We start from the raw sequence: 72089 nt of genomic DNA on the forward strand, positions 1-72089 counted from the left end.
ATTACAGGCTGCCAATCAATTTGGAAAAACCTGGAGTGCGTGCCTGGACATTGTTTCCCTATTTTTATGTATGATATCAGAGGTTACAGCACCCAGTGTCAAGTCTAGTGAGGTGAGCGCGTTCTACTACTTTTTAAAAATGTTTAACCAATGTCAGCCGAAATGAAAGTTTCTACACTTGGCACCAATGTGCTTTCATGCGCTACACAGTGACGTGATTGATTGAAAACTTTATTAACAGATTGCAGAATGGGTTTTACGAGCCTAGCACGGTTATCGGGGCCGCGGCTACGAAGAGCCCCGGCCAAGCAGAGACCATTCTCTTTTTTCTTTTTCGAACCGGGACAGTTACAGCCCATTTAAATAGGCATAAATGTAAGGGTCTGTTCCCCATTTTTCGATATCAGTGCTTGGTCCTAAGGGACCGATGTCAGCGCCTGGTCCCGGGCATGTTTCAAATATTTATTTGAAATGGCCATCTTAGGGACCGGCGCGCCCTGGTCTGTCCGAATGGCATAGCGCGGTGCGGCAGCGTTGGGGACCCGGGACTCATCCTGGTCGCGCCGGACCGGATCAGTTCAACCCGGTGTCCGCCGGGTCACAGGCGAGCGCTGCTCGTACAATATATTCTGTTATCCCGAAGGGCCCTGTGCGTTTCCGTGGGGAAATGCCACGGCGGACCAGACGTCACGGGCCCCCCCCCCCCCCCCGTGGCGGACACCGGGTTGAACTGCGCATGGAGGTACTTTTTTTTAGCAGTCAGCCCCTCTAAGCACTCCTGTATAGTCCAGGCACAGGTCGAGCCTTGCTCTTGCTACCTGTCGGCCTGGATTAAGGGAGCAACCTTCTGTTTTGGGGGTGGTTGTCTCCCCGGTATGCCGGTGGCAGAGAGTCCGGGTTCGACACCCCGACCCCACGAGAGTATGCCCCCGCATGGTTATGACGTCTGCCAATTGTGTCAAACTCTTTCTCTGAACCCCGACCCCGCGAGATACTTGCTGGCAGTCAGGGTTCGTGGCAGAGTCAGTTCACTGGCGGAGTTGGGGTTCGGGACCCCGACCCACGAGATTATGACCCCACGAGATTATGACATTGTTTCGCTTGTAGCGAGCGGGATGCGGGCGGGGTAGATGCAGGCCCTTTTTCCCCACGGCCTACTCACCTTGTGCGTTTTTTGGGTGCTGTTACCCTTTTTCGCACAGTCTGTGTCCTGTCCCCCCCTCACTAGGTGTTCTGATGGTTGTAAAGGGGACCTCAGCGGCTACATTGTAACGAAGGTTATCCTATAACCCTAGTTACATGAGTTTTTGTGAGCGTTCTGCTCTCACTCACTGAGGACCCCTGACTGTCCTCCTGTTACGGACCCTGTCCTTATGTATGTATATAGAGGGGGTAATGTATAGTATCTGTTGTATATATTGTGGCAATTCCAGGTCTACACCTCTCCTCTCCTCCCTCCTCTCTACACCTCTCCTCTCCTCCTCTCCTCTCTACACCTCTCCTCTCCTCCTCTCTACACATCTCCTCTCCTCCTCTCTACACCTCTCCTCGACTTCTCCAATGCCTTCAACACCATCCAGACGTCACTGCTAGCGGAGAAGCTCTCCGTGATGCAGCTGGAGCACGGCTTGGTGGCCTGGATCAAGGACTACCTCACTGACAGACCGCAGTACGTCAGACTAAAGGACAGTCAGTCTGACGTACTCCCCCCAAGGAACTGTGCTGTCACCCTTCCTCTTCACCCTCTATACCTCAGACTTCTGCCATAACTCAAGCGGGTGCCACCTGCAGAAGTTCTCTGACGACTCCTACATTGTAAGCTACATCACCGACGACGATGAGGAGGAGTATAGAGCCCTGGTGGAGAGCTTCGTGGGGTGGAGCGACAGCAACCACCTCCAACTCAACACCAGTAAAACCAAGGAACTGGTGGTTGACTTCCGGAGGGGCAAGAAGAGCCCCCCCCCCCCCGATTCCCATCACCATCCGAGGGGATGAGGTGGAGGTGGTGGAGTCATATAAGTTCCTTGGGGTACACCTGAACAATAAACTGGACTGGTCGGACAACACAGAGGCCCTCTACAGGAAGGGACAGAGCAGGCTGTTCTTCCTGAGGAGACTCAGGTCCTTCAACGTTTGCAATAGACTGCTGCAGTCATTCTACCAGTCTGTAGTGGCCAGCGTCCTCTTCTATGCTGTGGCATGCTACATCAACTCGAGGGACACCAACAAACTGAACAAGCTGGTGAGGAAGGCTAGCTCCATGGTGGGAGTTGAGCTGGTCAGACTAGAGGTGGTGGCAGAGAGGGGGATGAGAAGGAAGCTGGCTGCTATCCTGGCGAATCCCTCCCACCCTCTCTATGACAAGCTAGTCAAGATGAAGAGCACGTTCAGTCACAGACTCATACCCCCTCTACAATACAAAGAAACCCCATGATTATATGACCCTGGTATCTACAATACAAAGGGAACACCATGATTATATAACCCTGGTATCTACAATACAAAGAAACCCCATGATTATATGACCCTGGTATCTACAATACAAAGAAACCCCATGATTATATGACCCTGGTATCTACAATACAAAGATAACACCATGATTATATAACCCTGGTATCTACAATACAAAGAAACCCCATGATTATATGACCCTGGTATCTACAATACAAAGAAACCCCATGATTATATGACCCTGGTATCTACAATACAAAGAAACACCATGATTATATGACCCTGGTATCTACAATACAAAGAAACCCCATGATTATATGACCCTGGTATCTACAATACAAAGAAACACCATGATTATATGACCCTGGTATCTACAATACAAAGGGAACACCATGCAAAGAAAAATCATAATTCATATTCTCCTTTGTTTCATCACAATTTAAGCAAGCCTAGTAATAGACACAATATTTCTGACACTGTGAATACATTCCCTGAGGTCCATAGATGTACCTAGATACCAAGAATATGCAAATAGCAATATTCCATTTACCTAGGTATACATTTTATGCGGATTTTCACATCGGGTGGAACAGGTTAAGTAACATACAGTAACATTGCATGTGTGGCAGCACTTACCCTTCATGCTTCATGCAAGCCATTCTGAAGAAGGTGTGTTCACACCGAAACGTCATGATTACAGGCTGCCAATCAATTTGGAAAAACCTGGAGTGCGTGCCTGGACATTGTTTCCCTATTTTTATGTATGATATCAGAGGTTACAGCACCCAGTGTCAAGTCTAGTGAGGTGAGCGCGTTCTACTACTTTTTAAAAATGTTTAACCAATGTCAGCCGAAATGAAAGTTTCTACACTTGGCACCAATGTGCTTTCATGCGCTACACAGTGACGTGATTGATTGAAAACTTTATTAACAGATTGCAGAATGGGTTTTACGAGCCTAGCACGGTTATCGGGGCCGCGGCTACGAAGAGCCCCGGCCAAGCAGAGACCATTCTCTTTTTTCTTTTTCGAACCGGGACAGTTACAGCCCATTTAAATAGGCATAAATGTAAGGGTCTGTTCCCCATTTTTCGATATCAGTGCTTGGTCCTAAGGGACCGATGTCAGCGCCTGGTCCCGGGCATGTTTCAAATATTTATTTGAAATGGCCATCTTAGGGACCGGCGCGCCCTGGTCTGTCCGAATGGCATAGCGCGGTGCGGCAGCGTTGGGGACCCGGGACTCATCCTGGTCGCGCCGGACCGGATCAGTTCAACCCGGTGTCCGCCGGGTCACAGGCGAGCGCTGCTCGTACAATATATTCTGTTATCCCGAAGGGCCCTGTGCGTTTCCGTGGGGAAATGCCACGGCGGACCAGACGTCACGGGCCCCCCCCCCCCCCCCCGTGGCGGACACCGGGTTGAACTGCGCATGGAGGTACTTTTTTTTAGCAGTCAGCCCCTCTAAGCACTCCTGTATAGTCCAGGCACAGGTCGAGCCTTGCTCTTGCTACCTGTCGGCCTGGATTAAGGGAGCAACCTTCTGTTTTGGGGGTGGTTGTCTCCCCGGTATGCCGGTGGCAGAGAGTCCGGGTTCGACACCCCGACCCCACGAGAGTATGCCCCCGCATGGTTATGACGTCTGCCAATTGTGTCAAACTCTTTCTCTGAACCCCGACCCCGCGAGATACTTGCTGGCAGTCAGGGTTCGTGGCAGAGTCAGTTCACTGGCGGAGTTGGGGTTCGGGACCCCGACCCACGAGATTATGACCCCACGAGATTATGACATTGTTTCGCTTGTAGCGAGCGGGATGCGGGCGGGGTAGATGCAGGCCCTTTTTCCCCACGGCCTACTCACCTTGTGCGTTTTTTGGGTGCTGTTACCCTTTTTCGCACAGTCTGTGTCCTGTCCCCCCCTCACTAGGTGTTCTGATGGTTGTAAAGGGGACCTCAGCGGCTACATTGTAACGAAGGTTATCCTATAACCCTAGTTACATGAGTTTTTGTGAGCGTTCTGCTCTCACTCACTGAGGACCCCTGACTGTCCTCCTGTTACGGACCCTGTCCTTATGTATGTATATAGAGGGGGTAATGTATAGTATCTGTTGTATATATTGTGGCAATTCCAGGTGTAGGGGTGGCAGAATTAACAACACACAGACAGGTTGCAGTTCCCAAAATCATACTCTTTATTTTCTTAGTCAAATAATAACGGTTTGCTGTCGGCCGGGCGGCGTCTCCGCTCTGTGGCCTTTTGCCTTGCGCTGCTACGGGGGACTGAGAGGAGGCTCCTCGGCTCCATTAAGTCCCCCCTCTCCAACAGGCGCACCGCGCCGTGATTCGCTAATCAGGTAATCACTCTGATGGGTATTTAGTGACAGGTGCGTCCGGAAGCGGACGCCCAAACATGGGCAGCGCCCAGCCATTGGGTCGCCACATAGCGCCCATCAATCACCAAGCCCAGGGGTGGCTTGGGGTTGCCACAGTACCCCCCCTCCAGCTCCGACCGTCGGGGAAGAGCGTCCGACGCCCAACAGGCATCCTTCCTGGAGAGGGCGTCTGCGTTGCCATGCGCCACCCCTGACCTGTGAATGACAGAAAAGTTAAATGACTGTAACTCCAGAAACCATCGAGTCACCCTGGCATTGGTCCCCTTTGTCTTGGCCATCCAGACTAGGGGGGCGTGATCCGTCACCAGCGTGAAACGCCTCCCCAGCAGATAATAGCGGAGCGTCTCCAGTGCCCACTTAATTGCCAGACCTTCGCGCTCCACCGCAGAATAGTTGCGCTCGTGTGGCAGCAGCTTCCTGATCACATATAAAATCGGATGTTCCTCACCCTCCAGTTGCTGGGAGAGGACCGCTCCCAGTCCCACCTCTGATGCGTCTGTTTGTACCGTCATCTCCTTGTCGAAGTTCGGGGAGATCAGCACCGGTCCCGAACAGAGGGCAGTCTTGAGGTCCTCGAACGCCGCCTCCGCCTCCGGTGTCCACTTCACCGTGAACGGCCGCCGCGCCTGGGTCAGATCTGTGAGGGGAGCAGCGCGAGCAGCAAAGTTAGGGATAAACCTCCTATAATAGCTCGCTAGCCCATTAAATGTCCTGACCTGCTTCTTGGTTAAAGGGCGAGGCCACTCCCTTATTGCATCAATCTTCCTCTTCTGCGGTTTCACATTGCCCCGGCCTATTGTGAACCCCAGGTACTCTGCCTCTTCTAATCCCAGCCTGCATTTCTTTGGGTTGGCGGTGAGACCCGCCTCCCGGAGGGCCCCCAACACCGCTCTCACCTTTTGGAGGTGGGTGTCCCAATCTGACGAGTGGATGATAATGTCATCGAGATATGCGGCTGCATACTCCCGATGGGGCCGTAGTACTCTGTCCATCAGCCTCTGAAAGGTAGATGGCGCCCCATGCAGGCCAAACGGGAGAACTTTATAATGGAACAGCCCATCTGGGGTGGAGAAAGCCGTCTTCTCCCTTGAGGCGGGGGCCAGAGGGACTTGCCAATAACCCTTCGTTAGGTCTAGTGTCGTGATAAATCTGGCCAGGCCCAGTCTGTCAATGAGCTCATCCACTCTAGGCATGGTATAGGCGTCAAACTTTGAAATTTCATTAAGCTTCCTGAAATCATTACAGAACCTGGTTGTTGAGTCGGGTTTTGGCACTAAAACAATAGGACTGGACCACCCGCTATGAGACTCCTCAATTACTCCCATCTCCAGCATGACCCGCACTTCTCTTCTGACTGCCTCTCTTTTTGCCTCTGGGATACGATAGGGCTTCAGCTTTACCTTGTCTCCCGGGCTGGTAATGATGTGGTGCTGGGCCAATGTGGTGCGGCCCGGCGTGGCCGAGAACACGTCCCGGTTCTGTTGGACCAGCTCCCGAAGCTCCTGCCGTTGGGTCGGGGACAACTGTTCCCCGATGGGAACATCGGCCGCCTCTGCCACCTGCTGCGCAAAAGGGGGAAGAGGGGGGGGCGAGAGCAACACATCCCGGGCATGCCATTTCTTCAACAGGTTAACATGGTATAACTGTCGATGCTTCCTACGGTCGGGCTGGTGGACCTTGTAGTTGACGGGACCCACTTTCTCGATTATGTCGTAGGGTCCCTGCCATTTGGCTAGGAATTTGCACTCTGCTGTCGGTACCAGTACTAGGACTCGGTCCCCCACATTAAACTCCCGTGGCTGTGCGCCCCGGTCATAAATGCACTTCTGTGCGTCTTGGGCCTGTTGCATGTGTTCTCTCACCACTGGCCAGAGCGCCTTCATCCTGTCTCTCATTACCTGCACATGCTCTATGAGAGACCGGTGGGGCGACGGCTGTTCCTCCCAAATCTCCTTTGCGATGTCCAGGAGACCCCGCGGCTTGCGGGCGTAGAGCAGCTCAAATGGCGAGAAGCCAGTGGAGGCCTGTGGGACCTCACGCACAGAGAACATCAGAAAGGGCAACAACTGATCCCAATTCTTCCCATCCTTCTCCATCACCTTCCTTAGCATGCTTTTCAGGGTCTTGTTAAAGCGCTCGCACAGTCCATCCGTCTGTGGATGGTATATGGAGGTTCGTAGCTGTTCCACTTTCATTAGTTTGCACATTTCTTTCATGACCCGCGACATAAAGCACGAGCCCTGATCCGTGAGAATAGAGTCGGCAATTCCCACCCGACTAAACAAATGAAAGAGCTCCCGTGCCACAATTTTGGCCGTCACCGTGCGTAACGGGATGGCTTCGGGGTAACGGGTAGCATAATCTATGATTACCAGTATATACTGGTGGCCTCGGGACGATTTAACTAGAGGGCCCACTACGTCGAGGGCAATTCTTGAGAATGGGGTCTCAATGATGGGCAGCGGGATCAGAGGACTTTTATATTGTACCTTTGGTGCTGCGCGTTGACACTCTGGGCAGCTCCGGCAATAGTCCTCTACCGCTCTCTTCATGCCCGGCCAATGGAAACGCGCCCTTATGCGCTCCATGGTTTTGTCCACGCCCAGGTGCGCTCCGAGGATATGTGAATGCGCCAGCTGGAGTACAGTGGGAATAAAGAACTTCGGTACCAGCAATAGATCCCTAACCTCATCATTCTTTTTTACAACTTGGTACAGCAATTGTCTTTTTATTGCAAAGTGAGGATATGGCAGGTTACTCACCCCCTCCACGGGATTTCCATCTATGGTCTTGATATTCGCCCGGGCCTGCGTTAGGTTTGGTTCTTCCAGCTGGGCCGTTCCGAACTGACCCGCCAGGTCCCTCCCCACCTCGTCCGCCTGGGGGAACTCCGCAAAGGGGTCCTCGTCACTGTTATCCGTCTCGGGGCCCGCTTGGGGCGCTGGCGCGTCGTCACCCACACCTGATGCCGTCTCTGTCTCACTCCCCGGTATATCCAGGGGTTCCGGCGCGTCGTCACCTACATCTGAGGCCGTCTCAGTCTCACTCCCCGTTACGTTCAGAGCACACACCTTCGGCTGACGTAACCCTTTCTTCTTCCTCGGTTTACCCGTAGAGGGTGGGGTGCGCGGGGAGATGACGGCTGAGCACAGCTGGCGATACAGGGGGCAGTCTCGACCAATCAGCAGCGCTACCGGCAGGTTAGGTATGACGCCGGCTGTCATCGAGCAGACCCCCTTGGTGGTTGTCAGGGTGATCGGCGCTGTAGGATACAACTTTGTGTCCCCGTGCACACAGGACACTGACACTTGCGGAGCCTCTGCGTCGCAGTGTGCCAAATGGGGCTGAACCAGCGTTATGGCACTACCCGAGTCCAGGAGCGCTACGGCATCTTTGTCGTTGACGCGCACGGGTAAAAGTGTCGCCGATGTTTCCTTATGGGCCCAACAGGCTGCGCCATAGTTGCACGTCTTTCCGCGGGGGTCTGAAGCTGCCGCCGATGGCATGGACACATCCCGGCCTGGGCAGTTCCACGAGAGATGCCCGGGCTCGCCGCAGTCGTAGCAGCGTCTTTGGTCCTGGTCGAACAGCGGTCTTCTTCGGGGTAGTTCGGGCTCACCTGCGTTCCCTACCCGGCCCCTTGGGCTGGGCTCGTCGGGACCCCTCCTTGTTCTCGGCCGCTCTGGCTTTTCCCCTCGCCCCCCTTTGAGTAACTCCCGCGTTACCTGGTGGGCCTCCACAATATTCACCAGCTGCTCCATGGAGCGGGGGTCCGCTTGACTCGCCTGCTTCTTCGAGTCATAGGGGAGGGCTGACAAAGCGGTCCATAACAATCCGTTCCAAAACCGTGGGCCCTCCGGGGTCAGTCATTAGCCAGGCTCGGCTTGTGCGGACCAGGTCGTGCATCTGGGAGCGCGGGGAGGCCTGTGCGTCATACCCCCAGTCATGGAACCGCTGCGCGCGGGACTGCAGACTATGGCCGTACCGGGACAGAATTTCCTGCTTTAGCCGAGTGTAGTTCCCGGCTTGCTCCGGTGGCAGGTCCTGGTAGGCCTTTTGTGCATTACCCGACAGGAAGGGGGCCAGCAGTCCCCCCCAGTCGTCTTCGGGCCAGCCCTCCCGGCCGGCGGTGCGCTCAAACGCCAGGAGATAGGCTTCTATATCCTCCTGCTCCGTCAGCTTGGGGATGAAGCGCCCGGGGTTAGGCCGCGTCCCGGCGGCCCCTTCCTCCTGCCGGTGAGCGGCCATCCGCTGGAGCTCCGCGTGGATCATCCCTGTCTGTTTCCTCTGTTCGTGCAGGGCCTCTTCGTGCCGGGTCTGTTGTTCCATGCTCGCCTGTACAAGCTGCTGCACCAGCGCGTCCATGCTTTTTCCGTTATTAAATTTATATATATATATATATATATATATTTTTTAATTTCTTTTATCCTATTCTGATAAAGTCTATTGTTGTTTATTCTGCACCCCTGATTGCCAGTAGACTATGCCCGCATTCTCCACCACTGTGGCAATTCCAGGTGTAGGGGTGGCAGAATAAACAACACACAGACAGGTTGCAGTTCCCAAAATCATACTCTTTATTTTCTTAGTCAAATAATAATGGTTTGCTGTCGGCCGGGCGGCGTCTCCGCTCTGTGGCCTTTTGCCTTGCGCTGCTACGGGGGACTGAGAGGAGGCTCCTCGGCTCCATTAAGTCCCCCCTCTCCAACAGGCGCACCGCGCCGTGATTCGCTAATCAGGTAATCACTCTGATGGGTATTTAGTGACAGGTGCGTCCGGAAGCGGACGCCCAAACATGGGCAGCGCCCAGCCATTGGGTCGCCACATAGCGCCCATCAATCACCAAGCCCAGGGGTGGCTTGGGGTTGCCACAATATATAGGCATGTTTTGTTTGTTGTTGTCTTGTCTCTCTCTTGTGTCTACATATCCCCATCCTCAGGTGTCTCAGTTCCAGCAGCAGCTGGTCAATCAGCAACTCACCCCAGTGCAGCAGCAGCTGAGGCTCGTCAAGCAATCAAGCTCCACACCCCTTCATATACCCCATTGTGTGCAGTGTTAGCTCCCTGGTTCATTGGTTGTGGTAACTATTCTCTGTGTCTTTGTGGGAGAGCTCTTTGTATCTGTTTGTAAATACAGCGGCACTGTGGTGTAGTGGTTAACACTGTTGCCTCACAGCAAGAAGGTCCAGGGTTTGATTCCCGCTTGGGGACCAGGTTTCCATGATGCCAGGTACTCAGGTGGGGGATCTCCCAGGCCTTTCTGTGTTGAGTTTGCATGTTCTCCCCGTGCTCGCAAGGGTTTCCCCCCCGATAAGATAAACCCAATGGAAAAACATGCACAACAGATCACTAACTCTGTGGCGTCCTTGACGAAGACGGACAGGAGCACTTTGATTGGTCCCCGGGGCGCGGCTCACGTTGACGCCCTATCTGCTCCCGGCTGCCCATGGGGGGAAGGACAACGGGATGGGAAAAGTGCAGAGAGACATTTCATCTGCGACTCAGTGCATGTGTGTGTGTGTGTTCCTGTGGGTCGCCCATCTCGCGTGTGTGTGTTAAAACTGCATGACAAATAAAGAATTCTAGTCTAACAATTATTATTAATTATTATAATTAGAGCGGTGGCTCTTTAGGGTGCTTTTTGTACCAGAGCTGGTTAAAGCTCTGTTTGAGTTCTTATCTTTTTGGTACCAGAGCTGGTGAAAGCTCTTGTTCATTATTGTTAGCATAAGAAATATTGTTGTGTATTTGGTGTAGAGCTGGTACCTGAAGCTCTGGTTCATTGCATTGTGTTTAGGAGTCTTTACAGTTTGTGTACATTTCTGTTAACCCTAACCTGTGTATACTTGTTTCTCTTTTTTGTGTCACCCAGCCTATGGTGATTGTCTTTCCTTTGTATTAATCTTTTGTTTCGCACACAGGGACAATTGAGGACAGGAAGATACCCTGGGGTCTACATTTTGCATCACGTAGGTGACCTGATGTTAAAGACACCAGCCTTAGAGTGAGCACCGCCACCTGTACTTTTGGGCCTCAGCGCCTGTAAGGGGGGGGGGGGGGGGGGGGGATTTAATTTCCTTTTATATTTCATTTGGTGCCACTGGTAGTCCTCCTTGATCTCGGTGTTGCTGTGTTTATAAAAATAAATACTATTATTTTGCTAATTGTTTCCCTGGTTTTGTGTCACTGCACCCTCACCTACCCTGTCTGTGGCCTTGTGTTGCGTCTCCTTACTGGGGTACGTAACACCTCCGAATGAAGGTCAAGACTCGGGAAGGAAGAGTACGGTCACGCTCCGCGCTTATGTACATAGCCGGAAATGGGCGTCGCCAGGCAAATGAAGGTGCATGTGGCAAACGCTTTCAGTGATACATACAATAAGTATCGATGAGTTAGTCCAGCAGAGCAGAACGCTCACAAAAACTCATGTAACTAGGGTTATAGGATAACCTTCGTTTTGTTTGTTCTGGGTTTGTTGTTTTCTCTTCTTTTGCCGGGTTGTACAGTAGGTGGCGGTATGCACCTTTCTGTGGTTGTGACCCGCCATTAACCCCATAGAAGAAGAAGAAGAAGAAGAAGAAGAAGAAGAAAACACGTCATGCGCGAAAGGGCTGTATACGGCTCTGCTGTAAACAAGTTGCAGTAACGTTGGGTTTGCACATGACATGATGCACAATGGTGTGCACACAAGGGGCAACGAGGAGAGCAGTGGACGGGCAGGCAGGCTGTGCAGAAACTAGCTGGCTGGCTAGCAGTAGCAGCTAGAAAGAAACAACAAGCCAGGCGACATTATTACTAGTGCTTTTAAAAACGGTAACGTTAGCACAGCCGACAACAACAACGACGTTGTTGGGCGAAACTTTGGAGCTATCGTTCGTGTCTCTCCCAACTGTTCTGTGTGTTGTTCCAGTGAATCTCGTCGAAATGTCAGCTTTCTCCGAGGCTGCTTTAGAGAAGAAACTATCCGAGCTGAGCAACTCACAGCAAAGTGTGCAGACCATGTCACTGTGGCTCATCCATCACAGGAAGCACTCGAAGGCCGTCGTCAACGTCTGGTTCATGGAGCTTAAAAAAGGTAACTTGAGAGACACAGCAGGGTAGTGTACGTTAATGTTACCGCTAGTTTGACTAATGTTGAATTGCTTTGGAAGCTCGCTAACTTATAGTTTAATGATGCTAGCATGCGTTAACATGTCTGGTTATATACACGTAGTTCAGCTAGCTAGTACCTGGGATAACGTTGTGGGAATGATATGTACTGGGAATTCAGAAAACGATGGCTAACGCTAGGCCATAGAATTGGCTCTACTAGCGTTAACGTTAGCTAGCATGACTTGATTGATTGATTGAAAACGTTATTAACAGATTGCAGAATGGGTACAGTACAGCTCAATACACACAATTGTTAAGGGGATGCAGACCTGAGAAAGACTTTCGTCTTGTTTACATAAGGGTCCCCCATTTTCAATTCATCATAACATATATGACATACAGATAGACAGTACTGCTACATCTAGACATTTATGACATACCAGATTTGCAAATGCAGTACTGTTTGTGATACAAAAAGAGTCCAGAAAAGAGAGTATACATTTGACTACACTGCACAACTTTCGAACATACGTGAACATACGTGCACAGTCACACACACACATTAAGCACCAAAGAGTGGCAACGCTGGTAAAGATTTGTGAATTTGGATAATGTGTATTTCGTGCACATTTAACATTGATTTGCTGTTAACATACATCATTGTTAAATATCAATATATAACAAATGGAAGTCACAAGTACAAAGATGCTGAGAACAAGATGTCAAACATATACTTGCCTGACTGCTGATTGGTAATCCACCGATCCTGGCATTGGATATTTAGCCGATACCAGGCTAATAATGGTGTCAAGACAGTATCAGATCATTTCCCTGATACTTATGTCCAACAACATCCAGAGAGCCATGTTTCACATGTCATCAATTAAAGCAAAACCTTTTTTCTGCATTTTTCCCATTCTGAAAGATGTTGAATCTCTGCAATACACAAATGTGCATTTATATGGCAACCGTATCCGTTCAATGACTGCAAACTTAATATTCTTTCTAATGTTCTGTAAACGTAATTGGTCAGTTGGTATTAGCTTATACTTAGGCCTAACTGTTGTATTCAAAATTAGTGTTGTAAAACCTCAGTCATCACTATATAATTTCCATTAGATAAATGTCTATGGCACAAAGGTTGCTATAGGATTTAAATTGGTATAGGGATACACTGATACTAAGTAACTAGTAGCTTTTGCCTGCCTAAGATAGGTTGTTGGAATAGGGAGAATTTCCCCAAGACTAAAGTCCAATAACTTGAGCCTGAGCCACGTGTAACTAAACTAAAGCTACTTGATTTTCTGTATTTTCTTTTTCTACCTATAGAAATGTGTTTGATGTAATACAATGGAATAGACTGTATCTCAGTATTTTTCTCAGATACACTGCACTTCATCATAGTCGGAATAGACTAGTGAAAAAGTGGCATCTGTGCGTTCCCTAATCCAAATAGATATTAGGCTAATTGTTAAACTCATTAACAAATTGTTTCACAATCCCTTGTGCTGATAAGTAGGCCACTTTGCAGATTGATCTATCTCGAGTTCCGCCCTCTTTTATTTATCCTCCAATCACAACTGTTGTAATTGGAGTGTCAAGAAAAGAGGGCTGGTTTGAGATGGGTCAATAGGGGCACAGTTCCCACAATGGATAACCTTGGATTGGCCTACTATTTGTAAAGAAATGTATAACGCAGTATCTTGTGTTTAAATAGGTAAATTGATAGGGGCGCTGTTTCCACAATGGATACTTTGAGGGATCATAGGGCCTCAACTTGAAACCTGGATATATATGCCCCTATTGTTTCCTGCTGTTGGACGTCACTGTACTGTGAGAGGACTGTGGAACACACTCCTTGTATTGCCTGCTCAGGGAACCTGCTGTTTAATCTGACTCTTGGCACTTTTCCCTTAGGGGGCAAGTCAACAGTCTAATGATTATTACCCAGTTGGTGGTTGTATTTTGGGAGTGTTTCTCTGTAGACAAAAAAAACACAAGGTGTTGGTGTTTATAGCAACACTCGAAAAGGGATTCCCCTGTGTGGATGGGTCATATTTCCCTGGAGCCTTTTATGCCTCCTGTCACATCAGTGTTGACTGTGTGTGGACTACTGTATGACACAGCAGAACTGTACTGAATCTGACTTTTATAATCGTCGAATTTGATGAGATTATTATTCATTAGCCTACACCTACAGTATATATGATGGGTTACAGGCCTTTTCCATGTGTGAAAATGTTATGTTGCTGTTAAAGGAACACGCCAACATTTTGGGAAATTAGCTTACCGTCTTCTCCAGAGAGAGACTAGAAGATCGAAACCAGTATCTGGCTGCATGTTAGCCTAGCTTAGCACAATGAATGGAAGCGGACATGGCCGGTTAGCCTAGGCATTGTCCTACTAACACCTCTCCCCAGAAGGCTAACTGGTCATGTCCGCTTTCATTCATTGTGCTAAGCTAGGCTAACATGCAGCCAGATAGCTTTCTACTGAACGCACAGAGAGGAAACTGGTTTCTATCTTCTGGTCTCTCTCTGGAGAAGACGGTAAGCTAATTTCCCAAAATGTTGGCGTGTTCCTTTTAGTGTGCTACTTTGAAGTTGAGTTGTTTCCATTATGACTTACTGTTGTGTATGTGTACAGCTCAGGTATCACGCAAGCTGACCTTCCTCTACTTGGCCAATGATGTCATTCAGAACAGCAAGAGGAAAGGACCAGAGTTCACCCAGGACTTTGCACCGGTCATCGTCGATGCCTTCAAACATGTGTCACGGTGGGCTGCGATATTGGAACAGTGGCTAATGGGAAATTAACATTCCAACTGCTTTGCATTGCTGGCTTTGACATTGGCACATATTAGCATGATTAGCCATTGCTGCAACATAAGGCAAGATATTCCTTTATTAATCCCCTTGGGGAAATGTGGGTGTCATAGCAGCATGGGGGAGGAGGGAGGGGAGGTACAGGTATGGGCAGGGTAATGGAAGAAAAACATATATAGGCAATAAAATGTAATCTGAAAATAAAAATAAAGTGTAAACAAAGGTGCAGATCAGGGTCTTTATGCCATATTGGTTATCATATATGATACAATAAATATAGGCAATAGATACAAAAAAAAAATATATATATATATGTAATCTGAATATATATATACTACGACTAAAAGTAAACAGTATACACAAGGTGCAGGTGAGGGTCTGGCATAATCATTTAAACATGAAAACGGGTTTTGATGTAATGATCAACTGACGTAACACTAAACATAAAGGGGACGTATTATGAATCTATTCTACAACTATTTTATGACTTTATTGAATCTGGAATGTGAGATTATTTTTTATTATTGCATAGAGTCTACTAGTCTAAATCATATTTTAATTACTTATTTTCCAACACCCCTTTCTTCCCTTGTAAACATGCTGTTTTTGGTGGATACAGCACACCAAATAAATTATTTTAATAAATGATTCCCTTCCCTGTCAAAATAAATTATATACTGAGCTGTACATTAGGCAGTCGCCTAGTCTGTGTTCCTGGCTCCAAAAAGCACAGCTAATTGATTAATGAAACCTCATTTTATAATGTATTTCCTTCTTGTGACATCACAGCGAGCAAGAATCCGGCACAGCTTGTTCAAACTGGCCAAAACTAGGGATGCTCGATATTGGCTTTTTTACCGATATACCGAAAATGTCCAACTCTTAATTTCCGATACCGATATCAACCGATATCAACCGATACCATATATGCAGGGTTTCCCCCCCCCCCAAAAAACAGAATAATTTCAGGTAATTAACATTACATGTCTCTTGTTGTGGAATTAACACAACATTATGCATACTTTTGACAATAAATAAAATCAGAATTTATTCTTACTTGCTTGCCTGGGTAAATATAGGTTATAGAAATGTAAAAAAAAAAAAAAAAAATTGAGAACCGATAATAATATCGGACATCCCTAGCCAAAACCATTTGAAATGGCAAGCACTACCTATGCAATTCTTTCCCTGAACACCTAAATAACATTTCAGACTGCCAAATCCATACAAAGATGAGGATAAAACCCATTTTCCATAATATGTCCCCTTTGTCTTGTCATTTGAATATATTGGCAACTGTTTAGATTTGTTTTAGGGTAGTACTGTGCAGGGGCAGATTGTTCTCTCCGTAACTGGTACGAACTTAGTCAACGTCTAACTGTTGTCCTCTGCCTAAAGGTGTGTGAATTGCTGCAGTTAAATGTGATTACTATACAATAGGGCTGTGGACATTTCTCGATTTTAAGATGCATCGTGACGTGGGCGATTCTCTATCGATGCAGTGACAGAACATAATCAATTATTATTAAAAACATATATATTTTTTTATAAACTCTTGCTAGCTTTTATATTATTTTACAATGTATTGCTTTGAGATTTGCTCCAACTATAAAGCGCCCTACAAATATATTATTATTATTAAAGCTAGTGCTCTGGTCATGCATCCACTCAACTAATAGAAAATACAGCATCAGGCGATTCTAAAAGTATTGATACTAATAAAATGGAGTATTGAACCGTTTTTAACAGCTGGGTATCGAGATAACTTTCTAGTATCATGCAACACTAGTAAAGACATTTTGACATTCTGATTTAAGAACTTTCTAAATAAAAGTAAATTTATCTGACTACTTGTATTAATTGATAAAGTAGCCATGTACAGTAATATAGATTATAAAATTAAGGATGTAATATATTATTGAGCTGCATCGTAGAATCAAATCGACTCGAATCGTGGACAACTGAATCGAATCGTGAGGCCAGTGAAGATTCACAGCTCTACTATATAACCAACGTGAGAGGAGCATGCATTTCCTCCATTCTCTCGCCTGTTGCGAATGACACCCTGGATGTTTCTAAGGCCTAAAAGAAAAAATGGTTTGGTTCCGGTTGCCGACCGACCCTGCCGATTTAGGTGCGACCCAATTTATTTTATGAGTTTAAAAAATATATTTTTTCTTTTCTTTTTTACAATAAAGTTTCATAAAAATCTTAGTCAAACCTTTAGTATTATAGATATTAAACATGCTGGCAGAGTACATGCATCCATGTTGTCGTGAACATTTTAATTAAATAAAGAAATTCCCTATCCATAGTCGCCGTGGGAAAAAATAAAATAAAATAAATTCCCTACCTACCCATGGCCTTAACTGACAACCAACAGGAACCAAACAATATTTACTTTTATGCCTAAGGACCACATGCATAGCAGTGCTTCCCCTAGAGATGTTCTAATGGTAAATGGTGCATTTTATATAGCGCTTATATCCAAATCGCTTTACAATTTTGTTCTTCACATTTTTACACATTCACACACCGACGGCAGGAGCCAACCTGCACATCGGGAGCAATTAGGGGTAAATTGTCTTGCTCAAGGACACTTCGACACGCTGCCTGGGAGGAGCGGGAATCGAACCGGGAACCTCCGGATTACCAGACAACTGCTCTACCTCCGAGCCACAGTCGCCCCTATAATGGTGGGGGTAAAGTTGTTGGTGGGAGTGTTTGGTGCCTGAATTAACTGGCCAGAGGTGGCGGTGGTGAGCGTAGACTTTATTGCCAATATTAACACTTTCAGCGCCAGGGGTCACTATGGGCGTTGGGCCGTTGTGTGCCAGCGCTCTGTTCAATGGGGATAAATTCCTGTGTTTGCAGTGCTAAACCTATATTAAATATTATAGCTATGGATCTAATAACAACGTCGATTGTCAGTGAGTTTCTTCCGGTCAACATGCAAAAAAACTGATTTTTTCATCCATACATTTCCGTTTTATACCGTGGTGAATATGAGTATAGTTTTAGTTCTGTGTAATCCCAGGAAACTCCGTCAAACAGCGCTTTACTGCATTTCATTATAGATCGTGCCATTTCTCGCCTGATTATTGAATCAATCTGAAATCAACGCTAGATCATCGGTATTATGTTTCGTCATGCATGCACGAAAGGGTGGCGGGGGGGGGGGGTGTCGTTTTTCTATGCTTCGAGCGCCACCAACGGCATACATTACAGACACATGCTGTGATCGTGGGGGGGAAATATCAGATCAACGAAAGATTGATAATGTATAGTCCAGCATTTCCGTTAGCCGGTAATTACCGGTATTTGACCGGCAAAATCTGTTGAAGTCCGACATATTTAATCTCTCCGGTCTTAATGTCCGGTGAAAATAATTCCCTGAGTCTAAGCATAATTTGATTATTTGAATTGTATTAAAATAGGCTAAAATTAAATAGCCTATGCGATGAACGAAACAATCATTACATTTGTTTCATCGTTGCTTCTAATAATGACAACGACGTTGTCAGCGAGAGCTTAGTGCTGGGTGTGCAAACTTTTGTGAAGCTGCAGAGCCGGAGCAGCAGCAGCACAGTGCAGTACTCCAGCAGTACTCCAATTCAGCCATTTTCAATTCAATGTTTGGTGGGGGGCGCTGCTGTGCGGTCCCCAGAAAAGAGCCAATAACAGCTGAATCTGCTGCTCTGCATCGACATACTCTCGCAAATAAGTCATTGGGAGGTGGAGAGAGAGAGTCGTCACGCAAACCCACGATAATGTTGCCGTCTCTCTCTGCCAAATTTCTCAGTTCTTCGCTTGATATAATTACCGTAATTCCTCTAATAGTAACCCCGGCTTGTATTTGTTTCAACTGTAGCGGGTACCAGGCTTGTATTAGGAGGAGGCCTGTATAAGAGGGAGGCCTATATTTCAAATTTTCAAACGGATCATAATGAATAAATCAACATTTTGTGTCAGTTTGAACCCAGTAAAATGTACTGGGTTCATTTATTGAAACCAAGTACTGTATGAAATAGTAAACAGTGCAATTACAGGTGGTCACTGGTCATTTCAACGTTTTCAAAGTGAAATCAAGTAACTAGCTCAGTATGCAGCTCAGTATATTAGTAACCCGGCTTGTATTAGGAGGCCGGCTTATAATTGCTTAGCTCAAGAGCGCACCCGGCCATTAATAGAGACCCGGCTTGTATTTGAGACCCGGTTACTATTAGAGGAATTACGGTAATACAAATGTCCAATATAACGGAATTCGTTAGCTCATAAAAATGTGATTATAACAGACTGTTGTTTATTAATGTCGGGCGACTGCCCACAGACACCCATTTGATTTAAAGTCGGCAGCAGCACGAGTCTCGGGACTTATTTTATTTGGAATATAATGACTTTATACGCAAAAGTAGCCTAGTTTTAAGTAAAAATATTATAAATCTACATGCCTTGATGATGTCATTCTTTTGTTTTGTTGTCATTCTTTTGCCTATCAATTGTTTTTAAGCTCAATAAACTCTGACCGGAATTTCTCTCATTTGACCGGTAGATTGAAATCTACCGGACACTGAGGCCGGCAACAATTTTTTCTAACGGAAACCCTGGTATAGTCCTACCTTGTCTATGATGTACTGCAAAAAGAATAATCCAATTATCTGATCACCATTCCAAATACTGGTCGCGGTCGTGTGTCCAACATTATCCACCAAAACACATGAATCGGCGGTGCTCGAGTGTCCCCAATCCATGTGTTATAAACGTTACTCATGCCCGAGAAAGAGAACCTGGACCGGACTTCTTAGATCGACGTACAGCCCAAGTCAGATGGTTTCCAATGATGTGCAATACTGGCCGCAAGGCGTTAGGCAGCGGTATTGGCCGTTTACAATCTCAGAGCCATTCCCAATGATAACATCAGGCTGGATGGATGAATTATGAATGGATATATGCTCCAACGGATCACCACCTTAACGCGGTGGGGCAGTTTGTGCGTCTCAATGACCCCTAGAGCTATGTCGGCAGGAGTCTTGTACTCCTAGCAGGGTCACCCAAGCCGAACAGGTCGAAGGAGAGAGACCAGACGAAGAGCGATCCAACTGGTCCTCCAGGTTCGGGGTTGGGCTGAGGGCCGGTAACCCGCTCCCGGAAAAACACTTTATTACAGAAACCAGAAACGGAGCTAATTCACACAATCTTCGAGACGCCATAGCCAGTCCTTCTTGCAACAGGAGAGACACCATGACACCCAAGGGCCAAAGCCGAGAGGACGCACAGTAGAGAAAGAAAGAAGAGGTAGGGTGGAGCTCATGGCCTGAAGCAAGAACAACGGCAGCTGACCGAGAGAAGTGGAAACGCTCTGTGAAGGCCTTATGTGCCACTACTAGGCACGAAGTGGATAGGTAACGGGTAACGTAGCGAATAAAATAAATAACGATTTAAAACCCGACTTTTCTCGGGTTTGGCGCTCAAGCGATGGCGAGTTAACCCGACTTATCTCGGGTCTGGCGTCCATTGTGTTAACAAAGAACTACTGTTTGAAATCTTCCCTTGTGTCTGTGTGGATGGGGTCATAATGCATTAATAAATCTAGGCCTATGCATAATGTTGGCATACCCCAGTCAAAGCAAATAAATAAATTGGCTAAAAAGGCAGGTCACAAGTGAATCTAGCTTTTGTTTGAGTCGCACTATACGTGAACGGGCTGCAAGCTGAATAAAAAAAAAAAAAACTGACCCCCGTGTCTTGTGGCGTGTGTGGTTAAGCGAGTGTGTTTATTTAGCAGAGGGGTCGGCACCTCCCATGGTTGCCGTCGGTGTGTGAATGTGCGAGTGAATGGGTAAAATGTGAGGAACAAATTGTAAAGCGCTTTGGATAAATGCGTTATATAAAATGCAGCCATTTACCATTTGATTACATTACATTTGATTCATTCTTTGTCGTCATTGTTTTCTACTTTCCGACAATTTCCCATCCACACGAGGGAAGACTTCAAATGGTGTTTCTTTGTCAATATCGGTAGTAAAGTCGCTAGAAATGTCACTTCCTTGTAGCGTGCACTGCATCTCTACAGTGCCCTCCACGCTCCTAGGGCTGGGCGATTAATCGATATTTCGATTAATTCGAATTAATGATTTAGGATGATTTTGAACAATTTAAATCGATTTTCAAAAAAAATAATTTTTTTTAAGTCACCTTTTATTTTACAAAAAGTGATGTTTGGTAAAAGTTAGATTTGCACTTTATTAATCCCAATAGGGAAATTCATTCTTGTTTGATGATCAAGAGGCACCTTTTATTTGTTTTAAGTGAAGTTTGGTGAAAAAGCAAGTTATTGCACTATTAATCCCAATAGGGACATTCATCTTTGTTTGATCAAGAGTAACCTTTTATATATTCTCTCTCTCTCTCTCTCTCTCTCTCTCTCTCTCTCTCTCTCTCTCTCTCTATATATATAATTATCATTTTCTTTTTTAAGTGAAGATTGGTGAAAGTTAGGTTTGCACTTCAATCCCAATAGGGACATTCATCTTGGTTTGATACTTTTTGTGTCAAAAAAATAAATAAAAAATTTGCTCTCGAGATATGTGCTTAACCCGTGCGTACGACCATTTCTAAGCAAAGTGTGGGATTTATCAATTTGAACTTGTGCTTGACTTGATTGATTGATTGAACTTTGTGCTTATGTCTACGCACAGCTCTGAGCATGCTTAGCTGACGCCCAGTGGTAGAATATCGTTACTACGGCATATGCGCTCCTCAGTTCATGCATTAGTTTCAACGCGGAAATAAGCTTCCGTGCATTACTTCCAACACTGGCGTGTTCAACTTCTGTATGACCCGTAATTCATTATAGTTCATTGTAAAATAGCGACAGTAGTGTAATTATAACAGGCTCATGCAGGAACAAGAGGTTGGCTTGCTTGTTTGGCATGGGGGGCAGAAGCAGAACACCCACCTCCAAACGCCATTAAATATTGTTTCAAATAAAAAGCGACATACTATTATTTTGTGTCATGTTTCCAAATAAGATTGGCCACAACGGAATGCTTTCTACTTCAATTTGTTTGTTAGAATAGATTACCTCACTCCGTTGAAACTTCACTGAGCTCAGCACACAGACAATACATGATAATAATAATAACAACAACAATAATAATAATAATAATAATAGCTTCATTTTACATAGCGCCTTTCAAGAGACCCATGCAAGGTCGCTTTACATAGATGGGGGGGGGGGGAATAACAAAGTAATACAAATAGTGGACAGACTATGTAAATATGATGATGGGATTCAAGTTCGCGTTTTTATTGATCATAGGCATGCTGTCAGAGTATGATGTCATAATCAAACATTCTAGAACCTTTGTCGTCACAGATCATGTCATAATAGAACATAGGCTACATGGCATGGTCCATCGTGATATTGTAGACTGTTATTACTGTACCACCCATTGTGACAACAGCCTTGTGAGCTCCCGCACACAAACATGATGGAATTCAAGTTCATGTTTGTATTGATCACATAGGCAGGCTACACATGGCGTATACTATAGGCTACATCATACATGGCAGTGAGATTCATTGTTCTTGTATATGCTCTCGTATTATTGTTTATATAGGCTACCCAATACTGACATCAAAATAGATTGTATGCCTCTAGAAATCATATGCAGCAGGTAGAAAATTGACGGAAAATCCGTCGCGATTTGGAATAAAATTGAGGAGAACTTTAATCCCTGGGTATTAATCAAACAAAACGGGAAAAGGCTGTCATATTCCAGCACGGTCTTTATTAGTGTTTGCGCTGCCCAGGCAGCAATGGTTAATAGATATCATATGCGACATCACCGTACGTGTACACGTCTGTCAGCCTGTCACATAACACGCTTCCCTCGGCTTAGTCCATTTTTCCACATTTCATGGGGGTGTTCCATTACCGTATATGGTTAATCGGGGCGGTTTTGGTATGCAAATACGTGAAAGTGTGCACGAGCCTCAGCGTAGGACCAAGGTGATATTTATCATGACAGGTGTGCGTAGGACCTGTGTACGCACGTGTTTTTTTTGTGCGTGCACACATTCTAAATTCTGTGCTTACGTGTGGAATTAGAAGGTTTTCTAAGAAAAATTTATAAATGAGGGCCCAGGACTCCTTGCCTCATTCAACGTTAAAGCAGAAGACGTACAACTACAATGTGCTACATCTTAACATAACAATCTATTTACATTTCCAAAAGGTGCAGTCCGTTAATAAGATAAATATGCTAGTAAAAATGATAATTAAACTTTTTTAACCTGTATTAAATTGGCCATGGCCTTATTTGGAGAGGTTATCTAGCAGCTTCTGTTTGACCTTTTTCTTAAAGACTTGTGGGTTCTTCACCTCCTTAATTGCAAGAGGCAGTTTGTTCAATTCTGTAGCACCAGCGCATATCCTCATGGTTTTGAAACGGGACAGGTTCAGGTTTGCTACCCTTAGCTCTGGGGTTGTGATTATGAACTTCTTCTACCTAAAGTGGTTGTCAAGGAGTATAAAAGAAAGTGTGATGTGTATCGAATGCAAGGTATCGGCATTGAACATTTTCAAATGAAAGCTAGGCCCTAATGGGAGTATTGAATTATAGAGTATGTTGTTAATTGCATATTGCTGTTATTGAATTTTTTTGTTGTTAACTGCACATGCCTGCTGCGTCCTGTGTTGTGTGCAGGGAAGGGGAGGAGGGTTGTAAGAGACAGCTGGGTCGGGTCCTGTCTATCTGGCAGGAGAGAGCCGTGTATGAGAACAACCTGCTGGACCAGCTCTCTCAAGTCCTACGTAAGTCCACCAACATGGGTTCCTCAGATCTAGCTGGATAACTTCAGAGAGAAGACATTTTAAATGCCAAAAATGTAATTGCGTTGAATGTAGGGTATTCCTCTGTCAATGTATTGCATCCTCTCATAAAACAAAACAAAATTAAATGTTTTATTTGGGTACAGTAAGAGTTAAAGGTGCTATAGATACAATTTTACATAGAGAAAGCCTTATGAAATATATACATACGTCATCCACAGAGCTTTTAGAAAGGTGTGTAATAAAACATATTGCCCCCAAAAAAGCAATACATTTTTCAATGAAAGAAAATGCTGGTCCAAAATAAATGTTGTTGTATGCATGTATTCCAGTGTTAATTTAGTCAAAGAAAATTATGACTAAAATATGGTCGTCAACAAAGCTTTTTCTCCTGACGACGAGACGAAACGTCACGTTAATGAAGATCATGTGACACTAACGTGACGAAATTATTCATGCAATGTCGTTGACTAATAACGACGACGCAACATGTAGTTTGCTAAATAAAATCTTGCTTTATTCAACTTCAACGTCAAGACTGTTTACTTGCTAGCTAACAGGAGCTTGTTTGCCGACAGGAAGGTAACAAACATAATTGTCCGTGCGGATCCCTTATCCCCTACACATCGTTCCATGGGTAGGGGGGCACCACTGTTATGCTGGGGGTGTTGTTTCTCCCCGGGAGATATGGGAGGATGGACCGCACTACAGTAGCGTATTAGCCGGTAGCTGTGTTGTGTATGAGAAGGGAATTATCAACCTGCAAAACCCCAGTTATTGACAGGGCTCGAAATAATTTTTTTTACTTGGTAGCACTGGTGCTCCCAACTTCAAAAAGTTGGGAGCACCAGCAAAAATGTAGGAGCACCCACCAAAATGTAAGGAGCACCAACAATATATGTAATATAAATTTTTTTATTGATAAAAAAAACGACAATATAACAGTACTGTAATTAGGCATGTGCCGGTATGACATTTTGAAGGTATGATAACCTTGGGCAAAAATACCCCGGTTCACGGTAGCCAGGCCTATATCACGGTATTCGGTAAAAAAATAAAAGATGTCCCATTGAACACAACTTCTTTTATTACAGTATTAAAGTGTTATTTATGAATGTGTGAAGACTGTCTGTATTACACACAGCGGGAACTGTCTGACCACTTTCAAACTAAGTACAGAATAAAAAATACTTCCAAATAAACTTTCATGATTATGAATAGGCTACATGTCAAAAGGGCAATACGTTTTGTTCATGTAATTAATCTACTTGCACAGATGTATGTTATATAGCCTATTCTTACTGGATTAAACATACATTTAAACAATTCATCTTTTGTGGAAGATCAACAACTCTTAACAACCACCCACGGAATTATGTGTTGGGGATAAGGGTTCCGCACGGACCATATTGTTTGTTACTTTCCTGTCGGGACACTAGATCAACGTCAACAAGAGTTTAACATAAATGTTTAGCGTCGTCTTTTGACATCCCCCCTCAGACTCTTATCCTTCTCATGATTATGAATATGTAACGGAACGTAGGCCAATCTCACTAACGTTAGTCGACCGAAATCAATTGGCAACATGATTCACCGGTACTACTAGCTAGCTGGCTAACTAGCTAACGTTAACTAGCTCCCGTCAAAACGAACGGGTTGGTATGGCCATTGCATTATTTATTAGGGCTGACCTTCACATTTTTTTTTGGAATTCGAAGCTTCGGGGCCGAGATTCGATTTTAATTCGAAGCTTCGAAATAAAATAAAAAATAATTTAAAAAAATTTAAAGATTTTATTTTTTTATGTTGTGGGACTTGTACAGCACTTTGTTCAACTTTGTCAGTGCTGTAAAGTTTAAACCTTTTTAAATCTTAGACAAACGAAACACTTTGCTTTCATGAAATATTGTAAGCCGTCATTTGAGGCTTTATAAAAGCAGCACAATGAACACAAATCTGTCAGTGCCGAGTCCGACCTCATCTTAAATAACAAACAGCATTGCTTGTTGTAATTAACAAAGAGTTTAATTTAGCACAAAAAAAATTATAATAATAATAATCAAATTTCTTTTTTTTTCTTTTTTTTTACTGGATTTTATTTTCATATTCGAATCCCATGCCCATCGAACGAAGCTTCGAAGTATTTAAGACGGCCCTATTATTTATATTTGACATTCGCTATTTATGGGTGGATCAGTCACATTAAACTTTCGTTGTCTATAGCTTGCTAGATATGTAGCTAACGTTAGCTAGGCTAATGAAGCTGTAACTAACGTTAGTCTATGCAAACCACTCGTCGAAGGGCTAACGTTAGCTCATGTTAATTACCCCCCATAAGTAACCTCAAGCTCACGTTTGATTGGTTAGAATGGTCACTGTCAACTCCACACAGTTCCCATCGTGGTTGGAGCCCAGGCTCAAAACGGCTTAAGATCTTGAAGTAGAAAAATGCTGTTTTTGAGGACTTGATTAGAAATACAAAACAATGAATTAAAAAAAATTAAAAATTACAGAGGTGTTCCATAAACTCACAGGAATTGTGTAAAAGTGCCCAAATAGTGAAAGAAATAGTAAAATAGTTCCCCTTTAATGTAAACCTTTTTTTATTTGTATGACAGCTCAGACTCGACCTTAATGACTTGGACTCTGACTCGGACTAGGGTAATGGGGACTCTACTCTGGCTATTCGTCACAAGTGACAAACTAGCGAATGTACAGATAAAGGGGGGGGGGGGGGGGGGAGGTTGCACCAGAACAATTATTTGCACTCGCACGAATACTCCCAATTATATTTTGAGGTTGCACAGATACAATTTCAGTCGCAATTTCGAGCCCTGATTGAGCTGGAAATAAAGCACCATACAGAAAAAGAAACACTCCTCTTTCTTCCCTACATTACTGCATGACTGATCGCTACATTATGTTGATCCACCACAATAGAACATATTAAATAGCTTACATAAGTCTAACCAGCTAGCACTAATGTTAGCTTTTTTTGTTTAGAAAAAGCTCATGCCAACTTATGAGGCTGTAACTGAGTGGCGAGTTGACTAAAACTGACTAAACGAAAAATAGACTAAGGTGACTAAATATGATAAAACAAAAAAGAGCATTTGACACATGACTAAGACTAAAACTAAAATCTTAAATAGCTGACGAAATTAACACTGATGTATCCCCTCCTTACTTTCCATTTCCCCACATGAACACACCTGATGGGATAAATGACATACTGATGCTCTAGTTGGACATCTACTGGCTGAATGTTATCTATAGTGCCTTTTAGGATCCCCTGTGCAATAGAGGCCCTGCACGGAATGTTTGTGTAGTTGTCCTTCTTCCAACATGGTTGCTTGTAACCATTGGTAACCACTTTTGAAAGATGATGCCTAATTTCTGTACAGTGGTGGGAGTGGGTAAAACATTAGAAAAGCATGATGTTACTGTTCCACTGCGACTTGTTTACAACATCCAGTAATAAGACACCAATTTATTATATTTCAGCTGGTATATTTCTCATATCAACACATTGCAACTGTTGTTTTGCGCATAGCAACCACTGTTTCTTTCAGCATGGAGGACAAATTGATATTCTAAACATTCCGTGAAAGGCCTCCTATTGAGGAAAAAATAAAGGTGTATACTATGTATACAGTACTAGTCAGAAGTTTCAACACATCTTCTCATTCAGTTCAATGAGAAAGTGTGTCCAAACTTTTGACTGGTACTATATATATATATATATATATATATATATATATATATATATATATATATTAGGGCTGTTAATTGATTTAAAATATTTAATCACATGATTTTCCATAGTTAAATGTGATTAATTGCATATTAATCGTAATTATTTTGTCTACCATTTCATATTTTTCAAGTGGTTAATACTCAACATGGGAGTGGACAGATATGCTTGTTTGTTAAATAAAATGAACCAGTGTTGTAGAGTATTGGAGTCAGGACTCGTGACGAGGGCGAGGACTCAGACTTGTTAATTGATAAATAATAATCAATTGATATATTGATACAGTAACAGTATAGAGTATATATATATATATATATATATATATAATATATATATATATATATATATATATTTCTTTTATATGCCCTAATCATTTGGCATACGATATTGATGGCTAGTGCATTTGTTTGGCTATTGTGTCACAAAGTAAATAAACTCTCTTTGAAATGGTGACCGCTGTGTCATTTATGTTTAATGTAAACCTTTTTTTATTTGTATGACAGCTCAGACTCAACCTTAATGACTTGGACTCTGACTCGGACTAGGGTAATGGGGACTCTACTCTGGCTATTCGTTGGCGACTCGGACTTGAACACTGGGGACTCTAGACTCGACTCAGACTCGAGATTTAGTGACTACAACACTGAAATGAACAACAAATATTAGCCATAAAAACAAAGGTACAGCATTTAGCATAAAATATATGCTGCAAATAATCATAACATGGCAAAGCCCAATGGAGAACAACAGATCGCCATATTGACCTGCTAAATGTAACATTACTCTGTAATGAGTACAGACACAATGTAGTGTCCAACGGGGCCGCTCCACTGTTCTCAATCCGTGCTTCTCTTCCTGTCTGATCCAGAGGGGGAAAAGAAGGCTAAGAAGAGGTCATACGAGGAGATACAACTGGCCGATGAGGACTTCGCCTCCCGCAGTTCCCCGCAAGAGCCCCCACAGGTGCTGGCCAAGGCAACCCGACGCCCCCTGGTGGTGCTACAGGCTAAATACGTACTTTAGTGTAGTATAGGGCTGGGAGATAACGGGGGAAAAAACAAGTATCACCATTTTTATGATTTCCTTGGAATCGATACCGGTCTAATACAGTAATCATTATTTGTATCTGCTTAACCCTTTCACTGCCACACTACAGAAGGTTAACCCTTTACTATCACACAGTGTGACACTGTGATAGTAAAGGGTTAACCTTCTGTAGTGTGGCAGTGAAAGGGTTAACCGGCTGTTGTGTGGCAGTGAAAGGGTTAACCGTTCGGCTGTGCAGCAGTGAAAGGGTTAAAGGGATAACTCTGTTTTGTTTTGGAATCTTATCCCTATTTCTTACTTACTGTTGGTGTCCATCTGTGGAATCTTTTTTTCGGCACGTTCCATCTACAGATCCATGCTGTTTTGTATAGAAACGGAACCAGTTTTCTTATGTTTAGCTGGGGTTGTTGAAGCTGTTTTTCGGTCCGTGTTTCTTTTTGGGATAATGGAGACGTGGTTTATAGTAGGGATGAGTTAGAAATATATTTTTTTTGATCCACTTTTTCTCATTATTTTCTATTTTTCTCCCATCCCAATTTCGCCTCGCCAATTCTCCCTTCAATTCTCCCCTCCCCTGTCTCGAACGTTGCTAGACTATGCCTCCCACTGGTCGGCTGCAGTGAGGACGAAGCCTTGCATCACGTGTCCCCTCCGGTACACGAGGCAGCCGTCGCATCTTTTCACCTGAACAGCGCGATCTCTCAGTGGCGAGGAGTAACGCGTGGGAGGCTCGTGCTGCCCCCGATACTTCCTGATTCTGCTGTACAGGCGCACCAACCGACATGTAGGAGTCGCTGTCCACAACGTCCAATCCCCACCCACCGGCTTTCGCACCCCTAACACTGCCAATTGTGTTAGTATGAACGACCAGCCAAGCTGGTAGCAACGGCGAGAGCTGGGCTTGATACCAGCATCGCCTGCGTTAGTGGCGAGCGCCTTGCCCACTGCGCCACTCAGCCGCCCCCTGTGTTTGACATTTTAAAGCGTAACTTCAGCGAGCTGACATACTCCAGTATGCCCATGGCTGACTTCTATGCCATGGTTCCCAGGCCTAGTGCCTTGCCCACTGTGCCACTCAGCCACCCGAGTTATAATTTTTCTAACATTCGATTTTCATGTCCGAGTCGATTATATATATTTTTTTTGTATATACTTTTATTTAGTTAAATAAATAAAATAAGAATGAACCATTCAGTACATTTATATCTGTGTTAATTTGTTACATTTAGTTTCACTAAGTTAGGAAAGTAACGTTTTAAGTCAAGCCTGAAAAGAATGATCCCACATTCTCTTCCACACAGTGACAGTGAGCCATACAGTTTATTAATTGAATGAATGAAGTTTATTTTCTGTCTTTGTTTACAATTACAACAAATCAAAAACACACTTGTGATCCTTTACAATTCTTAAAAACAAAATATATTTTAACACTTTAATCGCCGGAAACGCCGTAACTCGTCATTGATATCAATATTTCAAAAATCTGTGATCGAAATCATATTTCTCCTCCGGGGACCTGAGATATACTGCTGATCTCCACTCAACTCTAACGGTTCAAGAGCGCCATCTGGTGGCCGATCGGTAGATCGGCCAACAGGAAGTGACGCGCCAAACAGGAAGTGCTCATCCATATTTAGTCCGGGCACTCGCAATCGTTAGCCGGACTCCATCTCGACACACTGGATAATCAATCGCTCGCCCTAACTCAATAAACAATGTTATTTGGACGTATATAGTATTATACAACCTGGAAATGGTTCATCTAGATCAACATCCCATAATCGAAAACTGTCTACTCCAAGCTGATCGTCCAACGGCGCGAGGAAGTTACGGTAAGATCCAGCGTTATTTTCTAACGTGTTCCATATAAACTGCTCTGATGACCATATGACCCACACTAGATGAATGATATAACGTTGCCCACGGAATTATAAACGACCCCCCGCCCATCCGGTCAACATCAGATGATACGTAGTAACTTCTAGAAGTACCTCCAGTTGAAATTTTTTATCTGGCACCGATCGCTACCAAACTGTATTTGATCATCAATATAATGCATTTGGGGTTATAAATCAAGTTCTGGAGAAAGCTGCAGAAAACGATAAAAACATACTTATACTTTAGACCATATTTTAGTATGAATATGTTAATGAAAAAGTATAACGTTGCTACACCCTGAACAATAGATATAAGACATTGAATGGGCCATAATAATGTCAATTTAGCAATAGAATTTAAAAAGTTATAGCCCTGCAAAGAAGGGGAACTTCTCCATAGACAAATAGAGCTGGCTAGGGATGGTAAATTATGAATTTAACCATGGCGATCAAAGTGTTAAATATACAATTTTAAAAAAAAAACGATTAAATTTCTTTTTTAAACTTTTTTGGAAAAATTATTTGGACAATGGGTATCGGATCGGTATCGGTATTGGCCGATACCCAAACCCAGGTATCGGTATCTGGACTGAAAAAGTCGGATCGGTGCATCCCTAATTCTATCAACATGCTACTGTTTCTGTTTGTTTATTAAAACCGGTTGATGGCCAATGCAATGCTGTTATTATAAGCTACGATGGTGAATGGTGTCATTTGCTGAGCCGATCAACGTTATGAAGGATTATCTGAAGTTATGGTACCCATCATTGTATCCTGTATGATAGAGCTGGGTGCTCCCCTCGGGTAGAGAGATGTGGCGTCTGTTTCTGTGTGAAGCCATTATTGGTGATCTCCCACCCTACATCACTTCATTACTGGACTGGAACTCTGGACCTTATCACACTCGCTCTGGTGATTGGTTATACGTTTAACCCTTTCACTGCCAAACTACAGAAGGTTAACCCTCTACAGATGGTTAACCGTTTGTAGTGTGATAGTAAAGGGTTACCGGTAACCTTCTGTAGTGAAAGGGTTAACATGCTGTCATGTGGCAGTGAAAGGGTTAACCTTCTGTATTGTCTCAGTTAAAGGGTTAACCGTTTGGTAGTGTGGCAGTGAAAGGGTTAAGGTCCCCAGAGTTTCCACTGAATTAGCAAAATCAGCTTTTAGCTCCTGTGCCCCGACACGTGGAACGCGTTTACCGTAATTCCTCTAATAGTAACCGGGTCTCAAATACAAGCCGGGTCTCTATTAATGGCCGGGTGCGCTCTTGAGCTAAGCAATTATAAGCCGGCCTCCTAATACAAGCCGGGTTACTAATATACTGAGCTGCATACTGAGCTAGTTACTTGATTTCACTTTGAAAACGTTGAAATGACCAGTGACCACCTGTAATTGCACTGTTTACTATTTCATACAGTACTTGGTTTCAATAAATGAACCCAGTACATTTTACTGGGTTCAAACTGACACAAAATGTTGATTTATTCATTATGATCCGTTTGAAAATTTGAAATATAGGCCTCCCTCTTATACAGGCCTCCTCCTAATACAAGCCTGGTACCCGCTACAGTTGAAACAAATACAAGCCGGGGTTACTATTAGAGGAATTACGGTACTTCAGTTTAGTCACTTTAAGTCTGCAGTTATTTTGAATAAAAAAAGGTTTTGACCCACTTTTTTCTCCTCCTTTTTCTGTGATTTTTCTCCCATCCCAATTTTTCCTCTCGTGCCAATTCTCCCTCCCCTGTCCTGATCGTTGCTTGCATGTGCCCCCCACTGGCCGGTCGTAGGGAGGATAGAAGCCTTGCATCACATGTCTCCTCCGATACATGTGGAGGCAGCCAGTCACTTCTTTTCACCTGCCAGCGCGGACTCTCATTGGCGAGGTGTAACGTGTGGGAGGCTCACACTGCCCCCGCCATTTCCTGTCTTTGCTGTGCAGGCGTCCCCCAACCGACCTGTAGGAGTCGCTGTTTATAACGACCAGATTACCACCCATCGACTCTCCTCCCGCTGACGCTGCCAATTGAGTCAGTATGACGGCCGGCCCAAGCCGGAGGCAACGCTGACAGCCGGATTCGATACCGGTGTCTCTTGCGTTGGTGACGAGCACAATGTCCACTGTGCCACCCAGCCGCCCTTATTTTTAATAATTTTAAGTTGTTTAAATCAATTAACCTTTCTGTTTCCATATCGTCTTGGTCTTTATCACGCACTGTACTTCTCGACATTGTTGTGAATGAGAGTTTGCTCTCTCGACAATCTTTTGAGATTAAAGATCGAATGAATGAATGAACTCTGGCTTGTTGGCTACAAACTGATGCCAACTAAGTCGATGGGTTCAAGCTGCCGTTTATTGAAATGTACTTTGCACTGTGGAGTAAATCTCTGAGCTTCAGTCGGCTTGCACAGAAGCTAGGCCCAAAGGATGGAACATGTGCAAAATCTGACCTCCGTGTACAGCATCCCGATGATGGGGGTAACAGTGGCTCGGGAGGTAGAGCAGACGTCTGGTGTTCCGGAGGTTCCCGGTTAGATTCCCGGGCAGCATGTCGAAATGTCCTTGAGCAAGACACTTAACCCCTAATTGCTCCTGATGAGCAGGTTGGCACCTTGCATGGTTGCCTTCGGCGTCGGTGTGTGAATGTGAATTTTAAATCGCTTTGTTCCTCACACCTGCAAAAGCTCTCTGGTTGATATTAATAAATGAAACCATGTAACCTTCTGCCTCCGTTTTGTATACTCAACTTCTCTTGTTATTCTCTCTCTCCCTCCCTCCCTCCCTCCCTCCCTCCCTCCCTCCCAGACAGCGGAGTTGATCCGGGCCCTGCAGGATCTGGAGAACGCGGCCTCGAGCGACTCCGTGCTTCGTGAGCGCGTCTCCTCCCTGCCTGTCGAGGTGCAGGATGCCTCTCTCCTCCACCGGATCACTGGTAGGAGACGCTCTGCTCTCTCTCTCTGCTCTCCGCTCTCTCTCTTCCACCGGATCACTGGTAGGAGACTCTGCTCTCTCTCTGCTCTCTCTGCTCTCTCTCTCTGCTCTCCGCTCTCTCTCTCCTCCACCGGATCACTGGTAGGAGACGCTCTGCTCTCTCTGCTCTCTCTGCTCTCTGCTCTCCGCTCTCTCTCCTCCACCGGATCACTGGTAGGAGACGCTCTGCTCTCTCTCTGCTCTCTGCTCTCTCTCTCCTCCACCGGATCACTGGTAGGAGACTCGACTGCTCTCTCTCTCTGCTCTCTCTCTCTGCTCTCTGCTCTCTCTCTCCTCCACCGGATCACTGGTAGGAGACTCGACTGCTCTCTCTCTCTCTCGTGCTCTCTCTCTCGTGCACGCACGCGCTCTGCTTTTTTTCTTTACGCTCGTGCACACACACGCTCTCTTTCTTCTCGCTCTTTCCACCACGATATCACAGAAGCACAAATTCCATCACATGATTCCACAGAATAACGGAATAACTGGAACGAGCACAACACGCACACCTACATTTATTACACAATATGTCTGTGATTAAAGGAACACGGCAACATTTTGGGAAATTAGCTTACAGTCTTCTCCAGAGAGAGACAAGAAGATGGATGCCGGTTTCCCCTCAGGCACGTTAGCCTAGCTTAGCACAATGAATGGAAGTGGACATGGCCGGTTAGCCTTTGGTAGAGGTGTTAGTTGGACAATGCCTAGGCTAACCGGCCATGTTCGCTTCCATTTATTGTGCTAAGCTAGGCTAACGTGCAGCCAGATAACTAGGCACTGAGACGTCGTAGATGTGTTTGTGGTGGTCCTGTTTGATGTTGTGCGCTGCCACAAATAAACCTAATGTATGAAAAAAAAGGTTTATTTAAAGGGTAAATTACGAAATTTGAACTCCTAGTCCTGTTTCCTACTTACCAAGGATGTTGTCCATTTGGTGGAGTCCTTTCTCGGCGTCAATGGTACCTCGCTCCGGTCAGTACAAGCCCTGAAACAAACGCTGAAACCGACTCCACTGTGCACTCAAAGTAGGCTTCAGTGACTATTTCATTATTAATAGGGCTGTCAAATGAATATTCTATATTCCATAAATATTTAATTTATATACTTTTCTTTTTATTTTATTTTAATGACATTAGATTGTGAAAATCTATATTCAATAACACAGCATCTATCCGAGTGTGGAGAGAGTGATTTGCACTTCAAACATACTTATCACCACTAGCAACTTGAGGACACATCTTGAAAACATGCACCCAAATGAGTAGAATAATGAATAGATAGGAAATAGAATGCATTAGTGTGGCAGTTGTTTGAGAATAAACTTGCTTTTTTGGAAGTCGTCCTGTTTAAATGGTGCTATATATGGTGATGTTGTCATTATTCTTTATCTAACCTACTCCTTTACCTTTCTTCATGATTAGTTGATCAGCCGCTATTCTGCAACCGATCAGATGAAAAAGGTTTTCAGTGTGCAGGCTTTGATGTCGGCTGCCCACAGCTGTAAGCCACACTGAATCAGACTACCGCTGGTTTATTCAAAACATTAGGAGCAACAGAATGGTCTAATATTTACTAAGGTCAAGCTAACTGGATAAACTAGCATGCTAACGTTAGCGGAGACTTTACAACGGTGAAAAGAAGTATTGTCAGATCACATTTTTTTTTTTTTTTTTACATGCTTGCAGGAGGGATTAGGAGCTTAAATGTGTAACTGACAAGTATTTATTTCCCCTCCATCATGTTTATGAACGGATCATAAATCCCTCTGGTATCATCTGCTCTATATTGTGCTCCTAGCTCCTACTCACTAGGTCAAAAGAATCATGCCGCATCACCCCCATCCTTGCTTCCTTGCACTGGCTCCCGGTAAACTCCCGGCCTACAGAGCCCTCCATGAGCTCATCCATCCACTTTCCTCCAGCGGTCATCCCATCAGGAGCTCCTGGTGTGCCCAGGACCAGACTCCAAACAAAAGGGGACAGAGCTTTTGCAGTGACTGCCCCAAGGCTCTGGAACGTCCTCCCTTCTGAAAACCGCTCCCTCAGAGCTCATTTTTAAAAGGCAGCTAAAAGCCTACTTCTACAGGCAGGCTTTTAAAACGCCCATAGACATTTTATTTCTGTTTGTCTTTATTTATTTTTTGCCTTTTTTTATAATATTTTTCTATTCTGTTGTTTTAGCTCATTTTAATGTTTTTTTCGACATTGTAAAATGTTACACTTTTACTGTATATTCCTGTATATTTTGTATTATAAATGTATATACCGGACTGTATTTTATTTTATTCTTATCTTAGTCTTATTTTTATTCTTATTTGTGACTTTTGTTTTTGTCTACCTAAATGTTTACTGTGATTTTGTAGTGCCAAATTTCCCTCGGGATTGATTGATTAATAGTAGAAAGTATTTCTATTCTATCTATCCTCTCCTCTTCCTCGTGTCGCCCTGTTTGTTCCAGATAGGGAGTCGGGGGAGCGTCTCTCTCGGCTGGTGGAGGACGCCTGCATGTTGCTGGCAGACTACAGCGGCCGCTTGGCGGCGGAGATCGACGACCGCCGGCAGCTCACGCGCACGCTGACGCTCTTCCTCAACAGCCAGAGGGACGGCCTGGTGCAGAACGAGCAGAAACTAGAAGTGCGTAAATAATCACCTCACCTCACCCACCACCACCACTCCCAATTCTTAATTTTTGTATTCTTTAGATCAGGGATCACCAGCACGGTGCCTCCAGGCACCAGGTAGCCACCCAAGGACCACATGAGTCGCCCGTGGCAAGCCTGGGTGTATAAAGTGTTGAATATTGTTAATTATCTGTTTCCCACCTTGTTCAGTCATTGTTGATAATTATAGTGAGAAATCATTAACGTGATCAGTGTCTTCACAAAGATGAGTATTGTTTATCATTGATAATAATATATAACTAAAGTCAAACTGAGCAAATTTGTTATTTCAGAATAGTATCAAACTGGTAGCCCTTTGTATGACTCGGTACCCATGAAGTAGCTCTCGGGTTCAAAAAGGTTGGTGACCCCTGCTTTAGATCATATAGAATGGTTTGAACTAACCTATACTATGTGACTTTGAGGCCATGGTTACACTGGTGAATACAGCAACGTTTTTGTTGCTGAATGATTACGTTTGCTGTCAAAGTTAAAAAGAAACGCCGTTTTGGCAGGATAACGCGTTGTCCTACTGGCAACGCTGAAATTGTGTTTCCGTTTTGGATACTCGCCAAAACTCGCAGACAATGGTGCCATGTAATCTGTGCGATACGGAGCCGTTGTTGCTCAACGCCCATGCGCAGTAGAGACCTGCACGGTTATTTCCAGTGTTTACAGCAGAGCTATCCCAAGGAGCTACCATGTGTTGTCAAGTTATTGTTATAAGGAGCCCAGTCCAAGCTACAACAGTCTGCATTCCCTTAACAATTGTTTGTATTGAGCCGTATTGTATTGTACCCATTCTGCAATCTGTTAAATAAAGTTTACATCCATTCATTCTGCTAGGATCTGAGCATGTGAGCGGATCGGAGCGCGAGCGGCGCGAGGAGCGGAGCGGTGGATTTTGAAGTGAGCGTGGAGTGGGTTTTAAAATGGGTCAGAGCGACTCCGGAGCGAGAGCTCTCCTCCGCTCCCAGCCGCTCCCAGCCGCTCAGTGCACATGATCACACTGATGTAATATACATGTAATACAATGCCAAAGCAATAGGTGGCGATGTACAAACATGAAGGCCATTTTCAACCAATGAAGAGGGTGAACCGTCACTACACATCCTGCTATGTCAAAGCAGAATCCGCCATCTTTAAATCACCTCGGGACTCGGGTGAACTAGTATTTAGCAACATTTATTTTCAGTGAGAAACAAACAAAGTGCAATAAAAAAAAAAGGATACATTCACTGTGTTCTGCCTCATTTATTGATTAAACGAAATCAACATCAACACAATGTACCACCAAGAGCGGAGAGTTTAGTCTCTCAAAAAGCGCTGTTGTTGTTAGCTTACATGCTAACGTGAATGGGATCGGCCATAGCATTGCGGCTAGGCTAGCTACCATAGCATAGTACAGCTAGTCGAATGGATAAACGTTATTTATCATTTCCGAATGGGTACAATACAATACAGCTACAATACAAACAATTGTTAAGGGGCCCAGGGGGTGCAGACTGTTGTAGTTTGGTCAAATCAAGCTAATTTACATCATGCTCAAAAAAAGATTTTCTGCTGAGCGAGCTGTGGAGCGGGGAGCGCTTGATGCGCAAATGAAGGTGAGCGAGCGGAGAGCGACTTGGGGGGGCGGGCCAACATGAGCGAATGAGAGCGGAACTGACCCGTCTAGAGCGAAGAGCGGATTTCTCGGCCGCTCCGCGCCGCTCACATGCTCTGGCTAGGATTAACATTACCAAGCTGCTAGCCACAATGCTATACTGTTATAATGGCATATTCCTATCACGTTAGCACGTAAGCTAACAAACTTCGCTGCTAGCCACAATGCTATACTGTTATACTGGCATATCCCAATCACGTTAGCACATAAGCTAACAAAATCGCAGACGATCTTTTTGTGAGACTAAACTCCGCTCTTGGTGGTCAATTGTGTTGATGTTAGTTTTGTTTCATCAACAAATGAGAGGCAGAACACACAGTGAATGTATCCGTTTTGTTTATTGCACTTTCTTTGCTGAAAAATAAATGCTACGTTGGCTAAATGGCTCACGCGAGGCATTTAAAGATGGTGGATGGTGGATTGTTGATTTTGAGCAGGAAGTGTATTGGCACATTCAACTTTTCTGATTGGTTGCAAATGGCCTTCATGTTTGAACTACATCGCCACCTACTGCTTTGGCATTGTACTACATGTATATACATCACTGTGCTCGAGAGGCAAAAACAATGTCTAACTTGCCTGCCATTACGTTGCGGTCTGAAAAGCGAAACTGACCCTGAAAACGAAACGAAAACTGGCCATTAGTGTAACCGCAGCAGTAATGGTGTCATTCCCTCTATTGACTTGCACTAGCATTGCTCACAAAGGTTAACAGGAGGCTTGGAGGCCACTTTCTCAAGCAGAACCTCTGGTCTGGAAACCTTTTGGAAACATCCCGACAGGGGGGTTGACTATTGATTTTTAATAGGATAAGAATCCTGAACCTTTTCCTTTTTTCAATATGTGTAATGTTATGTCCGTCTGCCTGTCGTCATTCATTCTGGTACTTTTGTCTTTCGCATCCAGTGCCCGGCTTCATTGGTTTGTTCAGTTTTTCACTGAATTCATTCTTTACATTTACTCTATTTTATGTTTCTACAGACTACTGTTGTGAAGCACTTTGAACTGCAACCTCTGTATGAAAAGTGCTATACAAATAAAGTTATTATTATTATTACTTGTATGTATCACAGGGTTGGCACTGGCACAAGGTCCTTGAAGTGCTTAAAGTGCTTGATTTTTGACAAAAAGAAAGTCAAGGTCTGGAATTCCAGCCAATGTTTTTACAAGGTGCTTAAAAAGCCCTTGAAATTCAAATCAACCATTCGTGTTGAAAGTTGTTCATCCATGATAAAATTGTTTTTATTTAAAGTCTAACTAATTGTCGGAAATTGGTTTTAAGCCATAAATATTGGATCAGATATTTTTTCTATAAAAAACAGCATTTAAAAATGAATTGTATCCTTTTAAATGCCCTTTTAAAATGAAAGATGGTGCTTGGAAAAGTACTTGAAAGTCCTTGATTAAAATGTTGCAATGTCTGTGGGAACCCTGGGCCCTCATTTATCAATGGTGCGTACGCACAGATATGTGCGTAAACCGTGCGTATGATCATTTCTAAGCAAAGTGTGGGTTTTGTCAAGTTGAACGTGTGCTTGAGATTGTGAGTACATTGCGCCCAGCGGTAGAATATGAAGACTGCAGATGGACGTAATATGCTTTCATCAGTTTCATGCATTTTACTTTCAACACTGTACGTGTTCTGTATGACCCGTAATTCATTATAGTTAATTGTAAAATAGCGACATTAGTGTAATTATTGTCAAACCCTATAAATAGCATTTGGAATAGGTATTTCCGAATGAATTCAGCCTGGTTCATAGCGTTATTATAGGAATATTTCTCACGGTGTGCGCTCAGATGTTTTCAGAGATATAGGGCAGTCTATTTGCAGAGATAAAACATCATAATATTAAGTAGAGTCCGCTACCCGAGACACATTCTCCTTGATTTGTACCGCATTTTGGGACCCAAATTGGAGCGTGTAGCAAAACGCAGTGTTGGATGTCGTAATTTCCCCAATCCCCAACTACATACAAAATCCATATATCAATAACCGGAGGCTAAGAGAGGATTTTACGCCAGGTTACCCAACATCATCGGAGCAATAGACTGTACCCATGTAGCTTTCAAAGCTCCATCAATAAACAAATCCAGTTATGTAAACAGGATTCCACTCATTCAATGTGCATTTTGGCTGATAATGTCGTTGCCAGTGGCTGGGAGGAACACGACTCATTCAGGCCTAATTGTATTTAAATCAATTGTAATGTTATTACTGGGGTATCTGTTATTAAAACATCACTTAAATGCAGATCAGGGTTATCCACTGAAGCCATAATGACTGACCAAAACCACGGACTCGCAAGCGCACAATAGGCATTGTAGAGCGCAGAGTTGGCCTGCTGAAATTGATTTCATTTCAATGTGCTGATTCTGTAGCAGGACTGGGTCAGTCAACATCCTTGGCACCGAAGATAGTCTACACGCTCCCTACTCCTCAGCGGAGTTGTCTGTGAAATTTGACAACTTCATTGGATTTATTTATTCTCTAAAAATATCTATAATCATATGATTAAATATTGTTTAAAATAAAACGCTAAATACTATTATTCTGTGTCATGTTTCCAAACAAGATTGTTCACAATCACAATGGGAAATGCTGTATACGTTGTTACACCTCCGTGATCAATCGTGCTTTCAGTGAAGTTTCTCATAGTTCGCTCGGCTTAGTCCATTATTTCACATCCCATGGGTGTTTCATTACCATATATGGATAATCATGCACAGGCATAGACGGTAAGAACAAATGGTATTTATCAACATGGAGTGTGCGTATGACCTGTGCACGCACGGTTGATAAATCCCGATTTTTCTGTGCGTGGAGACATTCTAAATTCCTTGCATAGGAACAAAAATAGAACACTTTCTACGCATTATTGATAAATGAGGGCCCAGGTATCATGACTGAATCGGACAGTAGATACAAAAAAAACGATCAGTTTTAAGGCCAATTTATACTATTACAGACACCACAAAAGACATTTCCTCCCCCACTCCCACCCCAGGGCCCTCATTTATCAATAATGCGTAGAAAGTGTTCTAAGCACGGAATTTTGAATGTCTATGCACAGAAAAATCGGGATTTATCAAATGTGCGTACACAGGTCCTACGCACATCTGTAAGTACTCCGTGTTGTTAAATGCCACTTGTTCTATGCTCCGCTTTCGTGCACGATTTTAAGTATTTGCATACAGAACCGCCCATAATTAACCATATATGGTAATGAAACACCCCCATGAAATGTGTAAAAATGGACTAAGCCGAGCGAACTATGAGAAACTTCACTGAAAGAGAGATTGATCACAGAGGTCTAACCAGCTAATTTAACGCACTGTCGAACCAAGGAGACGCAACCGCGTGTTACGGGAGAAATACATGACAGGCTGACGGACTTGTACACGGTGATGTCGGATATCAACGACTCCCTAAAGACCATTGCTGCCTGGGCAGCGCAAAATACTAATAAAGACTGTTAACCAGTTTGGCGTTGGTGTCATTAATAACCATGCTGGAATATGAATGCCTTTTTTCGTTTCGTTCTTTTAAAGTTCGATTGGCTATCTGGTATAATATGATTTGTAGAGGCATACTATCTATTTTGTTGTCTGTATTAGGTAGCCTATATAAATTATAATAGCATAGCCTACATAATGCAACAGTAACTTGCGCATAACACATGGCACAGACACGGAGCCCTGCGAAGCCTGCATACAGTAAACTAACGTGATCGTTAATCTAACTGTTGTCCTTGTATGTGTATGAAAACATTAAATAATATTTATAGGCCCTCGTTTGGCCATAATAGCCTATTCTCAAATGGCTATCCGCTGTGGGCTATCTCCTCACTGACGGACCAGTATACCTATATCGTATCATATTCTCCAAGGAATCGTGGGGCTCTGGGGAAGAAAGGTTGGGAACCCCTGCCTATCCTTTATAATGTTATAGGCTAGTTTATTTACAGTAGTCTATTTACACGAATTTCCCCAAGGGGATTAATAAAGGAATATCTTATCTCTCTTATCTTAGTCTATGATTTCTTCCATAGCCGGTCTCAGTTATGCTGTGGCTGAGATGGATCGGGATTAATGAAGCTGCTAGGAGACTGCTTCTCGGCTACGAATTAAAGCCACAATTGAAAATAATGTACTTCCTTTCTTGACAATAGCCTATAACAATAATACGAGAGCATACAATAACAATGAATCTCACTACCATGTAGCCTACGCCATGTGTAGCCTGCCTATGTGATCAATAAAAACTTGAACTTGAATTCCATCACGTCTGTGCGGGAGCTCACAAATAGGCTGTTGTCACAATGTAAATAAAAACGTGCACTGAAAGGTTACAGTATGTAGATGGTTGATTATTTGTATGACCCTTGCAAAAAGTATCAGTTTTATTTAATGAATTGAAAACAGCATTGATATTACGTAAACGCAAACTGGCAATAGAAAAGATGTTCAAAATAATCTAGTTCCCTTAAAACGCTAATGCTACCCTGAATACCATGGGTAGATTTACATAAAACTGCTCTATGATCCTAGCTCTTGTCTGTATTGCTGTGGCGTTTTGGAGGTGGCTGTTCCATGTCTGAAATGCGTCATTTCTTGGGGGTTCCCGCAGCTTGATACCATTTCTGATGGCCAGATTATAGAGCACACTGCAAGCCATGATGATGTGGCAAACCTTTTCAAGTCGGTACTGCAGCGTGCCCCCTGTGCCACACAGGCAGAGCCATCGACCCTTCAGCAGGCAAATTGCACGCTCCACGGTGACTCTTGTGCCCAGTTGTAGATGTGCTCCTGTTGGGGTTGATCAGAGGAGTCATCAGCCATGGCTTCAGTAGATAGCCCCGATCCCCTGCATTTAAGTGATATTATAATTACAGATACCCCAGTAATAACATTACAATTTTATTAAATAAAATTAGGCCTGGGTCGTGCGTTCGTGCAATGACTTATCAAAATGCAACAATAAACCATGATGCAGGAAAGACCAATTCCAAATGCTATTTATAGGGTTTGACAATAATTACACTAATGTCGCTATTTTACAATTAACTATAATGAATTACGGGTCATACCAAACACGTCAGTGTTGAAACTAATGCACAAAAGCTTATTTACGTGTTGCAGTTTTCTTATTCTACCGCTTGGCGTAGATATACGCATCTCAAGCACCCATTCGTGTTGATAAGTCCCACACTTTGCTTAGAAATGATCGTACGCACGGTTTACGCACATATCTGTGTGTACGCACCATTGATAAATGAGGGCCCAGGACCAACACCCCAACCCCGCTCCGCTGCTAGATAGTGGCCTACTGGCCTTTACTTTATCGTCCGTTGCGACCCACAGCTCAATGCTGGCCTGTCCCACCCCAATTACATGTGCAGTAGAGATTTCCATATAGATGACATCCAGTAGTGTCGGAGACCAATTAATCTGTGAGTTTCTCAGGTTCCTTCCACCTCATGTTTTTGCACATCCTTGAGAGAATACATCTTCTCAACAATATTGTTTTTACGTGTGTGTCTTAACCCTTTCACTGCCGCACTACCAAAACTGTTAACCCTTTCACTGCCACACGACAGAAGGTTAACCCTTTACTATCGCACAACCGACGGTTAACCTTCTGTCGTGTGGCAGTGAAAGAGTTAAAATCCCTTTTTAACCCATTGTTGCCATATTCTGTGCATATTGTAGAACGGTAATCTCATCCCAGAGATGGTGAGTATAATCGAAAATGCTGTAATGTCCCCCTCTGTGCCCGTCCCCTCAAACGGTACCCGGGGGCCTCTGATGCTGTAATGTCCCCCTCTGTGCCCGTCCCCTCAAACGGTACCCGGGGGGCCTCTGATGCTCTAATCGGGCTTTGCACAAGGTCCTTGAAGTGCTTAAAGTGCTTGATTTTTTTTACAAAAAGTCGAGGCCTGGAATTCATTGAAAACAGCAAAAAAAAGATTACAAGGTGCTTAAAGGTCCTTGAAATTCAAATCAACCATTTCCATTGAAAGTTGTTCATCCATGATAAACATTTTCTGAATCAAGAAATATAATGTTTTAATCTGTAACTAATTGTCGGAAATTGGTTTTAAGCCATACATATTTGATCAGATTTTTCCCCCCAATAAAAAACGGCATTTAAAAGTGAATTGTATCCTTTTAAATGCCCTTTTAAAATGGAAAATAGTGCTTAGAAAAGTACTTGAAAGTCCTTGAATTTCATTTTGCAATGTCTGGGAACCCTGTGTAATGTCCCCCTGTGCCAGTTCCCTCAAACGCTACCCGGTGCCTCTGATACGGTTCATGTGCTCCGGCAGACATGCCTGTACAACTATGGTGACTGGCTCTCACAATGAACTGAAAAACTGAGTATTTTCTAACTAATTTCAGATGGGCTAAATCACAGAATTATGTTTTTTAAAGCTATTTATTTCCCCCCTTAAATACATTTTATTAAAAAAAAAAAAAGAATCCATGAGCACAAGTTTTTAACCTCACCTGGGTTCAGTGGTTAGCACTGTTGCCTCACAGCAAGAAGGTCCTGGGTTTGATTGATTGAATTGATTGATTGAAAACTTTATTAACAGATTGCAGAATGGGTACAGTACAGCTCAATACATACAATTGTTAAGGGGATGCAGACCAGAGAAAGACTTTTGTCTTGTTTACATCAGGGTCCCCCATTTTCAATTCATCGTAGTTCAGTGGTTAGCGCTGTTGCCTCCAGCAAGAAGGTCCTGGGTTCAGTGGTTAGCGCTGTTGCCTCACAGCAAGAAGGTCCTGGGTTCAGTGGTTAGCGCTGTTGCCTCACAGCAAGAAGGTCCTGGGTTCAGTGGTTAGCGCTGTTGCCTCACAGCAAGAAGGTCCTGGGTTCAGTGGTTAGCACTGCTGCCTCACAGCAAGAAGGTCCTGGGTTCAGTGGTTAGCACTGTTGCCTCACAGCAAGAAGGTCCTGGGTTCAGTGGTTAGCGCTGTTGCCTCACAGCTAGACGGTCCTGGGTTCAGTGGTTAGCACTGGTGCCTCATAGCAAGAAGCTCCAGTCCTGGGTTCAGTGGTTAGCACTGGTGCCTCATAGCAAGAAGCTCCTGGGTTCAGTGGTTAGCGCTGTTGCCTCACAGCTAGACGGTCCTGGGTTCAGTGGTTAGCACTGGTGCCTCATAGCAAGAAGGTCCTAGGTTCAGTGGTTAGCACTGTTGCCTCACAGCAAGAAGGTCCTAGGTTCAGTGGTTAGCACTGTTGCCTCACAGCTAGCCGGTCCTAGGTTCAGTGGTTAGCACTGTTGCCTCACAGCTAGACGGTCCTGGGTTCAGTGGTTACTGGTTAGCACGGTTGCCTCACAGCTAGAAGGTATTGGGTTCAGTGGTTAGCCCTATTGCCTCATAGCAAGTACTCCTCAACACGTTCCGTTTATAATTCATGTATTGTTCCCAGGTTAATGTACAAAACGGTTGTCCTCATGCATAGAAGTGCACTGGAGCCTGTCTTGTCCTGCACTCTATAACTTACCATGATGCAGAACAAAACTGGAAACAGAATTAGAATTTTCCCTCTTTTCATTCTTATAAGAGCTGTCCCTGTGTGTCTGCTCGAGCATATGAAGCTGTTCGCAGGTAACTCACATTTTGGTAGAAAGACTTAACGATGCACAGTTTTTGGGTGTTAACCCCCGTTGACGACGGATGCTGTTTGTGTCTGTGTTCTAATGTGTTTTTAACTGTCCAGCCTTCATCCACAGGGGGTCAACAGGATCAAAGCGTCCAGCCTATTGTATCCTCACTCAAGTCTCATGTAATAAAACGGGAAATAAAGAATAAAACGCTTTTTTGTGAGTGATGTTATTTTGCTGGTTAACGTGTTGTTTCTGACGCTTGCATTGTGATGATCTTAATTCTGCAATACGAAGATGCTAAACACATGTAGATTTATTTAACTTTTTTTTGTGTCTCCATACACAAATCTTAATGAACTGAAAACGATGTTTGCACACTCATAGTTTAGATGCGTTGCTTATTTTATACAAACCAACGTTTTGACATCAAATAATGAATGCTTTGAAGCTATGAGTGTGCCTTTTTTTATCCTCTTTTCCTATTTCCATGACAGATGCATGTTGGCCATAGTTCAAGCTTCTATTTCGTTGTATTTAGTGGCAGACTATTCAGGGTTAGGGAAACATACCATGGCTTGTTGGAAAACACCATGCTCCATATTACATGTCATGACGAGACTAGGACCAACCACGTTTCAACAACGCGTTTTGTTTTGTTACATGCCAACAGCTTTGCATTTACCACTGATAACCAATACTGTGGCTTAAGGGTTAAGGTGATGTTTAATAGCATGGCACAAAATGTAAATGTGATATTTTGTTAAATTAAACTCACTGATTGGAGCTGAAAATTCCCTTGAGCTATGAAATGTCTTCTGCTCACCCGACATGCCCTATGGTGACGTTCTTTGTCATACCTGACGGGCGCATCTGGTGGCGAATAGAAACATGGAGCAGGGCTAGAGCAAAAGAGTATAATATCCTGACTAAACCCTTGAGAAGAACCATACAAGTCTGTTTTGAAATCTTTTGGACATATTTGCAGTTTGCATATTTGCAGACGTCAATCCTAATGACTTGGGAGTGTGAATGTGACTTGTCAATCTATAGCATCGCTCAACATGAGCAATGCACCAATTTACAAAGTTAAAATCAAGTTCCTCAGACAAAGAACCACATGACTTATTTTCAGAGGAACACTGTTCTCAAAAGTTATTATCTAAAGATAAGGTAAGCTACGATCGTTGTTTGTTCATAGTTAAAGACGGTAGAGGTCCAGTACTGTCTTGTGACTTATCGCATTCAAACTCCAAAGTGATTTGGGTTGACTTACGACATACAAGACGACATTTCATTTGGTCAATAAAAAAAACAGAATTATATGGTTCTGTTCAGTGCAAGGGCTAAATTCGTTTGAAAAGATGAATAAAAAAAACACTATGGTTCTTGGTTGCAAGGTTTCACTTGACAATCTCTTGTTATTACATGAGATCAAGCAGGCTTTCAGAGTGTAGAGAAACCCCTCTGTGGAATATGACAATATTCAGTGATTGTCTACATTTCACTGCCAGTGTTGCTCTTCAAGGGTCAAAGAGTATTTGTTTATGTATAGAGGTCTCTAACAATAGAATGGGAGCCAATTGGACAGGTTGTGCAAACCTGCTTTCCTCTGTATTTCATGAGAAAAACTTAATGGCCTTAAATAAATAGCTGAATAATGTACATCTACCGGTCAAACTAACTGAAATAGAAAAATCTTAACCCCCTCACATCACCTCCATAATGGAAGGAGGAAGGTTAATCTTTTCACTGCCTTTGTTGTGTTTTGAGAGAAAAGTGTAAAGATACAACGGTAGAGAGATTGAATCTTTGATTTAAGACTGGTCTATGCCTGAAAGTTAAATCTCTAGTTCTAATAAGTGTTAATTATTAAGGTTCATTTTCTGGAGGATGGGGTGGAATGAGTAAGAAGTGTTTGATCAAGGCTTAAAAATAATAAATTAAAAGAAACATTTGAGTCTTAATGTGAGCAGTGACATGACATTACCAGATTGGATGATGTGAATGGTCACAATGAAAAAGCCTTCAGGTCGTTTGGGCCAGTGTTTTGTTTAACTCGCTCAGTTTTAATTTGTCAGACACGTTCTACAGATAATGAGTGGGAGACGATGTATAAAAAGAAGACTTAGATTTGAAGGAATATGCTTCTGGAAATTCAAATGCTTAGTGGAGCCTTAAAAGCACTTGATTTGTATTCAACTTAAAAAAAAGAATACATAGTTACAATACATCTCAGAACATTCACGCCATAATGTGATGACATCAATAACATGTCATAATATCACCCTCTAGCAGTGTCCCTGCGTGCTTCAGCTCGGTTTCCAAATGCATTCATGGGAAAAAGACAACTGTAAACTTAGATGAAAATGTTACATTTTCAGGGGAGGTTGGATGAAAATGAATTGTTTAGATGCTTAATTCATCGATAAAATAATCGTTGGATGAATTGATTGCTTTAGTATTGTAGCAGCTCTTCCCTATTTGTTGTGTATTTGGACAGTTTGTTTGTGTATGTTATGTATGTATGGTTGATGGTGGAAACTTTTAAATGCTACAAAATATTTTAAAAAGAAAAACAACATGAGAACGTTTTGGATGTTGACGGCTGTGCTCTTGTTATTGTTTCAGGAATACAAACGCAAGCTGGCGAGGGTGACCCAAGTGAGGAAGGAACTGCGTTCTCGTCTGAACAACCTCCCGGCAGACCTCTACGAACCCTGATCCCTCACCTCTGCTCTCCTCCCCTGACCAGCAACCACCCCCGGCTCCTGCGATTGACACATCTCTCACCCTATCATCCCATCCGCTCTTTAACTGTTGTATAGGCAGTGCATGCCTATCGGAGTATAATGTCTCCATTCTTGGATTGGGGATCATTCTCTCTTGGTCCCTCATCAATCACTATGTTGTTCCTTAATATTCTGTATTCTGGTACATTTATTGCTTTGTCCGTTGACACAAACAGTACATGTTTGTCTCCTTTGATGAAACACTCCTTCCTCTCTCCTGCTCTTCCTCTTCGTACACGAAGAACACACTGTAAAGCTTCGTACAGTTTATCAGCAATTTTGTAAATTGCTAAATCACTACTAGCAGGGTTCTCTCGCTCCGGCCTTCACTGTCTTTCTTCTTCACTGTGGTCAGGGAGGACATTGTTATATTATTTTTGTATTTATAGTGACTTTAGATTGTGCCAGAGGTTGTCCAGCTGTCGTCCTAATGAGCACTTTACCATAGTGTGATATTTTATAATCGGCTGCAGTATTTTGGATTGTCTTCTCCATGTAACTATTGTTTGAACCCTTTCACTACCACACTACCAAATGGTTAACCCTTTCACTGCGACAATACAGGTTAACCCTTTCACTACCACACTACAGAAGGTTAACCCTTTACTAACCGTCTGTAGTGTGATAGTAAAGGGTTAACCTTCTGTAGTGTGGTAGTGAAAGGGTTAACAACGGCTGCAAACGTATTTCTTGCAGTTCAATTGGTGGTAAGGCAGAGATTGTTCAGTTGTCTTTTTTTTTTTTTTTTGTATGACGCTGGCCTTTGAAAAGATTGTCATGCCCATGTTTACTTGCTAAAATTGGTCTGGGGTGTTTTATTTTACAAGAGAGAACACCCGTTTGAGGGGGGACACAGCTCAATGTACATATTCAAAATTGCATGTAAATACTAAGTCCTTGTTTTATCTGTTGGTCTTCTTGATTTGTGTTCATGTAAAAAACAAACTGGGGCCCGATCAATGATTATTTTTTTCTCCATCTGACAGATGCTAAGGAACAAAGAAATCCCACAGATGACCAATTTGTCTGACGATTAAAACATTTTGTAGTAAAAGTTTATTTTCTTGTCAGACGTCCTGATGACTAATGACATTTATTTCCATATTGTCTAATGTCACACTCAATGCTTAATGAATTTCCGACTGATGAAATCCAAATCTATGGGCCAATATCAATGGTTGACCAATGCAAAAGATCTGTCTATTGGGCTGCTCTGCTCGACATCGCTAATGAAATATCCTGCATCTTGAGAACATGTACAGAGGCCTCGCTGTTGAGGTGTGTCTTCAGATAGGAGGTGTGTCTCCACATAGGAGGTGTCTCCACATAGGAGGTGTGTCTCCAGGGGCGGACCTAGCACATTTGGCGCCCTAGGCGAGATTCACCACTGTAATTTTTTTTTATGGCTTTTGCCTCTTCATAGTTCTCTAATGTTAGTCTTTCTTTCCTCAACGCTCAATTCTATAAACACTTGACCGATACCCATCAATGCACAGTGCTCTAGCATGTTCTGACTGTGAACACCTAAAGCTGAGGCTCAGACCGACCGACCGTTTTAGATTTTTGGCTCATTTTCCCTTATGTTAGAATTTTTTTTATGTAAAAATAATGGTTGCAGATATAGAGGGGGGCGCCAAAACGGCACAGAGAAAAAAAAATTAAAATAATTTTTTTTTTTTTTTTGGCGCCCCCCTCTGGGTGGCGCTCTAGGCGACCGCCTATATCGCCTGTAGGAAGGTCCGCCCCTGTAGTGTCTCTCCAGATAGGAGGTGTCTCCAGATGGGAGGTGTCTCTCCAGATAGGAGGCGTGTCTCTCCAGATAGGAGGTGTGTCTCCAGACGGGAGGCGTCTCCAGATAGGAGGCATGTCTCCAGATAGGAGGTGTGTCTCCAGATAGGAGGTGTATCTCCAGATAGGAGGTGTCTCCAGATATGAGGCGTGTCTCCAGATAGGAGGTTTATCTCCAGATAGGAGGTGTGTCTCCAGATAGGAGGTGTCTCCAGATAGGAGGTGTCTCTCCAGATAGGAGGCGTGTCTCCAGATAGGAGGTTTATCTCCAGATAGGAGGTGTGTCTCCAGACGGGAGGCGTCTCCAGATACAATTACCTTGAAATAACGGAGTGGATGCAGCTTGCATTGTTTACTGTTATACTACTGCTTTGTGTTCATAGTCCATGTTTTAAAGGCCCAATCTGTGATCCAAAGGTAAACAAATGTGTAGCCCCACCGACAAAATATAAGAAATGGGAATGGAGTCGTTCCCATTTCAGTTGATCGTCTGGGCTCTCGACACAAGGACTAACACTAGACAACAGGTAGCTTAAATGAGTTATTAACTATTTGCTATAAATTATGTAAACAAATTTAACATTACATTTGTTTGTAAATATTGGAGTAAAAAAAACTTGATTTACAATGGGTTAACCCTTATGCCCCCCTAACGATTTTGCAGAGTTGTCACCTTAGTGCATGAAAAGATTGCATCACGTTCAAGGTCATAAAAAACGTAATTTGTAATATTTCGTTCCAATTCTCTTTTTATGAATACCACTATGAACCTAACTCAACATATATATCAAAGATTCCAAATATTTCCGTTTGTAGGGTTATGGTTAGGGTTGGGGTTGGGGTTAGGTTTAGGTTAGGGGACTGTTGAGCAAGTGTTGGGGTGGGCACGGGCACAGGGATGAGATTTTACCTTCTCCTAATCTTTCTGTCTGGGTAACCCTAACCCTAATGGGAAGAAAAAAAACACCAAGGTTTTTGCCAGGCTAAAGTGTATAACTTTTTTTTAGAGGTATTCTAATGATGATCCTTTTATATATTGAATATATATCAAAGATGACCAATCTGACCCAATTTCATGACATAATAATCAACACAGCCATCGTTGTACACAGAAACACAAATACAGGCAAAAAACACAAAATAGTCGCTAAGGGGGCAGAAGGGTAAAGGAGCACTCCACCAAAAAAAAAAGTGGATTAATAATGCACATAATCTCACACATAACCCAAGACTATAAACCATTTTGTACAAATGAATAGCCTGTCCTTACACTAAAGCTTTGATATTTCTTGCTGTCATCGTTTCACTGAGATGTATCTAGTATTTCCTGGCATAATATACATCATGACATCACACGTCTTAATTAATTATTTTGTTCAATAACTTTGAATGCATTTGTAGAAGACAGTTTATAGGTTTGGCATACTGTGCGTGAGATAGATTATGGGCATAATCAATTCTGTTTTATCTTTTTGGTGGAGTGTTCCTTTAAGATGGTTCCAAAAAGCTTCTTTTCCATCTACAGATCAAAATGCAAGAATAAAACTACCACACATTTATAATAGAAATCCAGATTGGGCCTGCCTAAACACTAGTCTGCTGAATGTCGCTCAGATGCCTCATAGTGATATAAGTTTGACAAGTGCCCCAGAAACATCCCAAAACCAGACTGTATAAGATTGATTTGTTTTTGTAAATATTTGCCAATTATTCTCTGAACTAAATAATAAACTGTAAAATATGCAAATGTGTTATGCATTTGTTTGGAAAAGATGCTCCTGGTCAATAGAGGGCGACAATAGCTATCCACATACTTGTTTGCGTTAGAGTAGGGTCCAGCTGCAGCGCCGGTGAATCCTCTCAAGGGGCAAGCCTGTGGCAGCCTGGCCACGAACCTACTTTCTATAGAAGCAGCTCGGAGGTGCGCTTCTTCGAAAATGGGGCTAAGCATAAGCATAACCAGTTCGAAACAAGGCGGACATTAATAAAATTGTCAATCAATCAATCAATCCAATAACACACGCTCACTTAGTTAAAACAGCGCACCTCCGAGCTGCTTCTATAGAACGTAGGTTCGTGGCTGCCACAGGCTTGAGTAGCCCTGCGTGGACGGGTTTGAGGCGGGGCTTCGTGGCGTGGACAAGTAATAGTGGCCTGGACAAGTATTTGCACTACTGCGCATGCGGATGAGGGGGGGGGGGGGCTCTCTCGCTCGCTCTCTCTCTCATTTACGACATACACAACTTTCGTCTCGTTTACATCAGGGTCCCCCATTTTCAATTCATCATAACATGACATACAGATAGACAGCTATCTTTACTAAATATAAACCTGCAAGTGGTGTATAGGACTGCTATCTTTACTAAATATAAACCTGCAAGTGGTGTATAGGACTGCTATCTTTACTAAATATGTAAAAATGTAAGTACCTATTTCGCTATTTTGGACATTAGGTGCGCACGTTGCTTATCAAGGCCACCACAGATCAGCTGTGGTGGCACAGACCAGCTGTGCAATCGAATTTAATTAGCTAACTGGCTCTCTCTTTTTCTCTCTCTCTGCTATCTTTACTAAATATAAACGTGCAAGTGGTGTAGTAGTACTGCTATCTTTACTAAATATAAACCTGCAAGTGCATGGTGTAGTAGGACTGCTACTAAATATAAACGTGCAAGTACATGGTGTAGTAGTAAGCCAATTTGCATCTCCAAGTGGGCAAGTGATGTGATGATTAGAGGCACAACCTTTGATTCATAACTGAGCCGACGCATACGGTGGTCATGTATAATTATAATAACAATAATGGTCACAGACTCACATTATGCTTTTATTACTTTTCATGTTTGTGTTACAGAATACACTATACACAAATGTGGATTGGACTGCAGACAAGGCTATCACTACCACTGCCCCTACTGCCAGGCAACAATTATAAGAAAAGAAAAAATGCTTCGTACCATATATTATCATGCAAGCCCCTGCCCAGATGTGGATTGGACTGCAGACCAGGCAGCCCAGACTATCATTACCACTGCCTCTACTGCCAGGCAACATTTGTAACAAAAATAAAGGCTTTGGTCCATATATCATCATGTAAGAGCCAGCCCTCCCCTCAACCACCTCTGCCAGCTCCTCAACCACCTCTGCCATCTCCTCAACCACCTCTGCCATCTCCTCAACCACCTCTGCCATCTCCTCAACCACCTCTGCCATCTCCTCAACCGACTCTGCCATCTCCTCAACCACCTCTGTCATCTCCTCAACCACCTCTGCCATCTCCTCAACCGACTCTGCCATCTCCTCAACCACCTCTGCCATCTCCGGGAGTCGAGACCGCAGCCTCTTGCATTGGTGACGAGCACAATCTCCGCTACTAAATACCTGTATGTCCCTATGTCGATATGACCCTGATGTAAACAAGACAAACTTCTTTCTCTGGTCTGCATCCCCTTAACAATTGTGTGTATTGAGCCGTACTGTATTGTACCCATTCTGCAATCTAATCTGTTAAAATAAAGTTTTCATTCACACTCAAATCTGTGTTCATTTTTTATTTTGCATACCAATGTTCTGTGTCTTTAGTCGTACTTGTATTGAAAAACTGATTTTATATGTCTGAGGAGAAGACTGGTACTCATCATCTTCGTCTCCACAAAGTACTGGGGGGTCTACTGTATGTGAGACATATTTCCTTTAGAGTGAAAGAAAAATGACATGTGAAGTATGTTGTGTGCCAGGTTAATGTACTCTATTTTTGTATCACAAACAGTGCTGTATATGTACCGTTTATTCCCCCTCAAATGTATATCTATTATTACTATATATACTCTACTATTTTTGTATCACAAACAGTGCTGTATATTTGTAGACTTCTTCCAATGTACAGTTTATTCCCCCTCAAATATATATACTCTATTATTACTATATATACTCTACTATTTTTGTATCACAAACAGTGCTGTATATTTGTAGATCTGGTATGTCATAAATGTCTAGTATATTTGTAGATCTGGTATGTCATAAATGTCTAGATGTAACCAGTGGCGTCGCGTGGGTAAAATAACAGGGGAAGCCAAAAAAATCTTTTTTATTAAATTTTTTTTTTTTTTTTTTTTTTTTTTAAGTCAAGCAGTCACCATGTACACTACAGTATGGCTCGGCGGCCAGTCAAACTTTCTTAACAGATTGCAGAATGGGTACAATACAGTACGGCTCAATACACACAATTGTATAAGGGGATGCAGACCAGAGAAAGACGTTTGTCTTGTTTACATCAGGGTCCCCCATTTTCAATTCATAGTGACATTTATGACATACAAGACATCATGACATCAAATATACAGTACTGTTACCCATAGATCCTGACAGAGTATATACATATGATGGGGAGGGGACTGTACATTAGGAGGGGGTGGGTGGGTGGGAGAGAAATATACATACGGCCGGGAGAGAATATGACTGTCTATTAGACAAACGTGACAAGACAAACGTATTTCTCTGGTCTGCATCCCCTTAACAATTGTGTGTATTGAGCCGTACTGTATTGTACCCATTCTGCAATCTGTTAAATAAAGTTTTCATTCATTCATTCATTCATTCATTCACATGTCTGTTGCGCGGCGCGCCCAGTCATCAGAGCGCTCCTACTGTAAAATGCGGAAGCAGCCATTTCAGCCTCAGTTTTACTCGTTTATAAAAATGATTTAAAATGTTTATTAGCAACGCTGAGCTTTCAAACCCCGCCGCATCTGTGTGTGAAACCCTAATGGAACGCTGGGTACCTTTGACATTTATATCCGATATATTTTGGACCCACCGCTAGCTTTTAAGCAGTGCTTGATGGTGCACATTAACCTGGCTACTACGGAGGAATAAGTGACTGCGTATTCCAGCCCCTGGCTTGCATTGCAGTCATGAAAGGGTCTACAAGCTTGCCTGATAACGTTAGTTAGTCAGTCAGGCTGCTCAGTGCTTACCTGGTCAATAATGTGGTCCTCCTCTTGCCAGATAGATTTGTTAAATCATAATATCCACAGTGGTGTGCTCTGCTGGTCCTCAGTAAATGTCCCGCCGGCGAAAATAAGTTGCTATTAAAGTGCTAAATGTTAGATACACTAATAGAGGATTCGAACGTGCCCGCTCTGTTAATAACATTTTCAATCAATCCCGTGAGGGGATGATGTTCAGACATGTTTGTAGTAGACTACTAGACTGAGTGACGCCAGACAGTTTTATACTCACGTTAGGTAGTCAGGTGGAAACGTGAACTTCTGACCTGCCCCGCCTCCAGGGGGGGAAATATGCTGAGTGTTTTCCTCCCAGCTCCGTTTTAAACTTTTAGGGTGTGGCAGTCAGCTCGAATCTGATTGGCTAGGATCGGATTTGGACTCTATAATGCTGGAAGCCTGGAGAAAGAGACCTACCCACTGCCTCTCTCCTATACTAGCTGCAGTGAGCACAGTGAGTCTGACAGTGTGTTAGAGGGAGTGAGAAGGAGAAGAGGGAGACATTTAAAAAAAAATAAAAAATAAAAATAACACATATGCACAGATGAAAAAGAATGTAAACTATATTAAAAAAAATTATATATATTTTTTTTCATATTTCATATTTGATATGAATTTATAGGGAGGCATGGCTTCCTTTGGCTTCCATAAGGATTCGCCACTGGATGTAACATTACTGTCTATCTGTATGTCATGTTATGATGAATTGAAAATGGGGGACCCTGATGTAAACTAGACGAAAGTTAAGTTGTGCATGTCGTAAATGAGAGAGAGAGCGAGCGAGAGAGCCCCCCCCTCATGCGCAGTTGTGCAAATACTTACGCGTCCAGGCCACTATTACTTGTCCACGCCACGAAGCCCCGCCTCAAACCCGTCCACGCAGGGCTCTGTGGCTCTGCAGATATACCCTATTGACAGGCTTGCCCAGTGAGAGAATTCTACCACGACGCTGCAGCTGGACCCTATTGTTGCATTACGGAAAGGGGGTGTGCTCGTTTTGATACTAACCGGAAGCTAGTCAGTCTATAGTCATATTAGTCGATGGTCGACGTTCAGTTACCAATCTATCATATAATTCGAATTTACAACCATATTTTTGATTAATTATTGCTATTGTTTACGTTAAATCGGCATAGTCGTTACTATCCAACCGACTGCTAACTCGGGAGGCTGTTCAGATAAACGTGTTTCTAGCTGCTGGCTGAAGTCACGAGAAGCATCCAACTGCAGAGCCGCAGAGCGGCGCTCTCAGGTCCGGCTGAAGTAACCGTCACCAGAAAACACCGTGTTTCTAGCTGCTGGCTGAAGTAACCGTCACCAGAAAAACACCGTGTTTCTAGCTGCTGGCTGAAGTAACCGTCACCAGAAAACTGCAACGATGCTGGAAAACTTCGAAACGCCGTACGAGGACGAGGCCCAGACGACTGAGTACATCGACTGTATTGTAAGCGCGGACACATTTTGACCAAATGATTTAAGATGGCGGCCGCGTAGGGTTGCAGATATATCTAGATCTATCTCAATGGGAATGTGACCGATTTTACGAATACATGTTCTTCCTTTGCTGTTTCCGATTTACCAGACGATGTGTGTACCGCTAAGCTTGGCTTTCTTCATATTATAATAACGTTAACGTCACCGATTCAGGACAGTTCAGTCAATATTTGTGAACACGCACCACTCCTAAAAGCTAGGGATCAAGAGAGAGACCCCCCCCCCGTTGATTGAAATTTGTATTAACAGATTGCAGAATGGGTACAATATACAGTACAGCTCAATACACACAATTGTTAAGGGGATGCAGACCAGAGAAAGACTTTCGTCTTGTTTACATCAGGGTCCCCCATTTTCAATTCATCATCATTATTGGGATGGTGTGTGAGCTCTCTTTTACCCAAATTAGTTTTACATTGACTCGCGTTACTGGAAGGTACTCTGAAGCAGAATTCAAATCTAATTTGGATGTAAGAGCTTACATAAACATTGTATCGCCTCACAACGTCAAATCATTAGCCACATTATTAACTTCGCCGCCATTTTGTTTTTGTATGTCACTATGAACGATTGATAATAACTGATTCACTATAAAAAAAAAAACTACGGCGGTGAAAAAGGGGTTATCGTGAGCTTGTAATTCCAATACTATAGTCTGCCTGTTTTGACTAGTTCGGTTTTAGTGCCTTTTTTATAAGCTAACGTTTTAACATAGAAGTGAATAGTGAATACCCTACCTCACATTGCATCAAACTTGACCAAGCCCACGTGGTTGAACTCAAACAACAAAGAAACAGGCTAAGAAACGATGTAAACACCATGATCAAATCTGCACCAAAAAAATCATCAATGATAAAGTGGAGGAAAACAAAAACAAACCATGTGAACTTTGGAAATTACTCAACAACCAACTAGGCTGCAGCCTGCAGTAAAAAAAAACAGATTTACAAACGTCAACATGAAGACAGAAAACACTAATCACAGACAAGCTGGATGTAGCCAATTACTTAAACATTTTCAATAAACTACCCTCCCACCCTGGGCATTTTGGGGTAGAACACATCCTAGCCTTCTACAAAAACCTAGGGGTCTGCAAAGACGACTTCAAACTCGAAATGGTAACAACAGATGAGATACTCAAAAAACTGAGCGCCCTCCAACCTAACAAGGCCACTGGCCATGACAATATCTCCTCCAAATTCCTCAGAGACTCAGCAGCCACCATCACCCCAGTCATCACCCACATAATAAACCTCTCCATAAAACAGGGACACGTCCCCAAAGATTTCAAAAATTGCGAGAGTGACCCCCCCCCCCTGCACAAAAAAGGCAGCAAATTAGACCCAGGCAACTACCGCCCTGTTTATATTCTTACCTCCTTCTCGAAAGAAAAAAATAGTCTACGAACAGGTCGAAAAGTACCTTGCGGGAAGAAAAGCTAATCTACGAATTCCAATCTGGCTTCAGAACATCCCATTCCACTGACGCATGCCTTCTCTATTTGAACGACCACATCAAACACGAGGTGGACGCGGGCAAATACTGCGGCATGGTCATGCTGGACCTCCAAAAGGCTTTCGATACTGTCAATCACTCCATTCTGATTGATAAGCTAAAAGCAATTGGTTTTGATAGTTCATCAGTCAGCTGGATGCAATCCTACCTGGAGGGGAGAGAACAGATAGTGGAGGTGAACGGTACACTGCCCCCTCCCAGTGAGCTGTGGTGTTCCACAAGGAAGCATACTAGGACCGTTACTGTTCCTAATTTATGCAAATGACATGTCATCAGCTTGTGACTGCAACTTGTTCCTGTTCGCTGACGACTCAGCCCTGCTGGTCTCTGACGGGGACAAGTAGCTGAAAAAGCCCTCAGCTCTGAACTCGGCAGAATCTGCACCAGGGTTTCCGTTAGAAAAAATTGTTGCAGGTCTCAGTGAAATCTACCGGACAAATGGGATCAATTCCGGTCAGAGTTTATTGAGCTTAAAAACAATTGATAGAATGACATCCTCAAGGCATGTAGATTTATAATATTTTAACTTGAAACTAGGCTACTTTTGCGTATATACAGTCATTAATATATTCCAAATAAAATAAGTCCCTTGAGACCGTGCTGCTGCCGACTTGAAGTGTCGGTGGGCAGTCTGCCCGACATTAATAAACAGCAGTCTGTTATAATCAAATTTTTATGAGCTAACGAATTCCGTTATATTGGACATTTGTATTAATTATATCAAGCGAAGAACTGAGAAATTTGGCAGAGAGAGACGGCAACATTATCGTGGGTTTGCGTGATGACTATCTCCGCCTCCCAACGACTTTGTGCTGGATTTGCGAGAGCATGCAGCTGCAGTGCCGCAGAACCAGCGGTGTTTTCAGGTCCGGTCTGGGGACTGCTCAGCAGCGCCCCCCCACCCAACAGCTGAATTGCCAATGGCTGAATTGGAGTATTGCACTGTGCGGGCACAGCTCTGTGGGTTCTGCGGCTCTGCAGCTGCATGCTCTCGCAAAGCCAGCACTAAGCTCCCGCTGACAACATCGTTGTCATTATTAGACCTGCTTGGTGAAGCAACAATGAAACAAATGTAATGATTGTTTCGTTCATCGCATAGGCTATTTAATTTTTGCCTATTTTAATACAATTCAAATAATCAAATTGTGCTTAGAGGGAATTATTTTCACCGGACATTATGACCGGAGAGATTTAATATGTCGGACTTCAACAGATTTTGCCGGTCAAAAACCGGTAATTACCGGACAACGGAAACCCTGATCTGCACATGGCTCTATTGTACCCATTCTGCAATCTGTTAATAAAGTTTTCAATCAAACCAATAAGGCAAATTAATTGATTATGGCCCATATGCTATAATCTGTTACATCACCTCCGATTTCTATCTTTAGTCAAGTCAAGTAAATGTATTTGTATAGCTATAGCCCCAAATCACAACAAGTTGCCTCGACAGGCTTCACAGATTCAAAGGGGATCCCCCATCAGGGTGTCGGTGATATGTTTGTTGATTTAGGAGAGAGTAGTGCATGCAAATACTGACTGAACTGCCCTGGGGTACAGGAAGAACACATGGATTATTAAAATGGGAGACACTCTTGAGGGTGTTTGTTCGTCGTGATATGACTTATCGATATTTAGAATGTCTTCTTTCTCCTCTCCAGCTATGCAACAAATCTATAAGGGGTCTTACCTTGTATAAGATACACTGCACCCTTCCAAGACACCTAAAGGTAAGGTTACAGTGCACAGTTAACACTTTGATTACCGGCGATGCGGTGCGCCTTACCGCCGTTGAATGCCAGCACCCACTTCAATGATAGCGTTGTGAACACATAATCTCTGCCTTAAATTATGGCTATGTGTCTAATCTGCCCGTCGTTTATCAATGACTTGTTTGCAGTCAACATTGTCGAGACGGATTGTTTTTTAATCGTTCATTTCCGTTTTATAGCATTTTGAAAAGCCCTTGTTTTTCAGGAAAATATAAAGATTCCGTGATAAACGGCATTTACTGGAATATTCTGGCATACACAAAAAACGTTGTCATTTTTCGGCCTATTTATGAACCGTTTTCAAATAAACGCTAGATTATTGATAGTATATGTGTATTTATGCACGCTAGAGAAGCGATCTGAAAAATATATTCTCATTTCCCTGATCGGCGAGCACACACTCACAGCCACACACACACATATGGGACACGTTGATATATAGGTGAAAACAGATCCGATTACCCTAAAACTGGTCAAATAAATTGCTTACCTCAGATTAGGGCTGACCTTCGAAGCTTTTTTTGGCAATTGAAGCTTCGGGACCGAGCTTCGATTTTAATTCGAAGCTTCGACAGAGAAAAAGATTAAAAAAATTTATATATTTTTAATTTTTTTTATCTTATGTTGTGAGACTTGTACATCACTTTGGTAAACTTTGTTGTTTTTAAATGTGCTCTATAAATAAAGTGGATTGGATTAATGAATTAATTAGCCCCTTTCGTGACTGACACAGCTAACAAGGTTTCACTCGGCTGCTCTGCCTGGGTGCAGTGGGGCTGCTCTCACAGCCAACGACATGACATTACATAATTATGTTGCAACCTTCGTCTATCAAGCAAACAATTATATTATATTTAATTTATAATTTATAATATCAGACAATGCACCTACAAAAGCAGATGATTACAATTAAATTAGCCAACTTGGTAACACATTAGTCATAGCAGCATAGGCATAGCCTTATTAATGTTTTGTGTGGCGTCGCCGTCGTGTACAACGATACTTACGTTTTTTAGGTGATTTGACAAAGTTGTTGTAGAGGCATTGTCTTTGCATATTTTAAAGTGTAACCACACATCTGATGACTTCTTCGTCGACATGTCTGCTGCACATGTCCTTGTTGTTTTCAACACAGATAATCTCCACATGCTTGTTGTAGAGAGGTGGAGTTGAGGCGCCGCTTACTTTCGTTTCATTGGAATGGAGGCGCAAGATTTTGGAGACAAAAAAAATAAAATTTATTTTATTTACTATTTTTTTTTAACTTCGATTTTTTTTTTATGTTTGAAGCTCGTGCCATCGAACGAAGCTTCGAAGTATTTAAGACAGCCCTACCTCAGATCAGATGTTATCCAAAAAGATTATTCCAATTCCTGATCGCCATTCCAAATATCGATCGTGTTTATTGATTCAGCGTTGGGTACTGTAAATATATATTCCACGCGGGCGATCAACTTGGGTCTCTTCAGATGCCTTGTCGGAAAAGTAACATGAGGAGGCTGGCCCCCCGCGTAATTATTTAAGGTAACCAACTTGCGTCTAGCCACGCCCCCAGCTCTGCCGCGGCAGCATTATGTAGCCGTAATTCCCCCTCTTTTAATATCGACGGCTAGCTCAACTGGTTCACCGCCTTGCTGTGGATCCTGCGGTGCGTTGGTAACAAGTTCGAATCCCTTCAATTTTTTTAACGTGCATTCTTTCGCCGGTTAAGTTTAGGCATTGTTTCGGAGTTGGTTAGGGTTAGGGTTAAGTTTAGGCATTGTTTCGGAGTTGGTTAAGGTTAGAAGGGTTACGTTTAGGCGCTGTTTCGGAGTTGGTTAAGGTTAGAGTTTCTTAGAGCATGGCAATATTCTTTCGGAGTTAGTTAAGGTTATGGTTAAGTTTAGGCATTGTTTCGGAGTTGGTTAGGGTTAAGGTTAGGCATTGTTTCGGAGTTGGTTAAGGTTAGAAGGGTTACGTTTAGGCTAGGGCTGGGCGATATGGCCAAAAACGTTATCGCGATAAAATTATTTTCATATAACTCTATCGATAATTATCGTCGATATAATGTCTGTCAAGTTTAATTAACTTCTTATGCTGCTGCGAATGTCTCGAGAGTCGAGTTGATGTCGTCATCAGTCCGCGCACGTTAGCAGTTAGCCGACAAGCGGAGTATCTCATGACAATGTACTAAATATTACCCTAAAATACTCTCTTCCGCCCAATATATTGCAACGACGTCCACTGTATACCTCACACTACTATAAACGTGGCCTCAGAATTCACGCCACACACATACTTGGCACGTAAATATATAAAATAGCGCCGTGCAAGCTAATTATCATAGCCAGCCTGTTGTTTCTAAGCGGTGTATTCCATGACAATACTAAATATGACCCTAAAATACTCTCTTCCGCCCAATACATTGCAACGACGTCCACTGTATACCCCACACTACTATAAACGTGGCCTCAGAATTCACGCCACACACCCACTCGGCACGTAAATATATAAAATAGCGCCGTGCAAGCTAAATAGCCTAGCCAGCCTTGTTGTTGAGTCCTACCTCCGGGTCTCCTTCCGGGTCTTCTTCCGCTGTCGGCCATCTCCTTCACTGATTGGTTGTTAGTGCGTGTGCTCATATCCAAGCTTGGAAAATCGATATATCGAAACTTTGCGACCACGTTTCATGTTTATTTAGAGGAAATAATTTATCGCGATAGTTATCGTTATCGTTTTATCGCCCAGCCCTAGTTTAGGCGCTGTTTCGGAGTTGGTTAAGGTTAGAGTTTGTCGCAGAGAATGGCAATAGAATGCAGCCTATTTCCGCACTGCCGCTCTCTCGCGCTGCCGCGGTCACATGGGCGTAGTGGCCAATCAGAGAAACGCTGAACACAAGTTGATTGCCTAAAATATTCACGCGGCCCCCCCGCGTGTATACTTTCCGCAACGGATTTCGGTTTCCGGGTTCCTCTGATTGGCCACGACCCCTACGTGACGCGCCCCCCTATCCACTGCTGCCGCTGCTGTGTGTTGACGCGCGCAAGGCATGGACTTGACTGCCGGCCGTGAGATATGAAGACAGAGCCGCAAATTGAACATGCAGTGTGTCTGCGACGACAACAACCCAATAATCAACACTCGAAACAGCTATTACCAGACAATTACAACCGCAGTGCTGCCTGCTTCGATGCAGACCAGAGAAAGACTTGTCTTGTTTACATCAGGTTCATTCATTCTTCTCCCGATGTGTTCGTTCAACTCAGACCAGCCGCTCTATCGGAGATAGGATGACATTGTGTCATGTTTTGTATATGTTTATTATTCCGAATAGCTCTACACAGGCGTCAGGGTTTCCGTTAGAAAAAATTGTTGCCGGCCTCAGTGAGAGAAATTCCGGTCAGAGTTTATTGAGCTTAAAAACAATTGATAGGCAAAAGAATGACAACAAAACAAAAGAATGACATCATCAAGGCATGTAGATTTATAATATTTTTACTTAAAACTAGGCTACTTTTGCGTATAAAGTCATTATATTCCAAATAAAATAAGTCCAGAGACTCGTGCTGCTGCCGACTTTAAATCAAATAGGTGTCTGTGGGCAGTCGCCCGACATTAATAAACAACTGTCTGTTATAATCACATTTTTATGAGCTAACGAATTCCGTTATATTGGACATTTGTATTAATTATATCAAGCGAAGAACTGAGAAATTTGGCAGAGAGAGACGGCAACATTATCGTGGGTTTGTGTGACGACTCTCTCTCTCCACCTCCCAATGACTTATTTGCGAGAGTATGTCGATGCAGAGCAGCAGATTCAGCTGTTATTGGCTCTTTTCTGGGGACCGCACAGCAGCGCCCCCCACCCAACATTGAATTGAGAATGGCTGAATTGGAGTACTGCATTGTGCTGCTGCTGCTCCGGCTCTGCAGCTTCACAAAAGTTCGCACACCCAGCACTAAGCTCTCGCTGACAACGTCGTTGTCATTATTAGAAGCAACGATGAAACAAATGTAATGATTGTTTCGTTCATCGCATAGGCTATTTAATTTTAGCCTATTTTAATACAATTCAAATAATCAAATTGTGCTTAGACTCAGGGAATTATTTTCACCGGACATTAAGACCGGAGAGATTAAATATGTCGGACTTCAACAGATTTTGCCGGTCAAATACCGGTAATTACCGGCTAACGGAAACGCTGACAGGCGTATAGCCTATAATACGTGACATTTGAAGCAGGCACCACTGCTGTTGTAATTGTCTGGTAATAGCTGTTTGAGTGTTTATTATTATTACTGCCTTCCTATACCCAGTTAAAATTGTCTTCATATCTCTATATACAACAGCAGTGGTGCCTGGTTCAAATGTCACGTATTATAGGCTATAAGCCTGTGTAGATCTATTCGGAATAATAAACATATACAAAACATGACACAATGTCATCCTATCTCCGATAGAGCGGCTGGTCTGAGTTGAACGAACACATCGGGAGGAGAATGAATGAATGAACCTGATGTAAACAAGACAAAAGTCTTTCTCTGGTCTGCATCGAAGCAGGCACCACTGCTGTTGTAATTGTCTGGTAATAGCTGTTTCGAGTGTTGATTATTGGGTTGTTGTCGTCGCAGACTCACTGCATGTTCAATTTGCGGCTCTGTCTTCATATCTCACGGCCGGCAGTCAAGTCCATGCCTTGCGCGCGTCAACACACAGGGCAGCGGCAGCAGCAGCGGTGGATAGGGGGGCGCGTCACGTGAGGGTCGTGGCCAATCAGAGGAACCCGGAAACCGAAATCCGTTGCGGAAAGTATACACGCGGCCCCCCCTCAGTCTGAACGAATGGGGTGCAGTTACACAGGGAGAGACGATAGGGGGCGGTATTTTCCCAATTGAGTTCAGAGAGAGTCTGCAACACTAGCGTGGGGCTCGATTGATGAAATATGAATTCAAATCGCTAATATAAAAAAAATACGACAAACAAACGCTATATAGCGTTGGTGGCACTCAACTGGCGGCATGAACTAACGACAACGTGTCCCTGGCACTCAAAGTGTTAATGGGTTAAGGCTGTCCCCGAACCCTGTTTTTAGGGTTCGAACGTTCGCCAGGGTTTATCGAACGAACGTTCGAACGTTCGTTTTTTTCTTCATTTTTTTAATAATATTTTTTTTTTATTATTGTATTATTATAGATCCTACGGAGGGCGGCATTGCATAGTCTATTGGTGAAAAACATGTTGTTTACAGTGGTGGCTGTTCATGTAAACATGTAATTAAACAAAGCACTCAGAAGAAAATAAACAAGCTACTGCATCAAAGTTACTACTTATGATAAACAATAGCCCTTGCACACCGCAGTCACGTAAGGGGCTAGATAAACAAAGGCATTCGTTTTGTGGCATTAACGTTATATAGTTAGTGTTACACGTTCAATAACAGGTATTCACTCTTGGTCGACGGCAAGGGGAGAGAGGCGCGCGCCTCGGCTCCTCAACAGACCCGTCTACCTCGGAACGGGGGACGGCAGAGAGACAGAGAGACACCGGCGGGGTCCCGCCGGGCTCCCAACACGCCTGCCGCCCGTCCGCCAGAGTTGTTTCCAACGCAACCACCTCCCGCCATGAAGCTCGCGCTCCGTGGCTGAAAAAGGCTGGTATTCATTAATGATCCTTCCTCGGCGGGGAGCTACGGAGTCTGTTCACTCTGTTGTGCTTCTCGGTCTCGCAAGCAGATCAATGGCGGCATTGCCGGAAGTAAAAAAAATAATAAACGCTTGCCGATTGGTGGTAACAGCAGAGGCGGGTGCAAGCGGTGTGACGTAATTGGCAGAATCGCCTGTCAATCAAAATGGTTCTATTGCATTGGTTGAGACAATAGTATCCAGCTACTGTGCTACAGCCCGGCAGAGACCATACTGGTTGAGCCGAGCGCCTCGGGGGACGCGCCGCTTCACATCGCCTCACCGTCGTGCGCCTGCTTTTTTTTTTTCACCAAACGTTCGAACCCATTAATTAAAGTCCGAATGTCAACGTAACGTTCGAATGTTCGGGCTCAGCCTTATAATGGGTCATGTAGCTTTTTAACAAGTCAATATAGTCTAACTTATACATTTAGCCACAAAGTAACATTGCAATTCATAGCATTCCATGACATAATCCCTACAAACATCACATGACTGTATGCATAATATCCACACTATGCCTGCTGACCATGTTGGTGATGCGAGACTTGGCGATATTTGCGCATATTTAACAAGGAAGTGCCTCACTCAACCGCTGGGGTCTGGCCGCCAATGTGTTAAAGTGCTTGATTAAAAAAAAAAATTATAATAATCCTTGGAATTCCTTAACACTTTGAGTGCCAGCCACGAGAAATCGCGTTAGTTCATGCCATGCGTTGAGTGCCAGGAACGAGAAATCTTGTTATTTTTTTTTTATTATCGATTTCCATCAATCTAGCCTCACGTTACCACTGGGACTCTGTCTGAGTTTGAACAGGGAAAATACCCCCTATCGTCTGCCGGATGGTAATGCACCCTTTGGATTGGATTGAATGAAAACGCATGGGGAAAAGAAAGTCCGGAATCCACATTTTTACTTGTCAGGCATGTAATCCGTGCCGATTGCAGTCTTCGCCGACCCTCAGAACAGCGTGGAATTGGTATTTCCAGTACCCAGCATTGGATCAATAAACGTGATCGATATTTGGAATGGCGATCAGGAATTGGAATAATCTTTTTGGAGAACATCTGATCTGAGATAAGGAATCTATTTTACCAGTCTTGGGATAATCGGAGCTCTTTTCACCTATATCTCAGCATGTCCCATATGTGTGTGGCTGTGTGTGTGTGTGCTGATCAGGAAATAAGATAATCTATTTTTCAGCCCGCTTCTCTAGCGTGCATAAGTACACATATACTATCGATAATCTAGCGTTTATTTGAAAACGATTCATAAATAGGCTGAAAAATGACGTGTTTTGTGTATCCCAGTAAAGCGTGATTCCTGCAGAATCTTTTTCTTTTCTTTTCTGGAAGTTTAAAAAAACTAGCGTTTTTCAAAATGGTATAAAACGGAAATGAACCGTTTTATTAAAAAAAAAAAAAAAATCCGTTTCGACAATGTTGACTGAAAACAAGTCATTGATAAGCGACGGGATATAGTTTATGCGTTCGTAAATGTGATTGCCCTCCCATTGACTACAGTGCTGGCACTCAAGCGCTATTTTTGGCTCCCCCTGCTGGCACGGAAAGTTAAGCACAGCCCATTTTTTAACATGGTGCTTAAAAAGTCATTGAAATTCAAATCAACCATTCGCATTGAAAGGTTTGTTCATCCATGATAAAACATTTCTGAATCAAGAAAAAAAATGTTTTAATCTAAAGTGTAACTAATTGTCGGAAATTGGTTTTAAGCCATAAATGTTTGATCCGATTTTTTTTTATTAAATGCCCTTTTTAAAATGAAAAATAGTGCTTAGAAAAGTACTTTAATTTAATTTTGCAATGTCTGTGGGAACCCCCCCCCCAATTGCATTTCTTAACTTGCAGTGAGTTTACATGGGAAATGTTGTTTCCCACAGGATCACCATCAAGCCAAGTTTCCCTTTCTTCCGTGACAAAGTCAATCAATCATCTTCCCTGTAAAGTGGTACATCTCCGGGTCATTGTACACGTCTGGTGTACCTTTCCTTCCCTTTTCTCCCCGAGGCTCACCGGGGAGAGTTCAGGAGTTGGAGTCGCCATCTCTTCGCTTTTCATTCAGTTCACGGTGTCACATTCTGTCATTGTGTGGAGCTCATTCTCTTACACGATGGAGCACAAACTCTTGCAGAAACAATGTCCTGTGAATTACATAATTGTGGCAACGGCTGTTCCTGTGTCTTGTTTAAATGGAGGAGCAGTGCCGTTATGCCCAGAGACTTGACACTTCATGTCTTCGGGTTGTCATGGTGTGCAGGCCAGGGATGATGGATAAATCGGACATATTTTTTTAAATCTTCATATATTCTATTTATTTTTGGGCTTTCTGTATTTTTTTCCACCCATTCCAATTTAGTCGTTATGCCAATTCCCTTCCTGGTGGTTGCGCAGTGCGCACATTGCCCCACTGTCGGCCTGGGGATGGTGTAGAACTACCACATGCCTCCTCCGATACATGTGGAGTCGCCAGCAGCTACTTTTCACCTGACAGCGAGGAGTTTCATCCCCTCCCTGCTGAACAGGCGCCCCGACCGACCAGTAGGAGTCACAGTTTACAACAACCAGGAACACGCAGTATGATACCCCACCGGCTTCCCACCCGCTAACACTGCCAATTGTGTTAGTAGGGACGACTGACCAAGCCGGAGGTACCGCTGACAGCTGGATTCGATCCCAGAGTCTCTGCGGTGATAGGCGAGTGCTTAGTCCACTGTGCTACCCAGCCGCACCCAAATCAGTGGACATCTGAGAGTCTTCATCTCAAGTGACTCGGCTCGTTGATCTCTGTATACGAACTGTGAGCGACAACTTCCCAATACTGCGTTGCGTCCCCTTAACGCACAATCCTCGTCTCAAAGGTCTCATCTTGAAAATCCTTCTTTAGCCTGTTTCCCCTTCTTCGTCTACACCTCCTCTTCAGGATTTGAAGTGGTTTTGATAAGTCGAACAAGTAAGCAATTATATTAGCTAGCGCTCACCTGGTTGGTCAATTTACTGGAAACAACAGGTGTCCCTAATGTTGAATCCTCTTAACCACGAGCTACACTATATCATCTCTTTGCCTTTTGGAGGCCAGAACCTCCCGTCTGTCAACAGTCTGTGAATGTATAGAGATAAATTGGATACCGGCGGCAACCACGCTTCCCTTCCCCCAACTAGTGACCGGCAAGGTTGGTGAGATTTACCGATCTATACTTTCTGATGTAACCTTGACCTGACTTATGGACATTGGAAATGCTAATCGTTGTCACGCATGAAGAGTGCTTTGGAACCCTGCACACACTACTCGGGTAAAACAGAAAGAGAGCCCTGTCTCCACACACTACTCAGGTAAAACAGAAAGAGAGCCCTGTCTCCACACACTACTCAGGTAAAACAGAAAGAGAGCCCTGTCTCCACACACTACTCAGGTAAAACAGAAAGAGAGCCCTGTCTCCACACACTACTCAGGTAAAACAGAAAGAGAGCCCTGTCTCCACACACTACTCGGGTAAAACAGAAAAAGAGCCCTGTTTCCACACACTACTCAGGTAAAACAGAAAGAGCCCTGTCTCCACACACTACTCAGGTAAAACATAAAGAAAGCCCAGTTTACACACCACTCAGGTAAAACATTTCCTGCTAATGTGGGGATCAAACCGCCGACTTTCATATCGCAAGCCTGCTTCTCTTAACCTCCATCACCTGGTGGAGTCAAGTTTTTCTTGATAAGTATACTAGAGAGTAGTTGACTGTGCTAGTTAATAAGACTATAAACGGTTGGCTTCACTGCCAGCAACATAGAATGGCGACGGCTCCCACATTTTAGACGCCTATGGAATGCTAGTGTAAAAGAAGAAATGTTGAACTCCGCCTTGGGATTCACTGCACTAGTCTCGCACTCCTCCTCAGGGGTCTGGTGTCAAAAAGCAGTGCCAAGGAGATATTTCAATGTGATGACATTTATTTTGTTTTCCGGAAGGGGGGGTTTATGTGGCCCGGAAACAGACCCACCGGGCTTTTGGTGACCTCTCACCGCAACGTTTCAGGAAAAGGAGAGGTCCAATAGTTAAGACCTCCCATTTAGAGCCTTCAACTTCCTGCCCAGTCGGGTCTGTATGCCTCCCTCCAAATGCTCTCTCACAATACTCCGTTTTTCCTTTCTAGGTTTCTCTGATTATTACTACACCTCCACATGAGCTGTAGTCTCGGTTAACTGTTGTGTACAAGTGGAATGTTTTATTTTTCCATGATATAACTCTTGTCTCTGTTTGTAGCCATTGGAGGAACCTCGATATTCTAACCAGTAGGGCCAGGATGCTGCCATGGATTGATTGATTGACTTGATTTGTAATTATTCTCCCTTCATTTCCTAACAGAATGAGGATAGGATGGTTTCGAAAGGTAAGTAGCTCTTCTCACCTTCATTCAGTAAATCTGATTTGTCCTTGGTACAACCTTAAAAAAAAGTAAGGTAGGTTTGCATTTCTCCAAAGGCTACCTTACCATTGACGGACAATGTTGTAGGCAACCTATTTATCTTAAAACATCTATATCAAATATATATATTTATTGACTGCAATTACGGTCTTCCAAAAACATCTTGGCACTAAGAACATCTTAGCCCATTGACTCAGCATGAAGTTGATGTTGCTGCTAAGAGGGTTTGGTGGGGAAACTGGAACCAGATCTCTACTCTGCTTTAACCACCATGGAAGGAGGGCATTTTGAGTGTGAAACTCAACCTTTCAGTTGGAACCAGGAGGTGGAATTATTGGCTTAGACACAGTTACAAACTGGAAACGGACCTTTTGGACTGGTTAGCTGTTTGTCCATTGGTCCATCAAAAAGAGAAGAGAAATGTCTTGGGCAAGAAGGGATTGATCTACAAGGGATGTACTGCATTCCAGAGGGTCCAGGGCCTCAAAGGTGTCCCAGAGAAATGATCCCCTGCCCAGAGAGAAATGGTCCCCTGCCCAGAGAGAAATGGTCCCCTGCCCTGAGAGAAATTCTCCCCTTTCCAGAGAGAAATGCTCCCCTGCCCAGACTGCTGTGAAGATGCCCCACCAACAGGGTAGGAAACAAATAATATCCTCCTACAGGCCACAGTGAGGGTGAATTCATGAATTCATCAAGACACTCATTTACATTTTTCTACCAACCAGCCAGTCTCTATATCTGCCTAAAGTGTGTAGAGTGGGCGAAGTTACCTACCATATTTTGAAGCTATTCCTACTGAACGTGGACCGAAACAGTATGGCGATGGCCCCCACATTTTAGACGCATATCGAACGCTAGTGAAAACGAATTTTTTTTTAACTCCGCCTTGCGATTCACTGCACTTAGTCTCGGACTCCTCTGTGACATCAGGGGGTTGGTGTCAAAAGCAGTGCCAAGGAGATATTTCAGTGTGATGACATTTTAAGACTCGAACGTTTATTTTGTTTTCGGGAAGGGGGGTGGGGTTATGTGGCATGAAAAACAGACCCACCGGGATTTTGGGGATCTATTCCTACTGAACGTGGACAGAAACCGTATGCTGCCTTTTTGTTCTTCTCTGAATATGAAGACATTTGCACAACTGCAGCGAAAGGAGAAACATGGGCATTCAGAAGATGGTAAACCATCATTACCCTGCCTGTGTGTGTGGGGGGGGGGGGTCGCTCATCAGAACAGGTCCTGAGGACCGTATGGGTCAGAGATGGACCTGCGGAGGCTATAGACAGTTTAATTTTTTTTAAATGTTTGGTCTGCTATTGATATTAGCATACACGGGAGAAGGGGAAATAAACTCCCTAGCAACGCAATTCCACTGAAACCACACGTCGTCTGTGTGAAGAGTTCTGTAAACATTTTTGGGGGGGCTTTCTGTATTTTTCACCCATCCCAATTTAGTCGTTATGCCAATTCCCTTCCTGGTCGTTGCGAGCATTGCCCCACTGTCGGCCTGGAGAGGGTGTAGAACTACCACATGCCTTCTCCGATACATGTGGAGTCACCAGCCGCTTCTTTTCACCCGACAGCGACGAGTTTCGCTCTGGGAACGTAACGCGGAGGTTCACGATATTTTCCCTGCTGAACAGGCGCCCAGACCGACCAGTAGGAGTCGCAGTTTACAACGACCACGACACATACCCCACCGGCTTCCCACCAGTTAACACTGCCAATTGTGTTAGTAGGAACGACTAAGCCGGCGGTACCGCTGACAGCTGGATTAGATTTACATTTACATTTAGTCATTTAGCTGACGCTTTTATCCAAAGCGACTTACAAGTTCTGTACGACAAGTCATCAGGAAGGGTACAACTTATCAGCTGAGTAACTATGTTCATCAAAGTGTTGCGTGCTACAGTGTAGCTCCCAGAATCTCTGCGGTGGTAGGCGAGTGCTTAGTCCACTGCGCTACCCAGCCGCACCAAGAGTTCTGTCCTTTTAGCCGTTGCCGCAGTGCAACGGTAACTGCCCCTTCCTCGCCACTACATGGGGAAACTCAGTTTGGTGTGTTTCCCTGCCTCAGTCAGAATTGTGGTGGTCCCCTTTTAGTGTCGCACCAACACACTCCGAGTGCTGCAGACGCTTCAGACAAAAAAAGCATACACCAAAACGACATTTTTGCATTTGCCATTTCCTTTTTCACATTTGTGCCTTTGCCTATCTTTCATATGCATGACACGTGGGCTATGGCGTACATCACCCACTGACCCATGTGAAGGAAAACACCTGTGGCGTCAGGTGTGAACATAGGCACGTTCTGGAAATGCATTGTACTAATAATGCAACTCATGAATAAACCGGTCTCAGGCGGTCTAAGACGACAACTCAAATGGCGCACTCGAGATACATTTAGTCTCACGCCCTTCAAATAGC

General features: G+C 43.6%; 2 protein-coding genes across 4 annotated transcripts in view; both read left to right on the forward strand.

Annotated features, from left to right (window-relative positions):
- Positions 1-11442: 11442 nt before the first annotated feature.
- Positions 11443-49036, forward strand: LOC311227464 (regulation of nuclear pre-mRNA domain-containing protein 1A-like). Of its 2 annotated transcripts, none has more exons than XM_084313133.1 (7): positions 11443-11917; positions 14581-14710; positions 23471-23577; positions 28218-28312; positions 33083-33209; positions 35705-35880; positions 47823-49036. In XM_084313133.1, exons 1-7 carry the CDS (start codon positions 11767-11769, stop codon positions 47913-47915), a joined length of 879 nt encoding a protein of 292 aa, XP_084169259.1. In that variant the 5' UTR covers positions 11443-11766; the 3' UTR covers positions 47916-49036. The 2 variants fall into 2 exon arrangements, with proteins under 2 accessions (XP_084169259.1, XP_084169260.1); XM_084313134.1 differs by lacking the exon at positions 47823-49036 and adding an exon at positions 35949-37156.
- A 6775-nt stretch (positions 49037-55811) lies between these two features.
- Positions 55812-72089, forward strand: part of LOC311226332 (uncharacterized protein) — a 73359-nt gene continuing 57081 nt past the window's right edge. Inside the window, exons 1-3 of one of the 2 annotated variants that reach the window (XM_084311751.1) lie at positions 55812-56221; positions 59448-59516; positions 69602-69626. In XM_084311751.1, coding sequence (XP_084167877.1) covers positions 56156-56221; positions 59448-59516; positions 69602-69626 — 160 coding nt within the window. In that variant the 5' untranslated portion in view covers positions 55812-56155. The remainder of the gene's footprint in view (positions 56222-59447; positions 59517-69601; positions 69627-72089) is intronic. The other variant, XM_084311752.1, reaches the window with a different exon arrangement.

Source organism: Notolepis coatsorum (genome assembly GCF_963971535.1).
Source record: "Notolepis coatsorum genome assembly, chromosome: 4".
In the NCBI taxonomy this organism is placed as follows: domain Eukaryota; kingdom Metazoa; phylum Chordata; class Actinopteri; order Aulopiformes; family Paralepididae; genus Notolepis; species Notolepis coatsorum.

Coding starts and splice junctions, on each gene's coding strand:
- LOC311227464 (XM_084313133.1), top strand. CDS start 11,767: ATGTCAGCTTTCTCCGAGGCTGCTTTAGAGAAGAAACTATCCGAGCTG. Junction 23,578..28,217: donor CCAGCTCTCTCAAGTCCTAC/GTAAGTCCACCA, acceptor TGTCTGATCCAG/AGGGGGAAAAGAAGGCTAAG. Junction 33,210..35,704: donor TCTCCTCCACCGGATCACTG/GTAGGAGACGCT, acceptor TGTTTGTTCCAG/ATAGGGAGTCGGGGGAGCGT.